The following is a 72,089-nucleotide window of genomic DNA, read 5'->3' as shown; positions in this document are numbered from 1 at the left end:
CACCTATGCACGCCCCCTAGAGACCTCTTAGGAAAGGGGTGAGGTCAATAGTAGACAGTCTAAGGTTAACGTTTTGGGGGTTTGGGGAAGAAACTACAGAGTCAGGTAGAGTATTCCAGACATTGACCACTCTGTTGCTGAAGTCGTATTTCCTGCAATTAAGTTTGGTGCAGTTAACCTTGAGTTTGTATCTATTGTGTGCTCTTGTGTTGTTATGGTTGAAGCTGAAGTATTCATTGACAGTAGGACATTGCAATGTATGATTTTATATACCATACTTAGATCAGACTGAAGACGGCGTAATTCAAGGTTTTCTAGTTCTAGAATTTCAAGTCTGGTGGCATAAGGTATTCTACAACGAGTAGAGGAGTGGAGAACTCTTCTTGTGAAATATTTCTGGACTTTCTCAACTGTGCTAATATCAGATACGTAATGTGGGTTCCGGACTGATGAGCTGTATTCGAGTATTGGTCTAGCAAATGTTTTGTATGCTCTAGTTAGTAGTGTGATATTACCAGAGAAAAAGCTACGTAGGATTAGGTTAACATGCCTTTTTGGCTATGTAGTTACAGTGGGCTCCAGCACTTAGATCATTAGAGATGAGTATTCCAAGGTCCTTTACAGAGCTTGGATCATCAACAAGATCTTGACTATTCAGTTTGTATTTTATTTTCTGATTTTTTTTTTTGCCACTATGTAAGACAGAACATTTATTTGTTGAGATTTGAAGTTGCCATTTGTTTGACCATTCTGATACATAGTCAAGATCTTTTTGAAGGGTAACAGTATTGTCTGTGGTATTGAACAGCTTTACATCATCAGCGAAAAGAACGCAGTTGCTCTTAATATGATCACAGAGGTAATTTATGTAGAGTATGAAGAGAGTTGGTCCTAGAACACTGCCTTGGGGGACACCACTGTTGACAGGTGTAGAATTTGATAGGACGCTCCCAATTCTGACCATTTGTTGTCTGTTTGACAAGAATGCTTCTATCCAGTTATGCAGTTGCCCAGAGATACCATAGGATTTTATTTTTAGGCGTAGTTTGAATCAAAGGCTTTACAGAAGTCTAATTGAAATTGAATAAGATCTGGATTCTATCCCCATTTTTCCAGGCAGCTCACTGACTAACTGTGCACAAATTACCACCTCTCATCTTAGCTTACCTAAAAGAAATGTAAGCATAGAAAAGTGAGGTAAGAAGAAAAATCATTGAGCTACCTAGAAGCTTCTGGGACAACAACTGGGATGCAAATGTAATTAATAAATTAAAAGCACTGGATTTGATTCTTCCACCCAGCAATATTTGCACACAGGGCTCAACACTCTCCACAGTTGCCCTGAATACAGGATGGAGTCTTGTTGCACGACTGAGTCAATCAAAGCCCTTGAGGTCTTGCCAGAAGAAAGGGTGTTTTACAGCTGACACAACATAAACAAAGAGGCAAACATTCTGGGGGTGGCAAGCACCTCCTGTTTGTCCTCCTGCACCTGAGGGGGAGGCCGAGAGCTCGTGAGTCATTGTTGAGGCACTCCATCCATGCCCTGTGGAAGAGCTGCTGTCATCTGCTATGGAAGCTCCTTGCTTAAGTCTGACACAGCCCAAGTGTTTTTTATCCACTTTGGAGCCTGCTTGGGCAGACCTGGATTGGGGATAGGGCAGGGGAATGAAAAGGCGGTGTTGAAATTTGTTCTGAAGATGAGAAACCATTCGGGCATTGAGACAGCTCAGGAGACAGGCCTCCTAGCTTAGCTGGATTGGTTGGCTTTTCCACAGCCCTGACATGTGAGGAAGCTCAAATGTAAAAAATATGGAGCTTAGGCTGAGGGTCAATGGCCCTGCTGACCACACTATGAAAGAACTTCAAACTGCTTCTGCTGGGTGAAACCCCATTTTCACCCCAAGTGTTGCCCTGACATTGGGTATCATTGTGTTCATAACCTGATGTACATGCCTTCATGCTCCTCTTGAAAGTTTTGGCTATCGATATCAAATTATAATTTGTCCTCTGACAGAAGGAGAAAATTGTTATATTCAAGGCTGATCAGTAATTATACTAATTGTTTAATTAAACTGGATGTGAAATGTGGATTTTGGCTAATTGTTTTTTGGAGTGATTTCCCTAGCATACTATTCAAATGGCCAGTGTGTCTGTCACATCTTCCCAAACATTGATTCAAACTAAATTGCCCTTATGAAGCATGGTTAAATCTTTGGAATGTTTAATAGGAAAACTTAAGCTTGATATTTTAAGTGTGTGGCACAATCTGGGGAACAGAGTGTGCTGCTATAAAAAGGAAAGCTCTGATATCAATGTGGCACCTTTAACAAATTTATTAAATGTCTTAAGCTGCCCTCCAAACTGCAAGATGGACGGCTAAAAGGACTCCTTTTTCAGAGCTGTGCAAGTCATCTACTAGTGTTTTCCCTAAATGCTTTTTTGCTGCCAAGATCCATTCTTTTAAAATATTTGTTTCACCTCCTGAAGATTGCTGGTAGGACTGAACTGATGCACTGTATCACCAGAAAGACAATTTATTCCAAGTTCAAATTCTTCAAGTTGGAGAGTTTAGTAAAATGAAGGAGAATAGGACACTTATTTTATTATTTCCCTTTTCCAAAGGGAAAATTGTGCGCCTATATGTTGGTGGTTTGGTACAAAACATTGGGAATACAAATTTAAGATGCTTCAAAGGCTATATGATTGGAATGGGTTGCCCACTTTTGCCACAAATGTATTTATGAATGCAATAAATAAATCTTTTGCAAGATACATCATCTCAAGAGCAAGGCAGTCTTTAGCAAGGGGCTTAAGGCTGGAATTTAAAGCAGTGTTTCCCTTTCTGACCATTTTACGATCTGTGGACTTCAGCTCCCATGTTGGCTGGGGAATTCTCAGTGTTGAAGTCCAAACATCTTAAACTGGCTAAGATTGAGAAACACTGATCTTAAGTGACCTAGCTACAAGCAAGCAAAGCTGCTGGGTGTGAAACTCCACGTACCAATCAGTTGGCAGGACTCGAGAAATGCCATCCCTACTATACCTCAAACTGAACTGTCCTCCCCCACAAACCTAGCCCATTGGGCAACACTTCTTTAAACATGAACTTTATGGATGGCTGTATAGGTCTTTGGGCATGTTGGCTATGAACATCTGCATTCATGCTCTCACTTTGTCTTTTATTGCTTTCAAACTGCCCCTCAAAAGCTTCTGCTGCATTTCATTAGTTGCCATATCTTGCTGTTACTCATCATGTAATTCAGTTGAATAGATATAAAACTGAAAAAGATTCCCACCACCACCACTTATTCCTGCCCCTAGCATTTTTCTTTTGTACCAGATTTCAGATCTCAAATACTTTGGTGTTAGAACTTTCCACAATGCTGAACATGCGGATGATGTAATAACAAAGGAGCAGAAAATCAAACAACACTAGCTTTAAATAAAGTGAATCTTAGGGAGAACCTCCTAAGAGTTTGATGGTATATAGGTAGTTCCCATTTATTGACAAAAATTATGAACTGACAACTTGGTCATTAAGCACAGCAGTTGCTAGGGTAAAGGTAGAACTGTACCTGTAATCTTACTTCAGTTTGCTTTACAGATTTCTGAATGTTATAATTGAAAGGATTGGTCGTAAAGCATCACTACTGTAACTGAATGGATATTAAACACAGTAGCAAAACAAGGACTACATGTACAACTAATTACTGAGAACAGTGAATTGTGAATACTTTAATTTGGATTCTTGCCTGAAGTTAAGGGCTAGACATGAAAGTCTCAAAGATCACTTTTGATTCTAAGTTTGTGTTCATGCAACACACTAGATCAGTTATAGGAATATACAATATGTTAAGGTTGGTAACTTTTATGCTTGGTTAAACCCAGCCATTTTGTTAATTAAGGAGTCAGTATAATATGTAACCCAGAAAAGGGGCTAGCTAAGCAGCTGAGTTAAGCACATATTCACACACACTCCTTACCACAGCCTGAAAAGACTAACATTGTTAAGGGAGACATTCTCATGATGTCACCCCTGTTTAATCCCCAGTCCACTGTGGAGACAGACTGAAGTTGGTTTTAAGCATTCTGCAATTAGTGGTCTCTTTCCCTCTTATCCTGACATTGACCAAGCTACAGGGCCTCAATAACAAACCTGGGGATTGACAAGCAACCCATCCTGCTCCTATAACCATCTACATTTCTTCCTTCCCATCTAGTCTGGGCCCTGTAATTCTATTGCCATTTTGTCTTGGGTGTAAAAGAAATCAGATTCCTGGTTTTTACAACTTCTTCTTTCTGTTTCTTTTCTTTAAAGGGAAAGATATCAGCTTTCTGGGAGATAAGAAATGGCAGGTGACAACAGTGGCTGATATACCTGTTGGAAGTCTGTAATCAGTTGTAGTTCAGTTTCTATCTTCCAAAATATTTGATTCCTTTACAAGAAGAATGGGTTCTCTCTGGTTTTTTAAGATGTAGTTGAACTAAAACTCCCAGTATTCTGAGTTAGTTAGTTAGAGAGAAGTTTCAGTTAAGTCTTTATCACCTTATCGAGTCCTTAGCGTGTTGGAGGTGGTGGGTCAATCATCCATAACTGAGTTTAAACATGCTCAGAGAAAACACATGTCCATCTTCCAACAAAAATTTTAAAATATAAAAATAATAATAAATCCCAAAGAGTAGAATTGTGGAGCACTAGATCTTTTTCTGCCATCAGTTTTCTACATTTCTTTTTAGAGAAACTGTAAGTCCCTCTATTATTTTTGAGGAGGAGGGGGTCAAGCTATTCAGGGAGGAGGGGGTCAAGCTATTCAGGGAGGAGGGGTCAAGCTATTTTCTAAAGTGCCTATAGGCCAGACAAGGAATAATGGATGGAAAATGAACAAGGAGAGATTTAACCTGGAAACAAGGAGAAACTTTCTGACAGTGAGAACAATCAACCAATGGAACAGCTTGCTCTTGGAAGTTGTGGGAGTGCCATCAATTGAGACTTTCAAGAAGAGATTGGACTCCCATCTGTCAGAAATGGTGTAGAGTCTCCCGCTTGGGCAGGGGGTTGGACTAAATGACTTACAAGGTCCCTTCCAATTCTGATTATCTGTAAGATAGAATTGTTCAGGTTTTTGTGGGGGTGGTGGTAAATTTATCCCAGATAAACGTACCTGGGATAAAATAATAGGAAAATAAATGAATGAATGAATGAATGAATGAATGAATGAATGAATGAATGAATGATTGTGCGATCTAGTGATGGAGATTATACATACCAGGAAACCTATATCAGCTGGCAACAGAAACATTACAAAGGGCAGGGGGCACAGGAAGCTTACCTACTGTTTCCTGGAATGTCAAATAGTTTCCCATATATATTAAACTAAGTGTAGGGCCCCAATTAAAGGCATAGGGGAAGAACAGAATAACAGAATAACAGAAGAGGGAGGCAGGGAGGGGAATTCATCTGCTCTGTTACTACATACCCTGAGAAGCCATTGCTCTTCCCTTCTCAGTTCCTATCCACTGTCTTTTCTTGTTTTCCTTCTCCTTCCTGCTTGAGAAAAGAGAGAGAGAGAGAGAAGATAGTGCATATCTGGGCTGCAAAACTCTGGACAAGTAGGAAAGAGTAGAAATCTATATATCTTGGCTGACATCTAGTGCCCATCTGGATTTTTGCAACTCAGAGAGCATCTTCTCTTTATTTCTCTTACCCACAGCTTGGCATCTGACTTGGTTCTCCTTTGGTGGGAGTCAGAGAGACTTGCCTGGGGCTCAGGCAGCTCTGCTTATTTTCCTGATGCCAGCCCAGTTTTTCTCATCATGGCAAAGATGACTTTCTCCATAATCCTCACTCTTTTGTAGGTGATTTGAGATATCAACCTACCGCTGAAGCTGACTTGTCAGATTTGCCTATTTGGCTAACATGATGCTACCTGCCTGCATGGCTTGCCAGTGTAGACTGGCAGATATCTCAAGCTCAGAAGATATCATAGAAGATGAACTGAAGGCATCTATGGTCCTGTGCTTTGAGGGAAAATCTGGTTTCAAGAATGCTAGTTTCTCTTCATAACTTTCATATTGGTCAAAAAAGGATATCAGACCATCTTCTTTCTGTGCAATGGGAAGAAGGGTTGCAGAGCCCAAACAATCTTATTTTAAACTACATTTTAAACCAGGACTGGACCAGGACCAGGACAGGTTTAAAATGTATAGGCAGCTCTGAATTCAAACCCCGACAAATAAATTCATGTTATGTGCTACAGCAATGTTGTTTTCTCTACCTACTTACTTGGCCTTGCTTCAGGTTTGACAGAATAGGTCAAGTCTGGGACCATTGCGACCTTATTCATGAGCAATTCATTCTGAATCTTCATCTACCTAAAAGTTCAATCTAAAAATCACATGCTTAACAATTACTTAAAAGATAATGGATGCCCACCAGTTTCCTTGGATTTGTGGGCTCCAAATAAAAAATAGATTGTATTTATCATGATTCAGGCACCATGGGTGGCTTTGGTTCTTGTAACACTACAAACCAATTCCAAAGAGACCATATGATGGCTTATCAGCATGCAAGAACTCAGTTTTTCTTACTTCTTTCTAGTAGTTTACATGGATAGTAATTGATGAATGGTAAGAATATACTGAATAATAAGTCATAGCCAAAACATAATGTTATACAGTGTATTGTACACAAATGGATTTGGAAAGCAATCTAGTCTTCCAGGGGAACCTCTTGAATCATCTGTGTTTAGGAGAAACCATGATAGCTTTTGACTTATCCAATCTACTCTGCACAGAGAGTCCCTATTGGTTTTCCTTGGCTCAATACCTCTGATTATGGGAAATTACCTTACATTTCTAGGGGTTTCTACCATTAGACAAAGGCAACAAATTCTGTGGTGCTATGGAAAGACATGGCCTTGTTTTGGGGGCTGTTAGTTCCAATAGCAAAATAACTTGATTGAACTTGGAGAGTGTAAACTAAATATGCTCTGCTTCCACATCATGCTTTCTATGACAGAGATAGCTTGCTCCACTTTGTCACCAGCCTTAACTGCTGAAGGAAATGTTTCCTGCTTTCTTTAGAATATCTGTGACATCTACTTTGTTGCTTAGAAGCCTGGGTGATTGTGGGCTTAACTTTGTGATTTTATTTTAAAGATTAAACATAGAAATGTACTTTTCCAGGTGCCACTGGATAATACCAGATGCCTTCAGCTGAGATACTGGTGGGGGTATTATTCCATATGTTGCCACCTCTGTCAAGCAATATAACATCTAGACCTGCCCTTATTTTTCATTCTAGGAGGAAAATGTCTAGTCCTGGACAAGGAAAGAGTTAACCCAACTAGTAATTCTGCACAGACACACACACCCCAAGGTTCAGCTTTCTTGTTTGAGGGCTGTGTACAAACAGGAACCTTGTGCCGGCGGGTGGGCAGACAATGTGGAGACAGCCGTGTATTTTACTACAGCTGCCAAATAAAAATTAAAGAAAAAAGAAAGAACAAGAAAGAAAACTGTTTGTTTGACGTGTTTAAACCTATGTTGGGAGTACACCACCACACACAGATGCATATAGGTACAAACACACACACACACACACAGACATTTCTCAATATTATTGAAGACTCTGAATCAGAGGATTTTTTTTTTTTTAAATCAGGAGAGAACCTCTATTTTGTGACAGAAACTCCTGTTCAAAGACAGACATTTCTGTATGTGTCTGAGACCTCTGACCTGAATCTTGGGAAGTTGCTGGCAGTCAAAGAATGGACAACACTGAGCTAAAGAACCAATGGTTTGTGAAACATCTTCTTTAATGGAAGTCTGAACATCCAAAACATTTGAAAGACTAGCTGAGTATAGCAATAAGAATAAGTACAAAGCAGTCTCTGAGTATGTATACATTTCTCAAGTGCTAAATAAGCAGAGAACTTTCCTATTTGAGCCTCTTTCTTCTATAAATATACACCATTTTCCACTGGAATGAGAGAGACTAGGAAGAATAGTCAAAGGGAGGGTCATCAGCTCCTCTCATTTAAGGAACCAATGACTTTCTTTAAGATTTCTTGGTGAAAGTTGGGGAATTTTAGATGTGCATGCTTGTGGGTATACACTGAAAATTTCAATGCTGAACATCTAAAAGCGCTAGTAATATTTCATTTGGAGCCACCACTTTGGGATGCTAAGAGTGACAGCAACAGAGTAGTCCATGCCTGGAACTCACTACCTGACTCTGTTGTTACATCCTCAAACCCCCAAAACTTTAACCTCAAACTGTCTACCGTGGACCTCATTCCATTCCTAAGAGGTCTATAAGGGTGTGTGCATAAGCGCACCAGTGTGCCTAACATCCCTGTCCTACTGTTCCCATTTATTTGTACTCATTTATTATATATATACTTATACTTGTTCATACTTATATGTTTATATGTTATGTTCGTACTTATACTTGTTTTCTCATACATGCTTGACAAACAAACTAAACTAAATAAATAAAATAAAGATTCTTTGGAATGTGAGCATAACAGATTTCAAACCTAAACATGAAAACAAACATCTTGAAATGTTTTGTTCTTAAAATGCAGGTGGAATTTGTAAAGGATAGGGTTTTGATGTATGCAGGATAGAAAGTGTATTGATGCTTTTGAATGTTGGTATTGGGCAAGATTTTTCAGGATCTCATGTATAATGACAACAACAAGTGGGTCTTTGAACATGTCAACGCACAAATGACCAGACTCAAATTATTCTATTTTGGACACATAATGTGAAGACCCAGCTCTGTGCAGAAGGCTCTAATGCTGAGAAAGATAGAGGGAAAGAGAAGAAAAGGATGATACAGCCAATTACAGGTGAGGATAAAATCTATTTAGCCACTAAGAATTGGTCCTAGTTAGACAGCTAAGAATCAGTCATTAAATATAACCAGATAGTTTCATTCAGAATAATTTTCCCAAGTCATTAAAAAAGGTTTCATTGAAAAGGGTTATTATACAGGTTTTAAATAAGAGAGATCTGATTCCAAATTTTGTTTCTTCTCTGTTTGACATTTTTCAGTTCTATCTCATTAAAATGAAACATGGTGGAAAATAAGTTTGATTGGAGTATGAAATATGATTCATTTATAAAAGAATGCAAAGTCTTCCTACAAGCCAAACTCATAAATTATTCCACGTAATACCATTTGGGTCTTTCTTTTCATGGTGCTTATTTTATCCACTCAGCAACCTTATGAGGTAGAATGAATTGAGGCATGGTGGTTGGCCCAAGAATTCGCAGCAAGCTTCATGGATTAGAGCTTTGAACCACCGTATTTGCAGTCCACACTCGATCATTTAGCTTACCTTCCCAAACCTAGTGCCCTTCATTCTGTGAGCAGTTGCCTCAATTAGCCCATATTGAGAGGTCTACTCTAGAGCAACTCATGGTTGTCTGTATTTGTGGGGGTCTGCTGTCCAAGCATATAGAAGTGGTCTTCTTTTGAACCAAGTGTGATGGGAAAGAAGATGCCATCTTATTAAACCCCTTGAACATGCTGGACTCTGCATTTCCTTTTCCTCTGTTCAATTTCATAGTCTTTTCCTGTCCATTCACTTTAGAAGAAACTAGACAAGCCACAACAGGAAGGAAGAAGAAAAGTCACAGAAGAATGGTAACAGGTGTGATTTCCTACTCAGATTCCCTATATATTTGCCAGTACGTTGATGTATATCATAGATAGATGTTTTTTAAAAAGGAATATTGACCTTTTTAATTTCCTTTAAATTTGATACATGCAAATGCATATTTCAATATGCATGCATGAAAGGACATATCTGAAGACTCATCACATTTAGTGTTGACACCCAGTTGTTTCTGTCTTTTCTCCTTCCATGACATTTTAAATTCTTTTAAACATCTTGTGACTTTTTTATTCTAGAGTGATTGGAACATTTAAAAATACATAAAATATGATACCAAATGATATATGCATTTTACTCAAGTTCTAAACCAGTGGTTTTCAATCTTTCATATCTCATCACACCATGCAAAACCCAGGTCTACCATCATAGAAATGAAAAGTCCATCACCATGTTTGTGTGCATTTTATTATCATGTTTATCATTTATAATACATCTTAAAAACATTCTAGTGACTTATCCTATGCCCACCTAGACTATTCAAAGTTTCATCCTGGTACAGATGTATGTATGTATGTATGTTTGTATGTATGTATGTGTGTGTGTGTATGTATGTGTGTGTATGTATGTATATATATATATATATGTGGATCTTTGGTTGTTCGGGTTTTCTCCCGCGTAAGATTCGAAGTATCTAGGCAACGTGTTTCTATCTATGGATAGAAAATCGATAGATAGAAATCGATGGATAGAAAAACGCCCACACAGCATGAACAAACGAGATGACACCTCCCGCCTTCCAGCCATTTGGAAACCCACCCTCATGAACAGACGAGTACCTAACATGAAGAATGACACCAGACCCACACCCATGAGAGCCACACAAGATGCCACCACCACACTTCCATGTAGAAAACAGACTCACACCCACTCAGAAGATGAGACATGACCATGGACCAGAAGCTGCACTGCAGCTGCATCACTACCCACTTCAAACCCCTCCGAGCCATACATGAAGCAAACCAACACCCACTATGAAGATGCAGCACGACCACGAACTCAAGCCAAACAGCAAGATCACAGCTCACCAACTCAAATCCCCAGCAACTAAGACTAACCTGAGCACAACCAAGCCCCCACCTGAATAGAACACGCCTCCAACCAATCAGAACACGCCAACCCCCCAACCAATCAGAACACAGCCAAACCCCTACCAATGAGAACACATCCCCACCCAATCAGAACACAGCCAAGCCCCCACCCAATCAAGTCCCACCCCCACTAGCAGTTAAAAGGAAGAAGCAGCTGCAATCTCACATCACTCTGAGAAGCACAGAGCCGAAGACAGAAGCCTGAAGATGATGAATGAGACTTCATCGAAACGTTGCCTAGATACTTTGAATCTTACGTGGGAGAAAACCCGAACAACCAAAGATCCACATACAAATACCCACGAGAACCTCAGAAAACAAATATATATATATATATATATATATATATATATATATATATATATATATATATATATATATATATATATATATATATATTCATAAAATATATTTATATTCAAATTTTGATCAGGCCTACATTACTGAACTGGTTAACAAAACTCTGGCTTAGATCCAGAGAACCAGAACATGCCATTGGTAGACTATCCATTTTCCCCCTACAGATGCAACAATTACCTTTATTAGTGGCCTGGCTGAGAACCCATAATTTTCTCTAAGGCATTTCAGTTTTCCTTAAAATAACATGTAAAATAAAAAAGGTGAAATAAGTACACCTGTTTTTAGTTGTAAAAGAAATATTCAGTAGTATACCAACCAACAGTTGCCATATTTTGAAGTCATCAAAAGAAAAAATGGTTTTGAGAAAACAATCTAGGTTACAAATCTTTATTGCAGTGCAAGATGATATTTTTTAAAATAAAATTCTAAATGCTATTTCTTCTAGCTTCCCCTATTCACCATCTTCACTTTTTAAAAGTAGAACTTTTAATTTTAACAACAACAATTTTACTAGTAATTTGTTTCTTATTTCTCCCCATACCTACTTTTCAAATGTATGCTCCTTCATCAGTGCCTAGCTAGCAAAAACAAGTAGATTTGAAGTGCTGTATTTATGTAGCTTAAATAAAACTTTATTAAGTTATTGCAGAGCTTATGTTCACTACACAGATCAGCAACTAATAAAAATAAATAAGACTTACAATGACTTGAAAATATGGCAACTGTTGGTTGGTATACTACTGAATATTTCTTTTACAACTAAAAACATGCATACTTATTTCACCTTTTTTATTTTACATGTTATTTTAAGGAAAACTGAAATGCCTTAGAGAAAATTATGGGTTCTCAGCCAGGCCACTAATAAAGGTACAAAACAAAACAAAATATAGTGGTAATAATCTAAAATTTAAAAGTCTATATAAAGAAATGCATTTTTTAATCTGTCAGTAGTGACAAAGCAGTTCCTAAATCAGCTGAGTTCAGTGTTATTATCTGTATTAGCCATTAAAAAAAAAGATAGCATCAAATGTTGACCACGCACCAGCTGCTCACTTACATAAAATCAAAACAATTACAAGGATAACAAGTTAATAAATGTACATGACTTTCAACTGGCAAAAAGCATTAATGGACTGCAACTGCAGACTGGGAATTGAAGATGTCTTTTTTAATGTTTTGATACTGCTTCCTATTTTTTATCAAAGAGAGCATGCTATTTCCACCACCCCCGATCACTAATTTAAATCCCACAGAAACTCCTTATATTTTTCCACCAGTTTATTATAAAACTAAACATATTTCCATTGAATTTTTTGTAGATCAAATGAAGCTATTTTACAGCATTATTTACTGTTAGTGGAATAACCCAAATATTAAATCCTTCTTGAAAAGAAAGACATAGCAAATCAAGCACAGGAATAAGTATGAGCTGCTGAGAAAAATACCACATCTTATCCAGAAAGCACTGCGCATACAGAGAATTTCTCTAACAAGGTAATTTGAGGAAATAAGCATGGATCATGGCAAACAAATGGGAAACACGGGCTCTTCAGTTTGGGGAAGCAAGTGACTCAGATGTGGGACTCTTTGGTTTTTAATCCTGTTTGCCATTCATCCTCCTTCTCAATGTCCCCAATGTCCGATCATGACAGGAAGCTGTGATGACTCGGAGAGGCATTCCGCCCAGGGGTGACAGCCCAAGCTCACCCTACCTTAAGAGGAGCCACGTGCCAAATAAAAGTTGTCCAACTAGTTTTGCTGAACTAGGCTGAACAGTAACTTCTTACCAAACCAGTGGGGCGGATTGGGTGGTGGCACAAGGAGACAGTGAGACAACCAGGGTGTGGTAGCAAAATTTGGGACAGTCCCTCCCGAGATGGCCCAGCTCTCTGGCACTGATGCTTGTCAACATGGAAGTGCTTACCTTCTACTCTGCCATTTTATCTTGGCACCAATTAACAAGTTAAACATATAAATCAGTAAAGGCATATAAATTTAATGAATAAATAAAGTTATTCTACAGTCCCGTATAAATCTTGAAAATTCCCATCTTTTAATGATCCAGAATTCAGTGGCCAAGGAACCAATTAAAGTTAGCTTTAATTTATAAGTTAAAGGGGCATATAATTGAAAGTTACATTTGCCTTTGGAACACCATTGCCATGCTCCAATATATATACGAGGGCTATCCACAAAATAGATTACATTTTCGTCTGTAGCAAGAAGGGGCAGAGCTAGCATGGCCATCTTTGGTCTGTGCATCCGCCGCTCAGTCTGCATCTAGTCGTGCTAGTGGGAGGTTCATATCATTGCCCGTTATTTCACAGCAAACGTTTGAAATATGTGCTGCAATTGAAAATCCCTCGAGTTGTGAGGTGCAATCAGTGATAAGGTTTTTGTTGGCAAAAAAACATAAACCGATTGAAATTTTTTGACAACTGTGTGAAGTGTACAGGGACAACATCATCACTGAAGGTGGGGTGCGCCAATGGTGCATTAAGTTTAAAAATGGCTGAACTACGGCACTTGAGAAGTCCTGAATGCTTTCAAGTGGAAGATTTTCCTCATCTGCCCTACAGCCCCGATCTTGCACCAAGCGACTACCACTTGTTTCCGAGGATGAAGACCTTGCTTGGAACACAGTGCTTTGACGCCTGAGATTTGAGCCAGTCAGTCACGCATGCCCGTAGTTCCACGTCATTGTCAAAGCGCTGTGTTCCAAGCCAGGTCTTCATCCTCAGAAACAACTGGTAATTGCTTGGTGCAAGATCGGGGCTGCTGTGAAATAACAGCCAACAATATGAACCTCCCACTAGCATGACTAGATACAGACTGAGCGGCGGACACACAGACCAAAGATGGCCATGCTAGCTCCGCCCCTTCTTGCTACAGATGAAAATGTAATCTATTTTGTGGATAGCCCTCGTATATAGGGCTCTGTGGACTGTGTTGTGGTGTGGACTGTTTCAAACTTGAAAATACACTCCATCTTGAGGCCTCAAATTATATGCTGCATATGATTACTTATATTATTGTAGAATTTTACCTTGTACACTATCTCTTGTTAGGTGTGTCTATCCAGCGTCTTTCACGCATGCTTTTTCAGCATGTTAATCAGTGGTCCTCTTTGGCAATCTTAAAATCTGTGGGCTTCAATTCCCTGAATATCTCAGCCAACATGGATGGATGGCGAGTTCTGGCATTTGAAGCCTACGCATCTTAAAATTGTCAAGTTTTGAGTAATACTGATTTTGATGACCACTCAAGTTTGTCCACAAAAACAGTGGCTCTGAGTTTGGACAACAATTGGCATTTAGATATGCTGGCTGCCTCCTAGTTATGTGGAAAGGTTGAAACTGGCAGTACAGGAATCCATTATTCAGAGACTAGGCACAATCATTATGACATCGCTGCAGTTGCTTCTTCTGGCCTTGAGCAGGTGGGCAAAACATCTATTGGTGCAGAAAAATGGAGAAAGATTAGAATTTAAACTCTATACTGAGAGATTCCCATATGCACTTTAATTAGACAGAACTTTTGTTTATATAGATGACTATAGAAAATAAATAATCTAGCTGGGTCAACTCTTTAAAGCTTGATATTACTGAATGCAGAATTATTGTGGAGAGTTAATATTTATTGCCATTTTCTTTTCAGTTTCCACCAAGTCTCATTTCCCAATAGCAAATTCATCTAATGGATGATAGATAAGAAACAGGTTCAGAGGAACCCCAATATTTGAGTAAAAACAAATCTTTAAGGGGGGTAATTATTAACATGAGAGAGTGGATCCCTACACTTTCCTATAGTTGCTGCTGCTGCTGCTAGTTCAAGCCAATATGGTGACCACATGGATAGTTATTTCAAACTGTGTTTGGTCTTCACTCACGCAACTTCTGTGTGGCATCCATGGTTTCATCAATCCATCAGATTTCTAGTCTTTATCTTTTGCATTTTCCTTCAACCTTGCAGGAATAAAAGAAGAAAAATAATGAGCTGCTGGTATAAACAGGGAAAAATACAGAATCGCTAATGGGCCCATTCCATTTTTTTAAAAGATAGCAATTCTATTTCCAATCTAATACTCATAGTGTATCAGTGATACACACAGACACACACATACAGACACACACACAGACACACACACACACACCAAGCACAATCCAAACCCCAAACAGAAGCATAACTAGATATAAGAGTATATTTTACAGACATTTATCTCAAACAATAATGTTTAATTTTAGACTGCTGTTTAGAAATTAATTTGACAAGCTCTACAGAGAAGAATGGTGAAGATGGCGAGAAGCCAAAGTTTCAGGAAGAAAAGCTGAAAGAGCTTTAGCACGAAGGGGGAATGACACCTTCAAATATCTCAAGAGCATGATTTGTTTTCATATTACAACGAATTAGTTTTTGGTAGTTCTATACCAATGACCTTAAAAGAGGACATTTCGCCTGGTTTTATTATTATTTATATTTTTTGCTAGTACACAATGTTAGTAAAACTGCTTATTTCATTAATAATGAGCTGATACAAGAATGTTCACATATTTGGCACATTTAACTACATCAGGGGTGTCAAATTCAAGGCCTGCAGGCCACTTAGGTGTGGCCTGCAGAGCTGGCCTGGAAATAGTAAAGGACTAACCCACTAGCCTCTGCCAGCAAAAATGGAGCTGGGGGGGAATATGGCCCCCCAAGCTCCGTTTTCATGGTAGAGGGCTGCAGGAGGCCATCATGGCTGAAAATGGAGTACTCATGCAGCCCCCCTGAGCTCCTTTTTCACTGGCAGAAGGCTATGAAAACAAACAAAACAAAACAAAAGGAAAAATGTTTCCCCTTTTGCATTTGAGCATGCAAGAAGGGACAGGAAAGAGGAAGGGAAAGGAAAGACAAAAAGAAGGTGTTCCGTACTACCAGGCTTGAAAGCCTGCGTTCCTATTGGTCCGGAAAAGCCGGGCCCTGATTGGAAGATATGGTACTCTCTGATTGGCTCATATAGAGCTTGCCGCGATTAGCTAATACCAAGTGCGGCAAGCTCAAAAAACCTGTCATAGGCTGCCTAGCAGGGGCCAAGTTCTATAAAAAGAGAAGCCTTGGCTAGGGGTTTTGTCTCAGTATCTGATTGCTAATAAAGAGCTGTTTGTTCACTACCACGAGTCTCGTCTCTCCTTGGGACCCACCGCCCAGACTTAACACTGGCGACGAGGATGGGATACTGAGACAACAAGGCCAACCAGCACGTGGCAGACAGCGCAAAGACGACCAGCGAAATGGCCAGCAGCGCCGTATCACCTGCACCATTCAATCCAGCCAGCGAGGACTGGGAGTCCTACATTGATCGTTTCCAAATGTTCTTGGAATCGAACAACCTGAAAGACGCTGCAGGCAGTAAGAAGCGAGAGGTCTTTTTGACACACTGTGGACCCGCCATTTTTAAAATGGCCAAAGCACTTGTGAAGCCAGCTGATGTCAAGATAATGGATTGGGGCAACCTAGCTCCCATCCTTTGAAATCACTACAATCCGGCTGTACTGACCCTGATCAGAAGACATGACTTTTACTAGCGTGATCAGCACGAGGGTGAGAGCATCGGTGAGTTCGTAGCCGACCGAAGAGACCTAGGAGGTTTGTGCGGATTCGCTAACCTAGATGAAGCCATGCGAGACTGGGTCGTCCTCGGCCTAAAAGATCCAGCACTCCAAAGCAGACTGATGGCCAAGGGTGATATATCCCTTGCCGATGCCATAGCTGAAGCCACCGCAGCCAAAGCTACACGTAAGTCAGCGGTGCGAATGCAGCGTTCAAATGGAACTAATCGCAAATCCACCAGCGAGCTGGTCACAACACAACACCAGAGAAACTTGCAGCCTCCACCCACCATGGCGACATCTAATCCCCCTCTGACAGCGAAGAGGAAGAAGTCCACAGGCTCCAGTCAGAGCGCGAGTGGCAAGACCGGCAGGGTCGTAAGTCGGGGTACCAATGCACCGGCTATGGAGGAGATCACCCACATTCTGAATGTAAGTTCCTGGATGCAGTTTGCTGTTTTTGCGAGAAGCGAAGGCATATCGCCAAAGTATGCCGCAACAAAAGGAATTTCAGCCCTCAGCGCTGGGGAAACAGCCCAAGAAGGCAAGATGGCAACCCTACCAAAAACCAGGACCGCCTGTCCGACAATCGATGGAGCTGGGACAGCAGAACCAAGAGGTTCAGCGAGGTACCCCGAAGAGAGAAAACGCACCAAACAGTCATTATCAGCCACGCTTCACCAATCGACGCTCGAAAAATCCATGTTGAGGTCGGTATCGAAAACCAACCATGCACCATGGAAGTAGATTCTGGCTCCTACCTCTCTATGGTTTCCTGGCAGACCATTAAGCGCATAATACCCTGCATATGCTGACAAGAACTGAGTGACCAGAAATTGATTTTGAAAGATTATCAAGGCAACCGCATCCCAGTAGGAGGCATAGGACATTTTAAAATCTCATACAAAGACCGTACCAACGTTTTACAGCTCACGATCGTCGATAAAGACCACCCCAGTCTACTAGGGTTGCAGTGGTTTGCACTGTTGGGGATCGAGATGGCAGGCATCAACCACACAGAGGATGAAGACTGGGAAGCAACGCTCGTTCGAGACTTCCAAGAAGTTTTCAGCAACACCCTAGGCAAGTACAAGGGGTCCCCAATCTCCTTTAATCTTAGCACTGACATCGCTCCCATCCGCCTCAAACCACGCCGAGTGCCTTTTGCACTCAAGCCTAAAATAGACGGACAATTAGACAAACTAATAGCGCAAGGCATATTAGAACCCATTGATCATGCTCGCTTGGAAACACCAATTGTCACCCCCATCAGACCTGATGGCTCCCTGAAAATTTGTGATGACTACAAGGCCACTCTCAACCATGCATTACAGCAGAGTGCCTACCCGGTACCGGTCGTCCAACATCTCCTACATTCACTGGGGGGTGACAGACTCTTCATGAAGCTCAATCTGGCTCAGGCTTATCAACAACTGCCGGTCGATGCTGAAACCGCCGAGGCTCAAACAATCGTAACGCATTGAGGGACCTTTAAATGCGACCGGCTCCAGTTTGGAGTCAGCGTCGCACTAGGGGTTTGCCAAAGCCTAATGGAAAGACTGCTACAAGGAATTAAAGGAGTTGTACCCTATTTCAATGACATCTTAGTAGCAGCCCCCAACAAATGAGAATTGGAAAAAAGACTGAGAGCAGTGCTACAAAAATTTAAAGACTCTGGCCTCAAGGTAAAGAAAGAAAAGTGCCAGTTATGTACTGAAAGGGTTGGATTCCTTGGATACCTCCTTGACAAACAAGGAATTCACCCTACCAACAAGAAATTAAGGGCCATCAAAGAAGCCCCCAGACCAAAAAGCAAAATGGACCTCCAAGCATTCCTTGGACTCATTAACTTCTATAATATTTTCCTACCCCAGAAAGCCACTGTCACGGAGCCTCTGCATAGACTTCTGGATAAAAAGGCACCATGGATTTGGGGACGGTGAGAGGAACGCGCATTTCAACAGATAAAAGAGCTCCTGACTTCTGACGCAGTCCTCATGCAATACAACGAGACTTTACCACTGACGGTTACTTGTGACGCCTCACCTTTTGGCGTGGGAGCAATCCTAATCCACACATTGCCCAATGGAACAGAGGCTCCCATTGCATTTTTCTCAAGAACCCTGTCCAAACCAGAGCGGAACTACAGTCAGCTGGATAAAGAAGCCTTCGCCATCATCTCCGCAGTCAAAAGATTCCACGAGTACATTTATGGTAGGCCATTTTCAATTATTACCGCTAATAATTCATAATCATAAACCCCTACTTGGCATTCTGGCTGGTAACAAACCCACTCCACACATCCTGTCACCTAGAATGACAAGATGGTCTGAATTTCTTGCCGCTTATAATTATCAATTAATACATCGATCTGGCAAATCTACCTCACACGACGATGCTTTAAGCTGATCCCCCTTGCCAGATGTGCAAGATGACCCAGCACCCACATTATCAATTTTGCAAATTGAAACTGCAGCCATGTCACAATTGACCGTGCAAGACATTGCTCGCGAAACATGACACGGCAGACGATTGGCGCGAGTTCTCAGCTGGGTTGAAAGGGGTTGGCCAGAAAGCGAGACAAACAAACTCTTTAAACCATTTAAAAACTGGCAAACTGAACTTTTTTCCCAAAGAGGATGTATACTGTGGGGAGACTGGGTAGTCATACCAGAAACGCTACAAAAACCAGTTTTAAACATGCTGCATGATGGACACCTAGGCATTGTACGTATGAAAGCCCTGGCCAGGAGCTATGCTTGGTGACCAGGCATGGACAAGCAAATTGAAACCTGGGTCACCTCCTGTAACAGATGCCAAGAGACTCGCTCAGCTCCCCCAAAAGCCCCACTGTTAGAATGGGAGACCCCTAGAGGCCCATGGTCACACATCCATATTGACTTCGCTGGGCCAACAAAAGGGCATACCTTCTTGATTACCATTGATGCTTACTCCAATTGGCTCGAAGTAAGCAAAATGAAAACCACCACCACGGAAGCCGTCATAAAAAAGTTAAACAAACTCTTTGCCATGCACGGTCTACCTGATATCTTAGTATCAGACAACGGACCTCAGTTTACCGCATTAGCATTCGAGCAATACTTGGCAGACCGTGGCATCCGACACGCATTGACATCGCCGTTCACCCGGCGGCGAATGGTAGGGCTGAATGCATGGTTCAATTCACAAAAAAGACTATTCAAAGAATTGAACATGGTGACATCCATGAGAAAATCACCAAAATGCTTCTGATCCAACAGATCACACCCAACACCACGTCCAACAAGAGCCCAGCTGAGCTATTCATGGGCAGAAGACTCCGGTCACCCCTATTTTGTCTGCACCCTGCTTACACACCAGAGAAACCCCCGAGATCCTCTAGTAAAATCCGCGCCTTCAAGGTAGGAGACACTGTTTTTGCCAAGAACTTTACTGGGGACCCACTATGGCTTCCTGCAAAAATAACCCAGATAACCGGCCCTTGTTCCTACCAACTCGAGACCACTGATGGGAGGTCCTGGAAACGTCACATTGACCAGCTAAGGTCCAGGCTGACCATTTCTCCCCTCACAGACTCTACCCAAGAAACCAGATTGGGGGGGGGGAATCCTCAAACTCTGAACAAGAACCGGTTTCTGCACAAGCAGAACACCGCACACACACACGTTAAACAAAAATCAAACATTTAACCAACAAGACTTACCAGCTGACAGGGAACCATGGCAGACGGGTACTTCGCCTGGAAGCAGCAGCCGGACAAGCTCTACCAGCCTGGAGAATCCAGGCGGGAGCAGCAAAGCGAATGACTCAACCGACCCGGGTGCACCAGGTGGGAGTCGCAGCTATAGGCCCAGCTCACCCTTCCAGGCAATTCCTGCGAGAAGCTTGGGAGCGACGCGGAGCCCATCTGAACCTGACGATGACCATAGACATTGTGAATGGCACAAGTCAAGTAGACAGGTCCGAAGACCCGCCTACTTGCATGACTACGTTTCCCCACCCCTTGGACGGAACCAAGAGGGGAGGGGTGTTCCGTACTAGCAGGCTTGAAAGACTGCATTCCTATTGGTCCGGAAAAGCCAGGCCCTGATTGGAAGATATGGTACTCTCTGATTGGCACATATAGAGCTTGCCGCAATTGGCTAATACCAAGTGCGGCAAGCTCAAAAAACCTGTCATAGGCTGCCTAGCCGGGGCCAGGCTCTATAAAAAGAGCAGCCTTGGCTAGGGGTTTTGTCTCAGTATCTGATTGCTAATAAAGAGCTGTTTGTTCACTACCATGAGTCTCGTCTCTCCTTGGGACCCACCACCCAGACTTAACAGAAGGAAAGATGGGAAGAGAGCAAGGAAGGAAAAATAAGGAAAGAGGAGAAGGAAGAAGAAAGGAAAATGAAGAGGGATGGAAAAAGAAGATGGAAGGAAGGAAGGAAGGAAGGAAGGAAGGAAGGAAGGAAGGAAGGAAGGAAGGAAGGAAGGAAGGAAGGAAGGAAGGAAGGAGATTATAAGGGAGGGTCTCAGGGAAGTCCTCTCTTAGCACTTGGCCACCACAAGTGCCCCTAACATGATCCTGTGTCATGCCCATGGCCAAGCCCACCATGGCCACGCCCACCTACCCCAGCCCTCTGAGGTCAAATACAACCCTGATGCAGCCCTTAATGAAATATCTTTCAAATAAATTAGTTATCAATAGTGATAAGCACTGATGTCTGTATGGCGGATGTTAGTTATTCTAAAACAGGGGTCGCCAACCTTTTGGATCTCAGGGACCACCAAACTCATAATTTTAAATCCCAGGGACCACTAACCTGTTCTGTGCGCATGGCCTAATTTGTGGGTGTGGCTTTTGGTGGTCATGTGACTGGCTGGGCATGGCTTGTATGTAAATATTATAAATATTTATACAAATATTGGTTTTTTATATAAAAAAGAGCAACTTTTACCCAAAATCAGGCAAGCAGGCAGGCAGATTGAGTTGCTCACAGAATCATAGATTCATTCAGAGATCTATCTATCTGCCATAGGCTATCTCAGTCTGTCACATAAAATTTGCTTGCAAGCAAACTCATAAAAATTGCTAGCAAGCAAACTCACAAAATTAACTCACAACACACCATGTATGTAAATATTGAACTTTTTATTTAAAAAGAGCAACTTTTACCCAAAATCAGGCAAAGCAGGCAGGCAAATTGAGTTGCTCACATAAGCATTCAGTGATCTATCTATCTGCCATCGGCTACCTAAGTCTATCACATAAAATTTGCTTGCCGTGAGTCTGCACTGAATAATAGACACTTCAGTCCTACGGGAGGTTCAGCTGTGCTTAAAAGCAGAACCGAAGATCTAAAGACTAGATAGAAAGCAAGAAATCCAACCATTTCCTGCTTTCTAGCTAATCTAAATCTCCCGGCACAGCAAACAGCTGATGGTTGGAAAAAGGAAAAATAGCAATTTAGCAGGCAAGTTTTCCAGGTAAGGAGTGAGTGGGCAGGGAGGGTTCCCACAGGCCATGTGGGCAGTGCAGCCTTGTGTTTCTATGCAGCCTGGATTAATTGCTTTGGGGGGTGCTCTGAGGATGATATTTCTCTGCAGCCCACAAAATTTTCTCTCGGCCCACCAATGGGTCGCAGACCATCGATTGACAACTGCTGTTCTAAAGTAACAAATATTCCCAGAAAAGAAGTGGAGATTATTTATTTTATAATGTTTATATTCCATCCCAAATAAAATGTGGATGAACGTTTAAAGGATGCCAATAGGGACACCACATTTCTTTTAACTGTTGACTAATGGTCCATATAATTGCTGTTATTAAAAAAAAGCAAACACTGTTCTTAACATTCCCCCCATCCCACCCATGCGCCTATGTTTAGCAAGAACAAGAATCAAATACAGACTTTTCTAAAATTTTGCCCATATTCTGGGCAGAACTCAAAAGTGTCCATTATGAAGTAGACAAGGAGAAACCACAACTTCAACCTTGTGCATGAAGTATGTGAATATTCAATTCAGAGATTTGTCCTGTAACAAACTAGGGACAATTCAAAAGTTAAATTGAATTGGATGCTTCTGAATTGATTTTAATATTCTGAATGACTTCTGTGCATATGTAGAAAGTGTTGATTTTTTTCTGAATCATTGTGGAAGTAGAAATCAAATCTACCAAGCAAAAGCTGATTTACAAGAATATCTATACATCTATCTATCTGTCTCTATCTATACACACACACACACGCGCGCGCGCGCACACGCGCACACACACACACACACACACACACACACACACACAAATATAACCTAAACCTCATATACACTGCTCAAAAAAATAAAGGGAACACTTAAACAACACAATGCAACTCCAAGTCAATCACACTTCTGTGAAATTAAACTGTCCATTTAGGTAGCAACACTGATTGACAATCAATTTCACATGCTGTTGTGCAAATGGAATAGACAACAGGTGGAAAGCATAGGCATTTAGAAAGACATCCCCAATAAAGGAGTGGTTGTGCAGGTGGTGACCACAGACCACTTCTTCCTATGCTTTCTGGCTGATGGTTTGATCACTTTTGAATGCTGGCGGTGCTTTCGCTCTAGTGGTAGCATGAGACAGAGTCTACAACCCACACAAGTGGCTCAGGTAGTGCAACTCATCCAGGATGGCACATCAATGCGAGCTGTGGCAAGAAGGTTTGCTGTGTCTGTCAGCGTAGTGTCCAGAGCATGGAGCCGCTACCAGGAGACAGGCAAGTACATCAGGAGATGTGGAGGAGGCTGTAGGAGGGCAACAACCCAGCCTCAGGATCGCTACCTCCACCTTTGTGCAAGGAGGGACAGGAGGAGCACTGCCAGAGCCCTGAAAATGACCTCCAATGGGCCATAAATGTGCAGGTGGCTGCTCAAATGGTCAGAAAGAAACTCCATGAGGGTGGTATGAGGGCCCGATGTCCACAGGTGGGGGTTGTGCTTACAGTCCAACACTGTGCAGGACATTTGGCATTTGCCAGAGAACACCAAGATTGGCAAATTCGCCACTGGAGCCCTGTGCTCTTCACAGATGAAAGCAGGTTCACACTGAGCACATGTGACAGATGTGACAGGGTCTGGAGACGCCGTGGAGAATGTTCTGCTGCCTGCAACATCCTCCAGCATGACCGGTTTGGCAGTAGGTCAGTAATGATGTGGGGTGGCATTTCTTTAGGGGGCCGCACAGCCCTCCATGTGCTCGCCAGAGGTAGCCTGACTGCCATTAGGTACCGAGATGAGATCCTCAGACCCCTTGTGAGACCATATGCTGGTGAGGTTGGGCCTGGGTTCCTCTTAATGCATGACAATGCTAGACCTCATGTGGCTGGAATGTGTCAGCAGTTCCTGCAAGATGAAGGCATTGACGCTATGGACTGGCCCGCCTGTTCCCCAGACCTGAATCCAATTGAGCACATCTGGGACATCATGTCTCGCTCCATCCACCAATGCCACATTGCACCACAGACTGTCCAGGAGTTGGGGAATGCTTTAGTCCTGGTGTGGGAGGAGATCCCTCAGGAGACCATCCACCACCTCATCAGGAGCATGCCCAGGTGTTGTAAGGAGGTCATACAGGCACGTAGAGGCCACACACACTACTGAGCCTCATTTTGACTTTTTTTAAGGACATTACATCAAAGTTTGATCAGCCTGTAGTGTTTTTTTCCACTTTAATTTTGAGTGTAACTCCAAATCCAGACCTCCGTGGGTTGGTAAATTTGATTTACATTGATAATTTTTGTGTGATTTTGTTGTCAGCACATTCAACTATGTAATGAACAAAGTATTTAATAAGAATATTTCATTCATTCAAATCTAGGATGTCTTATTTTTGTGTTCCCTTTATTTTTTTGAGCAGTGTATTTGGATCTATATGAAATTCTATCCAATAATTCCATTTTCTTATAAATAAATCACAGCAGCATAATTAAATAATAATATTTATACTATGACATTTAAGAACACATTATCCATAAGCTGTTTTTGACACAAACTAAATCTGAAAAGGATCAAACACCTATCAATGGTTATTAAAATTGCAGTTGTAATAATATATTACTGCTAAATGTGCAAGTATACATATGCGATATCACATTACATTGATGTCTTGCAAGAACATTGATGCTTAATTCAGAAAATGTTCTATTTACCCAAAAATGTTTATATAGCATGTAATATTGTGCATATCACATATGATACTTAAGATGCAATTAGGATTCTTCTATTACATTATTTCCTCCCATCCACCCCAAGAACATTTGTAAAGATCACAGATTTGCAAATAACACGCAACCTTCATTGTAATTTCAAAAGCCCTTTAAATGCAATTACTTCATTTCTGGAAGAATAATCCTCTACTTCAGGGGTGTCAAACTCAAGTCATCATGGTGGCGTCATGTAACGGGACTTTTTCCGCCTTCGCTAAACTGGCCATTGGCCAGGAGTTTGACAGCCCTGCTCTTGTTGGAGAGAGGAGAGAGAGCAAAGAACAGAGCAGGGGTATCTGCAGAGTATGTCAAAAAATTCAAGATGACAGACTCCATGACATGCTGAAGGTCTATCCATTTTTATTTCCAACTCAATGGCATCACTGCAGCTGCCATCCTGACTTTGTGACCATACCTTCTAGAAATTCTAAGAAGAGAGCAGTCAAAATGGGAAGAAATGAAACCAGAAAACCATTGCTTATCGTTAATGCTCTTATATCAGTGTTTGGATATTGACAGGTTACATCTGTACACCCTGCCCAGATGAACAATAATAATACATCACATCAAACAACAATATCTGCCTATCCCAGCTCCTTGGGAAGGATTCAATCGGTTGATAAAGTTGTCAGATCTAGTCTAGACATCTCACTGTGTGACAAGCCATCATCATCATCATCATCATCATCATCATCATCATCATCATCACCACCACCACCACCACCACCACCACCACCACCACAACAACAACAACAACAATAATAATAATAATAATAATAATAATAATAATAATAATAATAATAATAAATCACCTCAATCTTGAATAATACAATAGCCAAACCAAAAGGAATCAGATCTTTTCAACTGCTTTGCTCTTCCTTTGCAGGAACAGGTCTATATTAATTTCTGTGGCAGAGACATAACTGTTTAACATCTACAGCTGCTGGCTAATTATCTTCAAGTTCACCACCTGATATAATTATAATTTGCATTCAGTTCTATATTCAGTTACTCAATCGGATAATTTTCTTTTTTAAATAATCCAGTCAGAGATAGGATACATCAGAGCATACAGTTAAATCCTGATCGCTATCTCAGGTAATATTTCCTCCAACAAAAAGACAAATTGATATTACAATAAACTACTGACGGCTGGGTTTTTTTTTAATGTTGCAAGTATATTTTGATAGCTTGTCATACAAAGGAAACAAAAGGCCATTCCTTTAATCTCACAGAATGATTGCTGAAACACGCAGTGTTTAACATAGAGGGAGGGCATGTCTCTGTTTTGGTTATCCTCATGTGATTTCAACAAAGGCATACAAAAAACACCGATGATTGAGTTCCTTTCTATGATGCTCAGGAGCATTAATGTGTTTCCAGGCATTTCTACCACAATTCAAACTAGAAATGATGTTTTACAAACCATGTTGTGCTAATTCGAAACTGATTAATGAACCATGTTTCATGAGAACCAGTTCTTAGAATCCTGTAAACAAAGTTCTCTATGGTTTGAGCAAAACTGACCAATTAACATACAAAATGAAAATAAAACGTGAATAAATACGTATTAATGGCAGCAAAAGTCACATTTACTAGAATGTGCTACTTCTTACTAGTCCACTTTCAGAAATTCACAATCAGAGTTAAATGTTCTTCTGAACTTTGAAAGCACAGTACCAGAAATAAGCTGATTCCCTATAACTGTGAATTGTCTTTAAGAGAGGGAAGAAGCTGAAGAATTCACCACTAGAAATCATTAAAAATGTGGAAGAAATTAATTAACAGCAAGAAAATTGACAAAGATTTCATAGGAAATGTCGCTATCAAGATATGCAGGAGTGTTTCTTGCTGGTTAACAGCATTTTTTAAAAAGTGGTATCTTTCAGAAAGGGGAAACTTCCTCCCAGCTTCCTAACACTAATATATGGGAAGGACCACATGTATTAGACTAATGTTCCATTTCAAGACACATATTTATTTCTGGCTGCAGTAGGGCAATTTGGAATCATTATAACTCTTTTGAGGCAGGACAGATTGGTTGAACAACTTGCTTCGTGGTGCGAGCAGAACAATCTGGAACTGAACCCACTCAAAACCGCAGAAATGGTGATAAATTTTAGAAGAAACCCTCCCATACTACCACCTCTTACAATACTAGATAGCACAGTATCAACAGTAGAGACCTTCAAATTTCTGGGTTCTACTATATCACATGACCTAAAATGGACATCTAACACAAAAAGGTCATCAAAAAAGCACAACAAAGAATGTTCTTTCTGCATCAACTCAGAAACCTTAAACTGCCCAAGGAGCTGCTGATACAGTTCTACAGAGGAATTATTGAGTCTGTCATCTGCATCTCTATAAGTGTCTGGTTTGGTTCTGCAACCCAACAGGACAGACACAGACTTCAGAGGATAATTAGGACTGCAGAAAAAACAATTACTACCCACCTGCCTTCAATCAAGGACTGTATACTGCATGAGTCAAAAAGAGGGCTGTGAAAATATTTACAGACCCCTCATATCCAGGGCATAAACTGTTTCAACTCCTTCCCTCAAACGATACTATAGAGCACTACACACAGAACAACTAGACACAAGAACAGTTTTTTCCTGAACACCATCAATCTGCTACACAAATAATTCCCTCAACACTGTCCAACTATTTACCAAGTCTGCATTGCTATTACTATTCATCTTCTCAGCGTTCCTTTCACCCATCTCCTCCCATTTGTGACTGTATGACTGTAAGTTTTTTGCTTGTATCCTTACATTTTATATTGGCTGTTTCCTACTATGATTTGATTGCTTATTTGTACCCTATCACTATTATTAAGTGTTCTACCTTATGATTCTTGATGAATGTAACTTTTCTTTTTATGTACACTGAGAGCATATGCACCAAGACAAATTCCTTTTGTGTCTAATCACACTTGGCCAATAAAAAATTCATTCATTCATTCTTCATTCAGATGTTTCTTAACCTGATTTATCACCAATTCTGAAGCCCCTGCAAAGCTCAACCTCTGGGTGGTAGTTTTGCCATTCTACTGTGGGTAAAGGGCAGGGTGTCATCACAGCCTAAGGGCTGGAGGAAGGAAATAAGTAGAATTCACTTATAAGTCAATAGTAGGGAAGGGAGGGAGTGGGACTGTTGATTTGGTAATTCTTGGGTCTGTCTTTAAATTAAACTAGATCTTTAAGTGAGTCTATCATTCGTTTCATGGATGGATAGAGAAAATTGTAAAAAGTTAAGTGGGAGAGATGAATATTTATTTCAAACTATTGTCTTGCTCAGTGTTGCCCATATTCTCTTTTCAGGTAGTTCTAGGAGAGATTTTTTGGGTGGGGAGTGAGGTTGGACAAATATCAGTTGCAACCAAGCAAACTGTCATTGTTTTCATTCTTATGATCTGACTCTCTTTCACTTAGTGTTTTCTATCCAACTTTCCATCTCATTGTAACTTTGTTATTTTGAGCTTTGTGAATGCTGCAGAAATAGTTTGAACATTTTAGTCAAACAATGAGGCTTAATTTTTTTCCTGTTTTTTTTTCTCAGTGAACCAAGAAGAGATTGGAATAATGGATGGCACCACTTCTCTAGATCCACTGACTTCAGTGGAAATGAAGTCAAAATTTCCTTATAAAAGGAAATCATTCCTTACACTCAATATTTATAATCTTCAGAATACTGAGTCTACCTGTAAATTATAGAAGAGTCTGGAGAATGTTTTGCATAATTTCCTGGAGTGAAATAAATTAGGAGAACAAATCTTTTGGAATAGAATAGCCTACTAAATTACATAAATACATGCTTCTGTAAAGCAATGTGGCATCCAAAATTTGAGTGGACAATAATTGCAGCAATCGAGAGTTACTTTTTACAATAGTGAGTTATTTTTTAATCCATAATTCCTCTAATTAATCCAGATCTAATTAATCTAATTAATCCTTTCTTGTTTTTTAATAACTGATAAGAATAAATCATATTTGGTGAGACAATTCTATTCTCTCTTAATGTTGAAAAAAAAACATACAGGTATGTTGTGACTTGGAGGTTTGAGCCTGCTCTGTCAGAAGACACAGGCTCGAGTGATGAGGAAGATTTGGCTCTGAGGTTTGAGCCTGCTTTGCTGGAAGTTTCGGAATCATCTTCCTCCCCAACTATTGGGGTGGTATTGTTACATGCCCCAGTGGATGGCGCACCTCTTTTTCCATGTGCATACCATTCACGGAAACTTACTACTTCCGAGCGCAACTATACAATCTGGGAAAAAGAGTTGCTGGCCATCAAGGCTGCGTTTGAGACCTGGCGACATCACCTTGAGGGGGCTCAGCACAAGGTGGAGGTTTGGATGGATCATCGTAATCTGGAGCACTTGACCACTGCTAGGAAGTTGAACCAACGACAGATCCGGTGGTCGTTGTTCTTTGCCAGGTTCAACTTGACAGAATGATTGGGTGACCTACCTCCCTTTGGCGGAGTTTGCCTTTAACAATTGCCAGCACACCTCCACTCACATGACACCATTTTATGCAAATGTGGGCTACCATCCAAGGTTTTTCCCATTATTGATCTTGGATTCCCCAGTTCCATAAATATGAGACTTTTTATCTGAACTACATTCGGTGCACCAATTGATTTCACAACAATTGGAATGGGCTAAGGCAGACTACAAAAGGTTCGCAAGTAGTTTGCATCGGGTGATGCCTCCGCTGGCTGTGGGAGACAGGGTGTGGTTGTCCACGAAGCATCTTTGGGTCAATCGTCCAATTAAGAAGTTGGACCATCACTTCATGGTCCCTTCCCTATCGAGGCAGTCATCAATCCTGTTGCTTATCGGCTCACCTACCGCGCTCCATGCACATTCATCCTGTCTTCCACCATTCCCTTCTGGTTCCTGATGCCCCATCGTGTACTCTCCGTTCTCCTGCTGGTACGATTTCTCCATCTGTATCCAGCGATGATGCTGATACTGACGACATGGTGGTCAGCATTCGGGATTCTTACTGGCTGAAAGGACGATTTCAGTACTTCGTCGAGAGGCTAGAGGATGGATCAGAGGCTCTTTCCTGGGTGGATGCTTCCACGGTTCACACCCCGGACCTTATCCAGAGATTCCATGTACGGTTTCCATTAAAACCGCATTCGGATCGTCAGACTCAGGGGAAGGGCCCTGCGGTGAGGGATAGTGTTGTGACTCAGAGGTTTGAGCCTGCTCTGTCAGAAGACACAGGCTCGAGAGATGAGGAAGATTTGGCATTGAGGTTTGAGCCTGCTTTATTGGGAGACACAGAGGTGAGCCAGGAGGAAGAGGAGGATTTGGCTCTGAGGTTTGAGCCTGCTTTGCTGGAAGTTTCGGAATCATCTTCCTCCCCAGAATCTCCCTCCCTGGTTGTGCCTCAGGTGTTGGCAGATAATCAGGAGAGAGTGCCAGAGTCCTTGGCTGAGGATCAAGCCGAGAAATGCTGTTCTGATGCAAGGCAAAGACGCAGGCAGAAACGTGAAATACAACGTAAAAGAAAAGAGACTGACACACCCCTCAGGGAATGTAAGGGGGCATGTTAGCTCTGAATCCCCATTCGGGTCAACTTGTTTATTTGAGTTAGCAGTTTGGACAAATTATCTGTGTGGCGTTTGCCTCTGATTTATGGTTCTGCTCATTATCGGACTTGGCAGGCAGCTCCTGGAAGACTGCCAAGGACTGCTTCAGCCAAAGGAAGTTAACTCTGTTGTTCCTGGTCCTGTCTGTTTGTGTATTTTCCTTAGGAAATTTGGATTCTCACCTTGTGGCCACAGGTGAGACAGAACACAGGTATAATATAATTAATAACTTGCCTGGATACCTATAAAGGTATTATTTTCTTTTTGGCCATTTTTCTTTGTAAGATCTTGCACATTCTAACTGAATTCACAAAATATGCTTATCCTGGTTTCTGAATTACTATATCCCATTTTCTGGAACCGCACAATACAGTGAACCACTTTCTAACTAAAGTGGATTCATGCAACATACTAAGATACAAGAAACTAAGAAAAATTAAGAGAAACCAAGTTTAAGTCTGTGAAAACAACTGTTATGTTCTTAAATAACCTATTAAATGCCATAATATATACTTTTTAAATGAGTACATGTATCTTTTCTGTGTATTTGGCTTAAAGCAAGTAAATAGGCTTTGAAAAATTGGGGCCCTGTCCTCCTAGTGCAGCCACATAGTAAACATAGTCTCTTTCCTTGCAAACTACAAAAGATGGTTTGAGAGGTGCATTGAAATTCAACAGGATTGCCTGAAACAGTTAGAGATGCCAATTTACATGCATAGAATAATTAGAAATTACAAATACAAGTGTAAGACATATCACTATAGTGAAAGGAATGTTCACAAGGCTGTTGTTCAGGTCCCAGTTGTTCATAAATAATTTCAATGATTCTGTATTTTCTTCTGAAATTTATTTTATAAAGTAATTAAGACTTGGGTTAGCACTGGGAACGATCCAAATTCTGGGCTATCTTCACTCATGGCATAATTTCCCAAATTAGAGCCCCAAAGTCTGAGCTCACAAAAAACATTTGAGCAAATCAGGAAAAAAATGTAAGTGCTTCCTTCCCTAAGTTTCAACCTTAGTTTGCGTGTGGCTTAGCATAATGTATAAAAAAATCAGCTGACTGATCTATGGTTCAGGGAATTGTAAAAACCCAGTATATAGGTTAACTCACAATTACGGGAAAAAGTAATTATAATTGTAAATTATAAATTTATTTTTTATCCAATCTATCTTAAATTATCACTGTCAGGAGGGAATTTAAATGAATATCTTTAAACTTTGTAGACTTTTTCCTGAATGAAGGCCTAAAAAACTTACTGAATACCTGAAGGACATAATTCATATGAAATACATTAAGAGTTAAATCTATGTGGGGAAAGGTCATGGTACTCTATGACACTGATTTTAAAGATAGAGATCCATCCCTTCTTACCCAAATCCTAACTTAACAATTCACCATTTTCCATAATGTTTGAATTACAATGGTTGCTTTAAAGCTGAAGATATTTTTATATAACTTTGAAGTTGAATTGGGGAGAAAGGAGGGCATAGGTTGAATCTTTCTCTGGCCCTCAATTATTATTGTTATTATTTTGGTCTGAATGTCTGCTTGCTTTCAACTCCAGTCTTGAAATAATTAACTTTTCAATGTTGAACTATCAAAGAAAGAGAAGGAAAGAGCTCATATGAAATAAAAAGCCAAATTAAAATAAGTTTCTCTCTTCTTTCTAGCCAGCTTTAAATCCCTGCATATAATATATATTCTCATTTGGGTAATTATAGAGGCCAAGGTGGAGGTGAAGAGAAAGAACCTAAATGCATGTGGAAAGATAAAGATTTTACTTATCCCAGAAGGATAGTTAGAAAGAAAGAGAAAAAATAGCTCCAGTGACCTGGTGGAGTTCAATGGGGGTTAATTACATGGCAGAGATAATTTTGTTGACTCTGACCTGTAAATTATGAAAAAGTCAACAGAGTTCCTTCCAAAGGCAGCCAATGCATGAAAGCTTGTCCATTTCATCAGTGCCTTTTCTGATCTGATGTCTCCAGATTGGACTATGATTCACATCATCCCCAGACAGCATACACTGAGTAGAGATGGTGGGAGTTGCAGTCTAGAACATCTGGAGATGGCCAAATTAGGGAAATCTGACCTTTTTGTTTCATTCTCTCTTTTATAATACACATTGTTTTGTTTAATTAAACCACATTTCTAACTTTGCAGGATACTTTAACATGACTAAAAGGCAAATTAATACGTTTAATGTAGCTGGATTTAGATTGGCCAATTTATACGTCAGTATGTTACATGAACACAGCTGGTATTTACCTAGTTCTGGAGAAAGCAAGATGATAAGGTAGAAAGACGTAAGTGATCACAGAGATTCCGAAAGCCTTAGTGAGTCAATCTTCCCATCTTTTACCATCACTCCCACCTTGAAGACTGAGGCAAGGAAGCTCTGCTTGCACCCTGAGATATTTTCAGATTATGTTTTTTTAATGATCAGATTTATCCTTCCCAGCTCAGTTGAATCTTTTTCAATGCAGTTTGAATTGTAACACACATTTATTACAGAGGGAAGGAAGAGTCCTATTTGCAAACTATTTGGACATCAAGTCCTGTGAGCAAAGAGGTGTAGTATGCTTGTAGTTTTAACAAAATGAAAAATCAACTGCCAATCAATACTTTTTGTTTACCTGTAGTTCACACAAACAATATTTAATTGTTTTTCCCCTTTTTATCCTCCTAAGCAGGCCAATAATTGGGCCTTACTGAAGAAGTTTGCTGAGGAAGATGTAATAATATATTCTTAAATAAATGAGAATATAACTAAATAGAAAGAATTTAATTAAATTAAAAAAAACTCAGAAAGTTTCCTGAGTGGTTCAGTCAATTTTATCCTGTTTTGTTCATTAGAATGGTTGTTACTATTTTCTTCATAGGGATCACCTGGTCCTCAGGCAAAGTTCATTCCCTGAGACTGCAAGCTCTCATTTTAATTTTCCACTCTGACTCTCCTGTTTCAGGAGTTTCTTTTATAAGAAACTTTTAAAGTTCAACTCTTGGTAAATAGTTCTCCGAGATCTGGGTGCAAACAACTAGATAACTGTAAGAGATATAGTTGTCATTTTGTGTATTTGCTATGTAGAGATCATCCAGATCTTAATCTACAATTAGAGGTTCAGGTTTCAATGATCAACATTTTTGGAAATGACCCTGATGACTGGGAATTTTAGGAGCTCAAAGCTACTTTATAGTGCTACAAGATTCCCTGTTATTTTTACCAAAACATTAATATCTGGTTTTTGGATAGAGGTAGTCCTCGACTTACAAGTTTGTTTAGTGACCATTCTAGGCTACAACAGTATTTTAAAAAGTGACTGTTTTTTTTCATACTTACGATCATTGCAGCATCGTCATGGTCACATGGTCAAAATTCAGACACTTGGCAACTGACTCATATTTATGACAGTTGCAGTGTCCTGGGGTCATGTGACTGTCTTTTATGACCTTCTGGCAAGCAAAGTCAATGGAGCAACTAGATTCACTTAACAGCTACAGTACTGTACGTTACTAACAAGTGCAGTGATTCACTTAACAGTTATGGCAAGAAAGAAAGGTTCTAAAAAGGGGCCAACTCACTTATCAAACTTATCACTTATCACTTAGCAACAGAAATTTTGAGCTGAATTGTTGTAAAGCAAGCTCTACCTGTAAGGGGAAAAGACTTACCAATTTATGAGGGCATGGAGGAAGACTTCCTTCCTTCCTTCCTTCTTTCCTTCCTTCCTTCTTTCCTTCTTCCCTCCCTTCTTCCCTCCCTCTGTCCCTCCCCCTTCCTTTCTTGTTCCTCCCTCCCTCCTCCCTCTCTTTCTTCTTTCCTTCCCTTCCTCAACTGATAACAGCTACAAAAACTGCCTTTGCAGAACAGGAGGAAGGAGGACAATAACATCAACAAAAGATGTGCAGTTGCTTCCAAATGTATTGTCAAGTTGCTTCCAAGAAAGAGCAGCTCTTTCACTTTGTGGCAGCAAGTATTTTCAGAGTTTTCTTCCTGGCCAGGCCTGTCATCTTACATTTACCCAGTATCTGATTTGAGGTACATGCCCAGGTAAAAGAACCCCTTGTGCAACCCTGAGTTCTGCTGAGCCAGGAACAACCACTACAGGCTAGGGTGGATCCACTGTTTTTGGTTATAATTTAGTTCTCTTGTTTTTCATCTGATTATCCCATTTTGTATTTTGTATGTCTGAATTTGATATGTTAGAACACTGTTTCCCATGAACTTCATTTCCTGATCATAATGTGCATGTGCAAGATTTGATATGTAGATGTCTGGAGCCCGCTTGCATTTCTGGAGGCAAATCACAGATTTTCCCTCCTCAGCAGCCAGAGTCAAAAACTGCCCTTGGTCTTAAGTCTTCTTCCCCCATTGCTGAGTTCATATATACTAATCCATATATCCTTGGATCGGCATGAAATAGAAGTCCCTGTTGTAGATCCTTAGATTTCCTACTCTTATGCCACTCAGTGACTAAAATAAATATTTGAACTGATTTGATGCCTATCCTGCCTCAGTTGCTCTATTCCTGGTCACTAGAATTAATTAATTTTATTTCAAAGGAGAGAATGGCATCATGGGGATACTTTAACAAAAGGTGTTGCAAAGACCGTTTGTACTCTATTCATTTATTTACCACCTCGCCATCCAGTAGGCTCTGCTAGGCACTAGGGCACAATGGCTATTAGTTTCAGGAACTTCCATCTGTAAAATGAGTAGATGTGCGCTAGATATGTTAATTTCTCAACAGTTTACAGTTATTTTCCCCACCAAGTAGGAATATTTGTCAGTGTCTAATTATGAAACTGATGAGCTCAGTTTGAATTGTGGGCTCCAAATAATATCTTTCTCCGAATAATGTCAAAAATTTGACAATGTCCATGGAGCTATATATTTTTGACTACGTTTCCCAATCTCTTGAAGCTTACAGAAGAATCTAGTAATCTGTGGAGGTGGTAGTGGAAATATCATCAACATCAATGAAAAATAATCACCAGTGACATCATCAATGGGCAAATTTTGATAAGTGGGAGAGAATTGATGGTATAAAGTAGCAGGGACAAGATATTTTCCCAAGGAATAGGTAAGTCAGAGAACACACAAAAAGCCCCACTTTTTTTTTTACACAAATCATATATGTAATATATAAAAGAGATGGAGATTTAAATTCACAGGCGCCATCTTGATTTTTTTTGAAACACCACCCCCTTCCCATGGACATTCCTGGGGAAGAATTACATTTAATGTAATTTAAAAGCCAGTTTTAATGAGAGATGCAGGCTGGAAAATTTTTCAAAGTTTTCCACCTCAGGCAGGGTTGGCAGTTTCCAAATGGGAAGGTGTTTTATTGTTGATTGACTGCTGCCCGTATTGTTTCCAATATGCCAGTAAAAGCATTTCCCCCTCATAACAAATATTTCAGTCTTTTTGAATATACCAGTGAAACCTCATAAAATAGGTTAGACGTATTTTTCATATCAGATAACCTAGCCTAAACATATGTGCAGACGGTAATAGGCTCAGCAGAAACATACTTATTTGTATAGAAATTTTTTTGGTTCCAAATTTTCTAGAAACTTGGTCCTCTGATTTTAGAGGTTAAAATAATGAGAAGTTGTGTGTCTTGTTTTGAGTAATTGTGGCCAGATGAAAGTCTAGAGGCCAAAAACAAAGGAGTTAGAGTAGCCATCCCATAACGAGATCCAGAAAACTCTATCAAAAGGCAACGGTACAATAGAAACAGCTTCCCACTTTAACCCTTATCAATAGGAACACTTGTTCCCTTAAAACATTTTGCATGTGAGAAGTGATAGGAAGATCCACCAAAATCTAGGCAAATAATCACTCAAGTATCTTAAGATAGAAGTGAGCTTAGTGCTAATGGGGTGGAATGGGATGGGTTGGGGGAATTTTGTGGATTGTGTTGCTTGTCCTGCAAAGTTCTAGGCTAAGAAAAAAATGCAACTTCCAAACTTGGCTAATATTTCAACATAAAGAATAGAGTGGATGTCATATTCATCTCCAGCAGTAAAGGATCTGGAAAGGGCCCTGTTATTACTCTTTCATCAGTCTTGTTATTAATTTTGAGAAAGGTGGGCCTGTAGTCAGAAAATTTAAAAGCAAAAAGAAACTGTGCTGCAGGAATTAATGTTAAATTCTTGAATTGAATCTATTGACATCTGCCCAATTATGATAAGCCTGGATACCAACCATGGAGAGAAGTGGTCAACTTGTCACACAGGGAAAAAGCAAGATAGTTAATAGATGTTTACTTTTTAATTTCCCCATTAGAGATGGAAAGATGAACTTGTGAGATTCCCTTCTCCATGTGCCCAAATAATTTGACTGACTTTGGATTTCATGCTCTTTGGCTTAGATGAGTGGGGGAGATATCTCTTCTTAAGCAACAGTAAATATTGGGCATTTGTTGCCTGCAACAGAAAGGCAATGATATCTCTCCTAAGACAAGACATAGAGTGAAATATCCTAATTGATTTTTGGTTCCCAACATAAAATATCAAAAACTGTCTCTGGGTCCTTTGAGGGCAATAAAAATTAGCACAAATTACATTACTAATGTTTTGCTTCCCTTTCATGATGAATTAAACCATTCTGCCTCAGAAGAGGGATGATCCAGGAATGAGAAGGAATGGATTTCATTGTCTCAGACAAATCATTCCATCCAATTTCAGAGTCAAACTTGAGTTGTTAAGGAAGGAATGTAGAGCAGCAGGAATGCCAACAGACTCTGAATAGACTCTGTTCAATCCTAGTCTAAATCAGTTTGTTCTCCTGTAATGTTTCAGGCATTCACTCTGGTCCAACAACAATTCTGGATCAAACAAGCAAGCAAGAATGGTTGCATATGTATGAAATTTCACAGAGTTTTTGTTACCAAATTCTTGTATGTTCCGTTAGAGACCAATGCTTCCCAAAGTGTTATTTGCACCCATGAATTAAGTTTGCAGGAATTAACATGAAGATCTTTTATCACTATCTCTGGTTTAACCTAAGCTTCACACTTTGCAAGCCAAGTAAAGAAAAGGCATGACAAATTCATGTGTACGAAAAAAAGGAAAATATTTATAGTTTTACATTCTGTTTATAAAGAGAAAACAATACAATATACCAAAAGTTTTGTTTCAATAAATAAAACATTTGTCATTCTGCTTGGCAAAGCCTGGGGGAGGGTACCTAAAATTAAAATTATTCAGGGAGTTATTCAAATAGAGAGGACTTCAAACAGTGGTTGAAACAAATAGGTTTTTTCCCCCAAAACTTCATCAGGAGACTATGGGGATTACATTCCATAAACTTTTTATCAAGTGTAAACACAATTCTGGGTTTCTTAAACATAATCTTTAAGAAATTTGCTTTATGATGTTTGAGTATTTTCAAAACCTACTTACTGATGTTTGTAAGTTGGGGGCTTCTGATAGTCATTCACTACCTACAACTGTAATTTATTTTGTAGGTGGGAAAATATTGAACACAATTTGATGGGCTATACTGTATTTCTTGCCAATTTAATCCCATGAGAAGAAATCTCCAGAGTAACCAGCATTTTACTCCCCAAATCATGTGCCACTGTTCAAAAGGGTATGGAGCTGTACCATAAACTGTTGGACTTTAAACCCATCCTCTTTGATCATCAGACATGCTGATAGGAGATGGAGTCCAGTATCAACAGAAAATCTCAGACTCCTTGCCCCTTGCATAGACTTTCATTTCTGAATTTTTATCCAATTCAGTAGTCCATTTTTCTAATACCTTTCTGAAATAGAATTCTGTTCACTATACTAAGATTGCCATAAAAATAGAATAAATGCTTCCATACCTTTATCTATCTGCATGATGGACAGAGATACAAAAAATGAAACCTTTTCACCCCTGCCTGAAGCTCTACATTAGGGGGAAAAAGCTTACACCAATTTCATTTATATCTGTTATCAAAACTGTTTAAGATACAGAAAACTTGACAGAAGCAAACAAAACTCAAGGCAACAAAAATACTCCTAATACAACTATAGAATATGCTATGTAGGGCCACATTACTCATGAGCTTATCTTTGGAACCATAACACAGGCACTGTTTTCATAAATTTCCACTGAAGAGGTATTCTCAGCGGCTCCTGACTTACAGTCAGGGGGGATCTGGGGCCCTTTCCCAATCTCTGATCACATATTCCATCACCATTGTTAGATATGGCCCTGGATCAGAGAAAGGAAGTCTATATTGGCAGTCATCTCTAGCTAGAGGGCTTCTTGTCAAGGGGAAAGGCCTGAAAATTCCTTTAAAGAAGCCATTTACTTCACCCTTGTCCCACTTCCCTATAGCAGGAAAGTTGGTCAGAGGTTTATAGAAAAGGGCACATGACATGGTCTGACATTCCAATTTTTGTCTTTGTCATATCACTGGAGGTCTTCCCATGGCATCTTGGTGTTGTGGCTGTTGGTACCAAGGTCCAAAGCTGTTGATGTAGGTGTTAGAAGGCAGAGGAGGTCCTTTGCATGCCATGGGGATGTCCCAAAGTGGAGGTATGTTGGGTGAACATGGGGACAAAGATGAAGAGCTATGTAAATTATCTTCTTGGATGCTGGAGCCCTGCTTCATAATCTTTTTGAATTTGGAACGTTTGTTCTGGAACCAAATCTTGACCTGGGTTAAAAGAAAATGGGTGCAAGCAGAGAACGCATGAACAGCTACAATAAAATTGGGAGGAGTTTAATCTAGAACTTTTTGCATCTACATTTTTGTACTTTTTAATGGCTTTTATTTTCTCCCTGCCTAATGTTTCTACTCATGGTTATTTTAGATTGGAAAATTCTAAATGTTTTTTCCCTCATTGCTGACCTTGTTCCAAGATCCTTAAAATTCTTGAATACCAAGGCATTTCAAAATAACAAATGAATGTTGTTGGATAAGATGAAAATGCTAAAAGGAAGAAAATTTCATGCTCTTTAGATTCAAAAGACACTTTAAAAAAAGCTTCTGAAGAGTGATTTTAATTCTGTTAGTTCTGTATCTAATAAAAGTTGGCAGTCATTGTACCTTCCTCTTTTCAAGGTTTGGTCCACCTAAATTTAAGCCCTGACCTAGGCCTATGTGGACACGTATGTAAAGTGATGGTCACTGCTAAATCTGACATGGACTTGTAAGTATATCTGTTGCCAAATGCAAAGTACAGAGGAAATCAGCTCACACATTGAAGCAGTATCACATACCTTATAGTACAGGCATTTGGATATACTGTTCCAGCATTTTACTCCCCAAATCATGTACCACTGTTCAAAAGGATATGGAGCTGCACTATAAACTGTTGGACTTTAAAACCCATCCTCTTTGATCATCAGAAATGCTGATAGGAGATATATCGTCCCAGCCTTTCCCCAAAGTGATGGCTTTTATACATAATGGTGCAAAACATTGGACTCAAATATATTGAAAAAAAACATTAAATTACTTGAATCCAGATTGTCTGAATACGCACTGCTTTTGCTGCAAACCTGTTTGAGTATTACAAACTGTAGACATGCCCTCTTTGACAATGTCTACATTGGAGATGTACCCATGTGGCACAAAGTAGAAATGCCTTCTCCTGCATCATTCCCAAAGGATGTAGTACAGTCCAACAGGAGTTGCATTTGTCACCCTTTCCTTTGGATATGTGGCCAAAACATGTATTTTCCTGACCTGTAATTGATAATTAAGGTTTGCACTGGTTTAAATTTCTGCCTCTGAATTATTTTTGTAATCTGCATTTTATTTTATTGTTTGCTACCATCCTTGAATGCTCAGATTGAAAGATGGTATGCTTGTACACATATGCATGCACACATACAAACAAATACAAATCACCCTCATGGCAAAAAGTTGACTGTTGGGTAGCTCCTGCTACCTTCGAGTAGTGATCTTGCCTGTTTCCTTCTTCCTTAATTCCCCTCATCTGTAAAATGGAAAACAAGAACGCCCCATTTCCCGGGACTCTTGCAATGATCATCGCATTATGCTTATAAATATTTCTCAGGCAACCTGCTCTCACACGTCTTTTTCAGGCTCCCTGTTGAAGCCTAACCCTAACTGGTTGCTTCAAGCAGGGCTCCTTCCCTTCCCCCCACCCCCAAAGCCTATTGCACAAAGGCACTTGTGGAAAGATTGAAGGAGGGCAAAGTGTAAAGTTTGGTCTTCAGGGCATGTTGAAGAAAAGGAAAACTACAGGCATCTGAGGCAAGAGACCCCACCCACTCCCTGTAGTCCTCATAGGTATGGGGACACTACCTTTTCTGATTAGTTTGCAGATTTGGCTGGAGTGCCATGCATTGCATCAGATAAGAATTTAAAATCCAAAAAGAAAATACAGAAGAAGAGTTTAGAATCAAGATAGCAAGCCTGCAGCTTTCTGAAAAAAAAAAAAAGAGAGAGAGAGAGAGAGAGAGAGAGAAAATCTTTTAGAGCTGGACCTGGTGGAAATTAAGCATTATGGAGAAGGGGTCAAAAGCAAGGACTGAGTTTTTAGGAAAAGGGATACGATGTCAATCTTTATCATTTTTAGATGCTGTGTTTCTCTTTCTTCCTTCAGCTTACCTTGCATTTCTTTCTCTGGGATTTTATCTATTTCTTTTCTTAATGTTTCCTTATGTGATCTTGCTTGATTCATCTTTTTTTTAAAATTAATATAAATAGAAAGAGCAACATGCTTTGCCTATGAACAAGCAAAAGGGAAAGGCTGTCTCCTAAACAAAATTAGCACAGAAGGGTAGAGTGGGGGACAGGTGCTAGTAATACAAGGAAGAGAATATTCTTAAAATGTGTTAAATTCTGATCTGATAGATTAGCTTTAACCTGTCAGGTGGTTAATCTTAAAAAAAAAATTCAGCCAGACACCAGTGATAAAGAATACATGCTTTGCAAACAGAAGATCCTAGGTTCAAGTCTCAGCATTTCTACCTAAAGCTACCTGAGCAATTCCAAGTGATATGAAAGACTGGTATTAAGAGGCCATAAGCTACTTCCACCATCACAGCAAATCATTAGTCAATAAGTGATGTGTAGCTAAACAAAGGTCCAGCCTATTATTATCATAAGAATCCTTGGTATGTTCAGTCTACAATGCTGTTTTCAAACTTGGCCATATTAAGATGTGTGAACTTCAGTTCCCAGAATTCCCCAACCAGAATTCTGACTGTGGAATTCTGGGAGTTGAAGTCCATACAACCTACAGTGGCTAAGTTTGAAAAAACACTAATAGTTTTGCAAAATGTTTAGATGTGCTTTTAGTTAGAACCAATGGAGCAAAAGCATAATGTTGCAGATCCTAGTGCAGCCAATCAGAATTCTGATAATTCAATCCCGCTCATAGTTTTCTGTCTCTCGCCCCACCCCAGCAAAGATCAAACTAGGCTGTGGCTACTGAGCATGCTCAAACAACATTCATTGGCCTCTCTTAGATTCCCTCCCTCCCTCCTTTTATATTTATTTATTTATTTATTTATTTATTTATTTATTTGTGTGTGTGTGTGTGTGTGTGTGTGTATTTATTTATTTATTTATTTATTTGCCACCTATCTCACTGTTAGGCCACTCTAGGTGGCTTATAATAATAAATAGGAAGAAAAATGAAAAGGCACATAGACAAAAGTAAAATAAAGTAAGCAATGTTAAAGAAACACAATGAGAATAAACACATCAATATATATGACAGCAAATCCTGTTTGAACTTCCCAAGCAACAACCCTGCAAACTTCAGCAATAGAAGAAAGTCTAACATCATCAAAAATATATTTGCTGTGATACAGTTTTCCTTCCTTCGCACTCCAAAAAAGGTAGTCTAAACAAGGATTTGCTGTTTACGGTGTGAACTCATCCCATTTTTGTCCCCAGAAAACAGGTTTTGAAAGCTTTTGTACTGCTTCAGAAACCAGCAAAGCCTGTGTGCCCAGAAGGAAATTTTCCGGACAAAGAAGATATACATTCAGCCCAGGAGAAGAGAAACCTCCCTGAAACCACCTCCAGCTCTCATTTAAAAAAAAGTTTATCCCGGACTTTTATTGAACAAGTGCACTGAGCTGACAAGCCATAATTTCTAAAAAAAACAATAGTGTTAGTGTTATCAAGTAATCATTACTCACATAGACCCTTAAACTCAGAAAAGAGAACTTATGTGCCTTGAAGTGCATTTAACTTACGTCTTAACCAAAAATCTGGGAATCCTTTTAATAGTAGGCAAATATAGTGTAAATGGGCAAGAATACACATTTTAATATTTAAACATAGGTCAGTATTTCTCAATCTCAACAAGTTTAATATGGGACTTCAATTCCCAAAATTCTCCAGCCACCTTCAGAGAAACAGATGAGAAACACTGCATCCAAGAGCTGGATCCCCTTAAACTCTATTGAAATTGACAGTTTGATTTCAGTGAAGATTTGGAGAGTACCGTAGTAGAAAGTTGCTTAACAGTAGTGCACCTAGAAACAATATTTAATCTACTAAAAACATTACTTTAAGCCTTTCATGCAGAAAAATATCTTCAAAATAATTAGCAAAGTTTAAAAAGCAATTTTATATATAATTATACATAATTAAACAATTAAACTGGAATTAATCCCAGAATATTAAGACGTATGGACTTTAACTCCCAACATGTTGCTTGGGGAATTCTAGAAGTTGAAGTCTACACATCTAAAAGTTGTCAAGTTCTAAACTAAATAAAAACTACATTAGAAATAAGCATTACTCATAATGTACCAATGATATGTGGCAAGGCATGCTTATTTAGGGAAAACAAGTTTGTGGCCCAAAAAGAGAAATTTCATGCAAGTGTAAGTTTTAAACTGTTGATTTAGCAGACTACACACATCTTTTTGTTGGTCCTAAACTTATAGGGAAGTGAGATTTGCTGTCACCTCTGCTGATCTCCAGCCTAGTTTTGTTTCAAGTTCAACTTATTAGCAAAGTCTAACAGATTTTACATTATCTGAGGTTGACTTTGGCAATGTTGAGGGTTTGTGGGGGCGGGGGGGGGGGCGGGGAGAGTATTTCTTTAATATCAGTGTAACTAACTGTAGTTTAAGTCTCACTCACATATGTGCTGGCAGTGAGATGAAGGCATGGGAATATGACCAAAAAAATGATTATGACACCATGTTTGTGCTCCATTTAGGAACAAATCAAGAATGGTCTTAATGGACATTGTGGACATTATGTACTGTATTTATGATGGATAAAAATGCAAATTTTTTTGTACATCATATACAGGGACATGATGGCTCAGTGGTTCAGATGCTGACCTTGTCGATCAGAAAGGTCGGCAATTCAGCAGTTCGAATCCCTAGTATCGCGTAATGTATTGCGTAATGGACTGAGCTCCCATTACTTGTCCCAGCTTCTGCCAACCTAGCAGTTTGAAAGCATGTAAAAATGCAAGTAGAAATATAGGAACCACCTTTGGTGGGAAGGTAACAGTGTTCCATGCGTCTTTGGTGTTTAGTCATGCCAGCCACAGGACCATGGAATCGTCATCAGACAGTGCTGGCTCTTTGTCTTAGAAAAGGAGGTGAGCACCATCCCCTAGAGCCGGAAACGACTAGTACGTATGTATGAGGGGAACCTTTACTTTACCTTATACAGCAGAAAAATCTGTTTCTGTAGGTGCATAACATTGTTTCACATGAAAGTGAGACAGAGCCTTGCCTTGTATAGCACCATTTCTATAAACTAGTACTGCATTGTGAAATATCTATCACACACTCATCCAGAAGCTAAGACGATCTCTTCGAGAACGCTCATAACCTGAGAAGTCTCTTGGGAAAAGATGATTGGCTGGCAATATTCTGTTTGGTTTCTTTCTGCATTCCAAGGAACAAATAAGTAGAAGAAGACCAAGCAAGTTCCACTTTCTGATATATCAATAGTAGATTTGTAAATGCTCTATCTGGAAAAAGAACATTTATTTATAACAATTTACAGCTTTAGAATTCTGCCATCCTGCCCTCCAAAAGCACATAGATTCCACCATTTTACTTGAAATCCTTCTTTGTCCAAATACATTTTAAGTGCCTCTGGTTAAGATCTCATCTGTGCCATTCATCTGTCTCAAATTATCTCTTTAAGTGGCTTAGCCATCTGTAAAAGAGGCAATTGTGTGTGAGGGACTTTTGACAGCACTGAATCTTATCTTTAGTGACAACCTCCCCTCTTTTCACAACTCATACGTCCATCCTTACTTATATCCTATCTTATTAAGACAGAATGCAGCATTCTCGGGGAAGTGATTCTAACACACTAAATGCTGCAGTTATTATCAATTTATTATTTTGTACCCATAGAATCTGCCATGAAATGTTGACATATATATAAAATGTTGCAATGACTCAGTTTCCATCTATCTTTGGTATCTAACTTCTTTTATAATGCCCATATTTCTTTCTTTTATCAATCAGTCCATATTTTATAATCACCATGCTCAGTTTCAGTTACCATTCCAGCTGATTGGAGGTTTTCTTCCTCCACATTTAAATTTGTTTCCTAAGGTGTGTTTTTTTTTTCAGGAGGTGTACATCTGAGTTTCCCAAAATTTGCTGATTGCCTCTTATCCACCACCTAAGCAATGTTACCAGCAGAAATGATAAGTTATTGCAGTGTTTCAATTTGATGCAAACAGACTGTCCAATGTATTTCTTATTGTGCTACTTATTTCACTACTTATTTTATTTTTGTACTGTTCCAAGAAAGCAATTTCTTTCTTCAAAGATCATATTTTAAAAGCCATGGTGCGACAATTAAGTCATCAGGGAAAGCACCATAGATTCAAAAGCTTGCTCAGATAGAAGGTTTCTTCGTTGAATTGGGGCCATCTTAATTTAACTCCCAGGTCAGTTGCGAAGATGGAAAATAGTTGGGAAGGACAAAAGAATTCTGAAGAAAATATAAGATACCCTTGGAAAGCCAGAATTTCTGAACTTCAGGTTAATTAATGATATTAATATGGTACAGCTCAGTAAGAAATATGAGGGGGTTCTAGTGTACTCAACACATTAACATTAGTACTTGACTTTAAAGTGGTGAAAGCAAGGTTGCAACAGCAACTATAATACATTGGTCTGAATGTGAAAAACATTAGCTATCATCCCTTTATAGGTCAATTACTCATGAGAGTTAACATGCAAGCAGATGGAGAAAAGTACAATTCTCAGAAGGCCTAATAGCATGGCCAACAGGGACATGGACTATTGGGAGCTGAAGTTCAGTTAGAACATTATAAATCAGGTTCTCAAGCCTGGTTTTATCATTCTTTTTTGCCCTACTCCAGTGGAAGTTTCATTTTTAATGTCTAGAACAGAAATCTAGACTGTACTCTTCAAAAGCCAGTATAGGATAAAAATCTCTTTCCTATCCACCAGCTTTTCAATATCAAATATTCTTCCCAATGGCTGTCATTCCAGATCAGTGTTTCTCAACCTTGAAAATGTTAAAAATATGTAGTCTTTAACTCCAAGAATTCCCTAGCCAGCATAAAATTTGCCAGCCTGAATGGCTGGGGAATTCTGGGAGTTGAAATCTACGCATCTTAAAAGTTGCCAGGATTGAAAAACACTCAGAACTTTGTTTCATCTACAACTGGTAGATGGAAAGAACTAGATTTAAAGTAAGTCACCATCTTCATTTTAACCAATTTTACAGGGCTATTGTGAAGATTATCTTCATAATATACACCCTCGGAAAGCAGGGACTGATGGGTAACAAATGGGGAGTACAAATCAATAGAGCATCTCACCTGTGTTTGGGTCAGGCCCAGTTGTGCTGCTAATTCTGCCCTTTCAGGTAAAGCCAGATATTGGGTTTGTTGGAATCGCTGGTTGAGGGCCTGGAGCTGAAGGCTAGAATAAATGGTGCGTGGTTTCCGGATTTTCTTCCCTTTCCCATTGATGCGGATTTCTCCATTCTCTATGATGGTTGATTTCTCCAGTTCTTTTGAAAGAAACAGAATTAAAGAGAAAAATAAGATTCAATGTGTAGTTGAAGCCAACATCAATGGCTGTTGAACTGCTTGGTTTTGAGCAGACTTGAGACTCACATCTATGTCAATAGTTATTTGCAATTTTTTAAACTGGTGCTTCAACATGGGGCTACTGACAGAATGCTGGACAAGAAAAACCCCAGCCTCACCTCTACTCCACTATGAAGATCACTGAGCACCTTTGTGCCTTGTTTATCCCACAGTTTAATCCTCCTCATAAGATCATTGTGAGGGCAAAGTTGGTGAGGAAATCATGTATGCTGCTTGCTTCCCAAAGATAATAGTGAATTCCTTGGATTTCTGACTTTGCAACTGCTTTGTCGCTTTTCAGTAACAACAAAGCAATAAATTTCAATGGAACATGATGCAATTGCCTATGTCAGATTTCTGTGATAATAACCACAAATGTTGTTTGGCAGCTTATTGTTATGATATAATTTGATATCCAGAAAGCACCCTGCATAATATTTCCATCTCTCAATTTGTAGACATAAAACAAATCCTAATTCTAAAATGAACGATAACAAGAATACCATGATATCTGTCCAAAATAACCACCATTCATAATGGATATGATAAATGGTGGTTGTGTTGTATGGAAATGTACCCTGTGTATGGTCAGAGGCTCCTCATTCCTAATTTACCAGTCTGAAAATTAAATCTATGTAAAGGCAAATAAGCCTAGCAACTTCATGGTACATGTTCTGCTAGAGTAATGAATTCCAGAAACTTGACAGCTCTCAGCAATTGATAGCTGCACTGAAAAAAACTAAACTGAGAGACAATTTATATATGAACTTACAACTGAAGTGCTTCCATTGCCAAGAATGCATATTTTTAAAACAATATTTATGGGCTCCTTCAATAAGTCACTGTTTGATCTTGCCACAATTAAATAATGGGAATTATAGATAACATTGATAGGAACCCCAAAGACAAGTCTGCTCCTAAATTCTGAATTGTGACAATTGCTTTTTGCCATTAAAAAACACAGGAAAAATCATAGAATCATATGAAGAACTTGAAATATAAGCTTAGTCCAAGGATATAGCATTGTCCAGGGGTGGGATTCAAATTTTTTAACAACTGGTTCTGTGGGCATGGCTTAGTTGGTGGGCATGGCTTGGTGGTCATGTTATTGGCTGGGCGTGGCCAACTCAATATCACTCACATTGAGGCATGCATCACCTTGCTTGGCCTCTCATGACTGTGGGGATGCGGCAACAGTCCTAAATGTGAAAAATGGTCATAAGTCACTTTTTTCAGTGCCATTGTAACTTTGAATGGTCACTCCACACAAACAAAGTACCAACAAAGGAGGGGAAAATAACTCCAGAGACGTTCCTGAGACAGGAAGTCTAGTCTCACCAAGAATGTAATATGGGTTAACGGAGAGGCAGTTTCTGTAAGCAACACCAGAATGTTTCCTTCCTGCCTTCCTTACAGGATTACTCCAGTAATTTCTTCTAACAACCGGTTCTCTGAACTACTTAGAATGTTAACAACCAGTTCTAGTAAATAGGTGCGAACTGGTAGAATCCCACCCCTGGCATTGTCTCCCTACATATTTAATCTCTGGCCTTTTGCATCAGCTGGCATTTACAAGCCTTCTTTAAGGGCAGCTGCATCTAAACTATAATACAGTAATTTAGACCTAAATTTAGATGGATCTATATCAGTCTGACTCCCAGACTCTCCAAGGCTTGAAGCAGGTATCTTTACTCATTTAGGAGTTGGTGGGGAGGACACTGGAGATCAGTACCAAATGTTGGATCCAGTATCCCCCAAATGTGTGTGTGTTGTCTTGGGAAAAATATAATTCTTTTCAGAATGAACCACCATGAAGTTTTGTCATGCCATTCAAGTATGTTTCTTGAATCACTATCTAAACAATTAGAAAGGAACTTTTAATCACTGGATTTGGATTTAAATCAAGGTACCCTGAATAAGTGGCTAACATGGGAATTTGGGGGAGAAATTTGAGCTCCAGTAGATTTCTACCACAAATAATAAGTATCATCAGAAAGATGATTCAACAGAATAAATAAACAAATGTTTTAGAAATATTTGTGATCAGAGGAAAGAAATGTTGGCAATTAAGCTGTTTTACACTCCTAGCTCACTGACATTCTGATCCAACAAAGCACATTTATCAGAAAAGTGTTTAACAGCCTGAAAACACTCTAGTTCAGGGGTTTCCAATCCCTCTGGTTCATGGACTGGCACCAGTCCATGGCATGCCAGAAACTAGGCTACACAAACAAGTGAAGCCACATCCGTGGGATGCAGGCAGCACATGAAATCACTCCCCCTCTGGTCTACGGAAAAACCTCTCTCTACGGAACCAGTCCCTAGTGCCCAAAATGTGTGTGTGTGAGGGGAGGGGCACTGATTTAGTTGACTGGCCTATGCAAATACACAAGATGAAAAAGCATAGCCATTAAGAATGAAGAGAAGCAGGAATGCCATCATCCTGAACTGGCTTTGTGATATTATAACCTGATCTGATTGGTTAATTAACAATATTCTTTCACTATGGAATCATCAAACTGGCCAAGTCATTTTTTGATTGATTGAGATAACATGGGCAAGAAGTAGTATAAATAACAAGAACATGCTACTGAAGCAGCTGTCAATCAGGCTGCAAAGAATATGGAACACATATAGAAAATGTTTATTAAGATCATTTGATGCAGCACAATTAAATTCAGTCTATTACAAAAAGCTTATCTTCTCTCAAAAAGAGCAAAGTTAATGGCAGAAAAAACAACCTGACATCTCTTTATATTTCAGTCTCAAAGATTTTTTTTTTCTGGATTAAAAAGGGGGAAAGGAGCTGCAGAGAGGGGGGCATGGAATGAAAGACAAGGTCAAACTTTAAAGTTGCAAGGTATGTTTGATCAGTGGCATTTTTTGCTGTGCATTTTGATATAGTGCTGTAATTTGCTAAAAGCAACAACAATGTGCAAAGAATCTAGCCTGTGTACCCAGTTCTTCCCAGCCTATTAGATTTGATGAGCATTCCAAACTTACTGCATTATGGCAAGAATTCCTCATTATCCTCTGTGTTTTTAAAAACCTGCCTTTCCCCAGGAGAAAATAATTGAACAGAAGAAAGCAAGCTGGCAAAATGCAAACAGTTTCAGAGAGCAGTTGTGGCCCAATCAGGGGCCTTGTTTTCCCTCATCTCGGTTTGAAACTGTGTCAGGGGAAGAAGATGAGATCCCTCTATAGGGCTGCCTTTAATTCTCACCAGTGCAGATTTAATTAAGAAGCTTAGTTCATGTGCAAAGAGCAAGTCCAACTCTTCACTCAAGGATGAATACTCCCTAGACGCCTCAGTAAACCACATCTATGTGCTACTGGAGAAGCCACAATAAAGGAGATAACACAAGATACAAAGTTTTGACAAGCTGAAAAAAAAGAGACAGTAGGAGGGAATAATAAGATAATACACTCTTACAGACAATAACAGTTCTTTTTTAAAAAAATGTTTTTTGAAACTTTGCTTCTGTATTTTTTAAAGGCTTCTAGCATTGCCTTGCCTTACAAAGAAGAAAGCATGTTCCTTAAAGTGTAACTTTTTTTTTCTTTTTGCCTTTTAGTTCAACATGGACTTTCAAGGGGGCTTAAAGCAACACACAAAGAAAATGCGAGTGAAAGAAACAAAACAAGGAATTTAATCCATGCGTGATTCTTGTTTCAACCCTGACCAAAGGATACCAACATTTTATTCTTCACAAACTATTTATTCCTGACCACATGTAGACTTCAATAGCAAAACATAGCTCAGTCCTGGAATTGGTGCTGCCCTATTGATGAAATATTGGTGGGATCACAGCCCTACAAATGAATTTCAATCCTGGTAAATTCTTCTATTGGTGGAGTAATCAAGCAGACTTGGATAAGTGGTTATGTGCACACAGAGATACAAAGCCTTACCTGGAATGTAATTTATCCTTTAACATGGTGCCTTTCCCCATTCTAGGGGCAGTAGTGGATTTGAATTACCATGATCCCCTATGCACTGCCTGCTGGGAAATTCTGGGAGTTGATGTCCATGTATTTTAAACTTACCAAGATTGAGAAACTCTGCCCTAAAGAAATCCAATAAATTTGGAGGACTCCAGATTGAAAAAGGCTGGTCTATAGTCATGGAGACCCAGACAAGTGTATTCCCTGCCAACTGAATAATTCTGGGCCACCCTATCTCAAAGAGATATGGTTGCAAAGGAATGGATGGCAGCATTTTAAGATACCTCTTTCTCAAGTTCTGTCCTGCAAGAAAGGTGAAATGCAGAACTAAAAAACCACTCAGGTTGCTAGAGAATTTGCTGCAGTACAGCACTTAAGGAAGAAAATAAATTAAATTGATAATGAGCCTTTTAATTTAATATTAGTTATTACTTTACTTTACTTTAATTATTACTTTAAATTTGCATCCCATGTATTAAACCAGTGGATTGTCATCCTTCCCTTTCTCAGCAGCTCTTTTTATTTGATTGATAACCTTGATGATTTAGGTTTTCAAATCATTCTGCATTTCTAGGCATCCTTCCTCAAAAGTAAAAGACTTCAATGCATCTCACATCCAGATAAGCATAAATCTAAGTCTGCAAAATGCACAGAACAAATTATATTTAATGTTTTTTTAAATAACCATGCATAAGATGAAAATCAACGAAGAGTATAATTCCTGATGAGATAATGTTTACAAACCAGCAGGAGAGGTACACATTTACTGTATTTTAACACCATGAAAACAAAACTAGTTTTGTTTACTAAGCTATGGTTAATTGAACCATAGTTTATGAAATGGACTTTTTTTGGCATTGTCCAATTCACTGAACCATGAATGAACCAAAACACTAGCTGGATTCTTATAGCATCATTTACTGAATTAACATTTTTTACCTAAATTTGTCCAATACATTGAACTGCAAGCTAAACCCACAGAAGAGCCATTGCCACAAATACAGTGGTGTCTAAGAGTACAGAGGAGTGAACCATCTATATGTCTGCATATGACTGTCCGTCCTTACTCAGATGTTGGAGAGCCCCTGGCCCACATTGTTGAACTATATTTAATAACAGCATACCTAGTATGATCAACAGTAAGAAAGTTGGAAATTGTAATTCAGCAACACCTGATGGGAAGTAAACTCTTCATCCTTAGGGTAATTGGATAAAACTAACACTAGCATAAAATTATAAGATGTATTATGCTAAATACTAGGAACATGATTCTTATCTCACTCAATAGAAAGGTAGCAAATACATCCAATAGTATTAATAATGCAGCTTATTCAAATTTAGTAATCATATTGACTCAGACATCTTGCATTGGACCAGATTCATACAATCTACGCTTGCCAGCATTCTTACAAAGCTAAAGTGTGCCTAATTTCCTAATCTTGTTTGGCTTTTTATCTTAATCACTTTAATTGGCTCATCTTCCAGGCTTCCCCAACCTGATGACCTCCAGATGTGGGCTTGACCAAAAAAAAAAAAAGAAGCATTAGAACTATGGAGAAGAAAGTCATAATATCAAGAAACCTTGATATTATGACTTAATATATGACTTGATATTAAGTCATAATATCAAGAAAGCTTGATATTATGACTTAATATACTAGAGTTTTCTGTAAACCGGAAGTACCCAACTTTTATGGGCCAAGGATGCACTTGGCATTGCATGCACAACTCTTAGCAAAAATTATGCCAGGAGCTGTGTTCTCAAAAATCATGGGAGAAGCAATCAAAACTGACATTGACGTTATAATAAGATATCCATATAGTCTCCACTTTCATATTTAGGGTGGGGGAGGTTAAAAAAAGTTAGTCACTTAATAAAGGAATGCCTTTGGAGGCATATGAGGGCGGGCTCCTGTGGCCTTGGGCCTTAAGTTGTAAACCTCTGTTTCTCATATAGGTCAAGCAGAAAGTATCCTCAAGTTTAAGTGGTGGAGTGTAGCTTTCATCAACTGAAGGTTCATTGAAAGGACAACTTCTATACCCTATAAAGGTCAGAACCATTGCCAAGAGAATAAAAACTATGTAATCTATAGAATTACATACTGATTATTTGCTAAACCCCAATAAGGACACAGCACTGTGGAGTTTAGTACCAGAATTTGAAATTATCCTAAAATGACTTTTCTGCAAGCTTTACTCCCAAAGTAAGTTCAATTTTATGCACTGATATAAAGTTCCAGAAGGGTGTAGAATTGGTGACTTGGTAGGTGTCATATGAATATGCTCTGGCACTAAAAAAATTGATTCATGTTCCAGTTAAAACCGATTCAGATTTAAAGCAAGAGGCATGACTGGAAATGATTAGGACTCAGCCAGAAACAAAATCAACTTTTCACTTAAGCAAAAGAAGATGGAGATATAGACACGGGGAGGGAAGAGGAGAGAAAGCCCATGTCACTTTTAAGATGCGCTTCAATATTAAGGAGAAGGGAAGGAGGGAGGAATGGCTACAGAGCTCTGATGACCTTACTTCTGAGTAGGCACATCTATTAAGGTGACAGCTGCTACGTGCACATTTACTTCCACAAACAAATCAACTGAGTAAAGGTATTTAGACTGCATTAAGTGCTGCAATCCTAGGCAAAAATGAAGTAAGCCATAGGAAACAGCGGGACAGAAACAGAAATCCATCCATAGCCTTTCTTTTGCCTTTCCCAACACGGACAAGAATACAAAGGAAATATTGTTTTTGTAAGCTTGTTTAAAGTGTAATTACATGCTTTTGAACGTTATTGTCCTAGGAAGAGGTTACTTTCAAAGGCAGATTATGTCGTATTTAAATAAAATACCATTCACTACACTCTGAACACAGAAGAGACAGTCAACACGGACCAGATTACAACTGAGATGAAAGTCGACAGGGGAATCTCCAGGTGAATATTAAGTAAAGAAGTATTTATTCGCAGCTAATAAGTATCAACCTATATACCTTTATAGCATCTCAACGATGGCTGGGTGATGCAATTAATCTGCCTTGTAGAACAGATGGAGTGAAAATATTGGAAGCCGACTGAGTTAAGAGGAAAATAAAGCCCCCTCCCCCACTTTCAGCCAGCTAGATTGCAGTCGACTCATATTTAATAACTGGATTTACGTAAGGTCAGTTTAATGGGCTTGCCCTTCCTTTTCCTTTCATTTACCTTGTCTTTCTGCCTAATCATCATCATCATCATCATCTTCAAAACGAATATGGCAACATACTGTCAAGTATTTGATAATTTCAGCCAGTTTGATGTTCCCAAAAGATCTACTCCTTTTTTAAAAATCGATTTATTAAGTGAGGAATTAAATGATTCGATCTGATAGGCATCGAATCGATTTAAACCGAGCTAATGAGTTTTCAAAGAGGATTAAAAGCGGAAGAAGTCGCTTTTCTCCAAACCACTTTTCCTGAAGTTCAGCCTTATTTCCTATCACCACTTTCAGTGAATTGATCAATAATGCTTATGCGAGGCTGTCTTTACTCAAAAGTACCCTCACCCATATTTCAGCGAGGCTGCCACCTGAAATCCAGCTCTGGCTTTGCAACTTCGCTGAATTTGTCTCCGCTGAATTCAGTCTGGCGGGATTTTATTATTGTTGAATAAAACTGACGGCACACGAGATCACAGCACAAACTCGAAGGATACCATCGAGCACGCTGAGATTAAATTAAAAATCAACATAAAAAAACCTCCGGGTTCTGTTAATTTGGCAAATCAACCTGAGGTGTGGCCTGAACAGGCGCCAACCATTTCCACGCAGCCCTCGGAGAACGGAGTTTAAAAAGATCTCATATGTCCGAAACCCTAAAGGAATAACTTAATTTAAAAATCAACCCAAGAGCGAACTCCGAGGCGCCCGGCCCAGTGAGTACCCTAATTAAAAAGATAAAGTGTAATAACAAAAAAAGAAAGAAAGAAAGAAAGAAAAGGAAAAGAAATGGGAGCGCCACGCCTCAAACTTGTTCTCTCGAAGATGGTCGTTCGAAAATCCGCCGGGTTGGGGCCGGACATGCAAACCCCAGAGACTGAATTTGCAAGCAGGACGTGACACGCCTTATCAAGTTCAGCGGGTATTTATTGACCTGCAGATTTATGTCTGTCTGTTACGCCACTGCATTTAGGGGTGGCTAGTAAGCTTGTGTTTCGGGATGGAGTGTGTTTTTCTCCAAACTAAACCAGCTTTGAGAAGGACCCACAGAAGTGTGAGAAGCTAAAAAGATGGGGGGGAGGAAAGGGAAATCCATTGAATCGTGCATTTATTCTTTTTCTTCTTCTTTCAAGTCTTTGTAATTATGTATATGTATAGTAGTTGCATAGAACAGGGTTGTGTGCATAGAGGCAAATTGTGAAAATTGTGTCTGAGATGATGCAACAGCTCGGCATGCTATTCATGATCTCCAAAGAGGGGTTTCCTTCTGCAACTATTTCGTCCCCCCCACACACACACAACAGTTCGATTTAGAACTCTCCAATGCCTGGAAATATCAGTGCAAATTGGTTATTTTTGTCTGTGGACTGGAAGGAAATAATATTGGTGAAAACCGTTCTTAATCAACCATGTAATGCCTTTCCTAGGGCATCTCCCATCTCTGATTAGAAAATGGGGGGGGGGCGGTAAAGAAGACTTAAACGCTTCCCCCCTTCCGTGTCGTCTAGAAATAATCTTGTGTAATAAAGAATTCTTGGAAACCCGAATGCTTGCACTCTATTTTGTAAACCTTCCGTTAGGTTAATAACAGTGTTTTCTTAATATGGATTTTTCTCTCACAAAAAACACGCCTGCTTTTTTTTTTTTCACTGTATTATATAAACTGTTTCTTAACCTCTTTGGGGTTTTCCCCTAGTTATTGTTTTTTCAAAGGAACTCTATTGTCTGTCAGCAGGCTTCTTGGAATAATAAGGACAAGAAGAATATGCCCAAGACAAATAATAGGAACCTTGTGAATGCGTGGGAAGGAGAAATTTACAAGAACACTAAGTGAAAACTGGCACGTTTACCCCCATTATCTCCAGTTAATAACTGCTAATTACTCTAAAACTAGGGGCAGATATAGTAAACTAATATGCATTTAAATAAATTGCCAGTCACTTAGCTTCTACTAGCTCACCTTAAATTATACATCCTTTTACAAATAGGTAAAAAGTAAAATTTGATTGGCAGAGAGAAGGCGAATCTGACAGGTTTGTATCTTTAGTTGCTTAATAAAACTGAAAACCGTGTCCCTTAAAGGAAACCAAAATCAAGGAGCCCTTAAGGTTTTATTGGCTGATCTACCTGAACTTTGGTTTCTAATTCAGCTTTTTAGGGAAGGTTGAATATTTAGCAGTAACCTTAGAGCTGAAACTCACTAAATGTAAAGGTTAATAGGGAATTAAGACTACATCAGGCCGAACAATAAGAGAATAGAAATGAGGCAGATGCGCACCAAAAAGGGTGGTGGAACATTCTAAATCCGCTTGAATTTTGTCTTCGGGTAAAAAGAAAGATCAGCCCAAGTTCCAAAACGCACGAACTGTTAGATTGATTTAAGCTTACCAAAGTGAGCTTTTTCTTTATCGTTGATTCACAACGTTCCCATTTCCGGCTTCTTTGGGGGGTATTTTAAACAACTATTTTAAACACCTCGGGACCGGCATCAATTCTGAGTTGCACGATTCACCTCAAGCGCTCTTGGGCAGCAAGTGTGTTTCAATGATGAGTCCAAAGGCCCCGCTGTCCACCTGTTGCGCGAAGGATGTGGTTGGGGGGAAAGAATAGGGCGCAGGCTCCCCTGTTTCCTCCAGCAGCTTCTAATTCTTTTCCCAGTCTCGGAGCAATGTATGAACGAGGAACAACCCCCCACTCCCTATATATTCATGCATTCTATTTTTTCCTATGATTGCGTATTTTAAAATAAATGAGGCATATATTTAGGGAATGACCTCCTTATATTTTGCTTGTGTAGAGATACTGATGGTGTAGCTTCTTTCCTTGGAACCTCTCATTTGCTTGCTCAGAGGTTTAATTTATGACCGTCCGGCACACTTATTCGAGACTTCCTTCCAGCTTCCTAGGGCCTCTTCTCCAAAAAGTAAAAAACGAAAAACCCGCACTTCAAAAACTGACCACTTCATACAGCGCAATCCCGGACAGGTTTGTTCCCGATGAAATTCAATTTCATGATACAATTCTACACAAGCCGGTTAGATCGGCAGCGACAGGGTCCTTGGCCTCTATCCAACCTATGTTTGTAAACCGCCCTTTAGAAGACATATGAAAGGCGGTAGGAAAATGCTTATGAAGACTCTCACAAAGGAAGAAATAATTTATGGCTTCAAAGAGAAAGCCACAGAAACTGGCACCTTCCCGCTGTGTTTGATTTAAATCCCACACCATGTCCAACAAGAATGATTAATAGCAAAAGATGACGGGGACTGTAGTCCCAACTATTTCGAGTGTACCAGATAGGTTACCAAGGTCTGGAGGAAAGCCATCTCCTCGGACAATGGAAGGGGACCATCACTTCCTGCTCTTCTGATCTTCCCACAAACTTCACACTGCGCTGAGGCGAAGCACATTCAACTGGAAACGAACGATTTTTTTTATTCAGCAAAACTAACTTGCTGGGAAATACGCTTAGGAGCGCAGGCTAGTGCTGGGTTCCTACTCAAATTAAACCATAATAAGTTTGTTTGGGTTTGATTAGGTGTTAAGCGAACCAAGCCAGGCGTGTTTTGTTCCATAAACCGCGACCACTCTATGGCTTAGCGAATGAATCTGGCGTAAAAAGAATAACGTCTATGGGTTTTAACACGTTTCGTTATATTGCTTGGTCGATGAAGATCGGCTTTCCACCGCCGTGGTGGTGGGTGACGCTAAGAACAAACCGCGTCAAGGAAAGTTTCTGTGGCTGATACATTGCCCCAGCAACAGCTGTGGTTGATGCAACAAACCACGAGGGGCAACAGACCCTCCGCGGCGAGCTGTTCCTGAACAAACCTGGAAAACGTTAGCAATTAAAAAAACGAAGCGCTTTACCTAGTCGGATTCACAAATCGGAGTGAAAACCTACACAGCTCCGAAACTCAGCGCCCCATAATGGAGATAGCTCAATCCCCCCATGAGCGCGCGCGCAAGCTACAACCACGGTTCTTTGCTGACCAATTTGGAATATTTGCCACCGACTTTTTCCCCACTCTTCGGGTTCATAACAATTAGTAACTGCTAATTATCCACTGTCTCGCCTTAAAATAGTTTTAGTTCTTCAATCAAAGAACCAGCGAGGGACCCCTTTCGCTGGCTGCTGCGATTTTAGCAAGAGGCTTTCTTTTTCACATATTTATTTGACAGGTACCAATTAAAATTTTAAAAAAATTATACAGCACAAGTAAATAAGGGGCATTTAATAAACACCTAACTGCAGTAGGGAGGACGAACAGACACTACTAACCCAGGGATTCCTTTCTTTGCAGAAACAGGCAAGAGTTGAAGCGAGGCTATTTCTCCAAAAGACGAAGAGGATTGCTTTGCCTTTCACCAACCCTGAAAGCATTTTGCTTCCAGTATTGCAAGTAAATCACTCTTACCATGCTTAAATTAAAACGTCCTGCTTTTTTTTTTTTGGGGGCAGGGGAAGACATTTCGCTCTGACTCTCTAATACCCATGTTTCCTTTATCTGTCTGACAGTGGTCGATCATCAAACAATTCTGGAAATTGTCCATTTTTACATGTGTAGATATGTACATTAAGGCATTGTTTAAAGTAAACTATGAGAGCTTCCCTTAAATTTAGCAAACTAGTCTCATGGAATTCTGACAAAGGGTTCTGTGAAGTTTGGATAGATGGGGGTTGGGGTGTGTATGAGACAGATAGCCTAAGGGTTATGGATTAACCTTAAAGTCAGAATACTTCTAGAATTAGACAGGAACACTGGTCCAATTTTTTAAAATAGCTATAGTTACTGAATAAAGTAATCTTTTTTAAATTTTACTAGTGCATTCCAAAACACAAATAATGTTAGTCTTTCTTTTCTCTCCTCCAAAGCATTTCCCTGCCAGATTAGAAAAACAAATCACACATTAAAAGTATAAATTGATACTTAAATCACAACCCTTGTTTTTTTACATTTAAAAACTGGATTTTTTAAAATTACTGTTGCTTTTTTAAAAATTATATTTTTAAAAAAAAACCTCAGCTGGCTGCAAAAGAAATAACAGAACAACTCAGTTTATGTAAATTCACAGTTCAGAAGATAATTTCCTTTTTTAAACAGTATGTTTCTTGAGATCTTAGTTTGAAGCCAAGTTGTATGGCTTCAAGAGACATTTTCAAAATAGTTCCTATGTGTTGTAAACAAGAATGTTATTTATATTTTTGTACGCGATATACATTTTAAAAAGTCAATCAGTATTCTATTAAAGGATTGTACTGACTTCAAGTTTCTCAAATGTTTAGAAATATATATATAGCGAACGTGGACTACAATATCATCCTCTAGTAAAATAAGAGATTGGAAAGAAAGAATCCCTACATCGTTAGATTAAGTGTCCTTGAACATCAGCCAGGAAGAAAGTTCTCGACAAGATGGTGGAAATTCAAAAACAAAACAGGACCTTTTCTGTGCCAAAAGATAATGAGTAGTAACCTCCAATCCAAAGTTATAAATAATTAGATAAATGTTTCTAGGAATATCCTGGAAATGGAAAGTTTATTTTTCCCTGAAGTGGAATTTGGACTAGAAAGCTAATTAAAAAGAATGAATACATAAATGGAAGGAGTAAAATAATGTAAATTGACAGGTCCGGGTATGGGGACATTGACTCAATTTATTTAGAGATTGACGTCCCTTGGAACCAAATTTAGGGGTAAGACTTAAGCCAGGAAAAAAAACAGAGCTTAATTCCTGTTCATTCTACAAGCCACTATATTAAGAGGATGGAAAATATCCAAGTAGCAGGGATGGGAAAAAACATTCTGTACATCAACAAAATCTTCAGTCATATACCATGTACCTTTGAGCTGCTATTGAATTTTTCCAGGTGGCTTCCTGAACAATTTCTACCTCTTGTAGTAAGTTATTTATAGAGTACTTCAGTGTACCTGGTTGTTTGACATAGCAATGAAAACTAGCAAAACAACAGAGAAGTGCCCAGAGGCATGTTCAATCTAGATGGGCTGGAGAGGAAAGGGAAGTTTCCAGGAAAGATATAAACAAATGTAGTTAGCAAAAAAAAAAAAAAAAAAGTTTCATTCCAGCAGGGAGAAATGACTTTGGTCAGAAATAAGTGACATATCAGATTTAAATTGCTTGGGTCATCATTTGTCTGGATTGCTGTCTTCAAAACAAAATATATTAAAGATGTCCATGATCTCTTATGCAATCTTGAAAGAGCACCACAGATATGTAAGTCAGTTGAAAACCAAGTCTTAAAGCAGAATAGCACTCAGGAACCAAAAGTTGCTAGAGTAGAGGTTTTTGAACCTTGGCAACTTTAAGATGTGTGATTTTCAGCTCCCAGAACCCCCCAGCCTGCATGCTGACTGGTGGCAGCCTGCAGCCTGGGGAATTTTGGGAGTTGCAAAACACTGAGCTCGAGACATTTTCCCTTCTCATTTGATACCTTTCAGACAGGTTTGCAATACTTATTATCCACAGCCGGTTAGGTCAATTTGTCCTGGTCCCCAGTCTGATCCTTCCCACCAAGATAGTTATTTTTATTTTCAGCATTATTAATTTTACTGTTTTTCTTGCATTTTTGCACCAATTCTCTCATTAAGAGTCCTGAAAGCTTGCACGTTATTTTGTCGTTGCTCAATTATTCATTAAAATATGAACACTCCTAGTAACTTTTCCCAACTTAGTATTCTCTGGTTGAATTGGACTGCAGCGTTCATCATGATCAGAAAGCCTGGAAAGCAATAACCCGGTTTCTAAAGGTCTTGAGGAGAAAAGCTAATGAGATTTCGTCCTCTGGCTGCTTGAGCATCAGTGATGCATTACTCAAGAGCTGCCTGTTTTGCCCCCAAAAGAACTGCCTTTCTCTTCCTTAGACCTATGTGCCACTGCTTCAGTCATGGCCCTGTGAAGTTTTGATGTTATCAAATGGACAAATAGTTCAGGGGAAGCAGACTATTTTCACCTGGAAATGGGGTGAAAGGGAGAAAAGCAGAGAAAGGAAACTGGTGCTGATTCTTGAGGGGGGGGAGGAATCTGGTGGGGTTGAGGAAGAAGATAAATATTCATCGAAATAAGTTTTTGAATCATATGCAAGGTATTTCAGGGTCCAACTATAGTTTATTCAAATTAAGATCCGTCTCTCTAATTGTACTATCTAAAGGTGTCATAACACAGTGGGTTATAATTTATTTCATTGCAAAAGCAATTGTTTTCATTTTCTAAAAGGTAATCTTTCTGAACAAAGTGTTTCTGTATTATTTTTCTCTTAGCTTAGACTACATTAGAAGCTGCCAGTAGGGAATGCAGAGAAGAGAGATCTGCCGTCCCATTAGACTCCTTGTAATTGTGGAGTAATTGAAATGCTTGCCTCAACTCAGATAGGTCTAAGAATGTGCTGCTAACGAAACGGCAGACGATGCAGATTTTACACTGAGTAAATGCAAAAAATAAAATAAAATTGTATTGACACTTGTTGGAGCGCCCTCAAATTTTCGATCCATATTCGATTCACATTCTCCAGGACGAATTGGGAACTCTTTCATCCCACGGAGGAGAGGCCAAGACTGGCTCAACCCTCTTTGCACACAATGGAACAAGGAAGTCTTGTCTAAACATGCGACCTCAGATTAGGATAACTTCTAATTTAGAAAAGGGCAATTCATGTATGTATGTATGTATGTATGTATGTATGTATGTATGTATGTATGTATGTATATGTCCTAATCTGCATGTCAACTCACCCCCCTCCCCAAAAAATAAACAAAAGAAAGGGCAACATTCTTTGTTAGTAACAGATACTAATACCGATTTGTTCCATTCCTATACCTCCATTTCCCTCCCCTCCCCGTTTCCCTCCTAAAGGTTTGAAAACAGCACATATCTGTTCACATTCCTTCAGCCCCTTCCTTCCAGATGTGCTGCACTATAACTCTCATTACTTCTGAGGCGGTGGACCTGTTGTCTCGGACAGCGGGAGTTGTAGCCCAATCTTTTGGTGGCTTGAGGAGGGGACTGTTCTGGACTAGTGTTTAAGGGTGACCCTACTAATGTCGGAAACCTATCATCTGGATAAAATAACGGAGATTGCACACACACCGCGAATTGGCTGGTGGTGGTGGGTTTAGCCGCCCCGGGCTTGCTTCCCGCCCGTTCGCCCAAGCTAACCAGCCTCCCCTTACCCGTCTCCTCCAGCCTCGTCCCGTGGCCCAAGGTGCTCGAAGTCTGCTGGTAAGGTGAGTAGGAGGTCCCGTGGTGGTGGTGGTAGAAGGCGTGAGGGCTGCTACCGGCCGCCCCGGGGTAAGGGGGATATGCCAGGGGTCTGCTGCCGTAGGAGGCGGCAGGAGGAGGAAAGACGCCGCCGTCGTGCGGAGACTGCTGCGGCGGCGGCAGCGGGTGCAAGGCTTGGAGTGAGTAAGGGGCCGCCAAGGTGGTCGGATGTTGCTGCGGCTGCGAGGGCTGAGGTTGCTGGTGAGGAGAAGACGGGGGTCCCAGCCCGAAGTCCAGAAAAGCCGCTTTAGACGGGTCCGGCGGTCCCAGTAGGCCCTCGGCCAGAGAATTCATCGTCATCATCAAAAGATCTGCGGGACTTTCCGCGGCGGGACAAGGAGAAAGCCCAGGCGCCGCCGCCGCCGCATCCACGGCTCCGGCCACTACCGCGTTTCGGGAGATCGGCGGCGGCGACCACAAGCTATGTTGCCGCGGCCAGAGAGCTTCATGCTCAAGCAGCGCCGCCTCCTTAGCCGTATCAAGCCAAAGGGAAACTCCGACGTCTATACTGCCACCTGCAGCGGCTGCAGTTCCACCGCCTCCACGGGCCCTTCAGTCACTCGCGTCCAAGCAACGGCGCCCACTCCTCGCCTTCTCCCCAAGCTCCCCCGAGCGCCCTCTTTTCTCCCCGCCTGGTGCCACAAGAGAGGAGGAAAACCACCGAGGGGACGTTTCTCCCCACCCCTCCCGCCTCGCCCGCTTCTCCTTTCATTCCCGAGCCCGCCCCTTGCCGCCTCCAATTGGCCCGCCCGCGGCATGATGTCACGGAGCCCCTGGGGACCTCCCTTCCAAAGCTTCAGCCTCGCCAGCCAGGCGAAAAATCCGCCGCTTTCCCTCTGAAGGTCCGCCCACTAAGCCGGCTAAGCAACTCCCTCAGCCGCCCCCCACCCCAGGGGGGAAGACGGAGGGAGAATAAGAGGATAGATTGGATGGAGCGCAGCAGGTCCGGGCACGTCTATTTTTCTCACCTATATTAGAAGGAAAGGAGAGGAGGAAGTCCAACTCCAAATGTTTGTCAACCCTTGGACTAGGCAGAGGACTGTCTAAAATTCAGGGAAAAACGATACAGTAGTTAATTAATACCGATGGGGGAGGCGGAGGAAGCGAGTGTCTAAATATGAAACGACTTTATCAACAGGTCTAGACAAGTTCTCTCCTCTCTCCTGGCCAATTCCCTCTAGAAATTTGAAAAGGAATCTAGATGGAATATTTGTCAACACATCTGAGATAGGATAGGATGCGGTTCTTGTGTTTTTTTTCCTCCTAAGAGTCACATGTGATGCATTAAAATAATTCAAGAAAAAGGGGAAGGGGTTGAAGTTATCCAGTTCTATTATCAACTACTTCCCCAGACTGGGACCTCATCATGGCCACGAAAAGATTATTTCATCTGAATCTCCATAGTACTGTTCATGGTCACTGTGTTTTTATTTATTTATTTGATTTGATTTGATTTGTCAATCACTTACAAGATAATAGGTATAAGAATAAACATAGTTATGAATACATGAAATGGATACATATAAGAAAAATAAAAGAAACAATAGGACAGGGATGGTAGGCACATACCCCCTACAGACCTCTTAGGAAAGGGGTGAGGTCAATAGTAGACAGTCTGAGGTTGAAGTTTTTGGGGTTTGGGGAAGAAACCACAGAGTCAGGTAGAGTATTCCAGACATTGACCACTCTGCTGCTGAAGTCGTATTTCCTGCAATCAAGTTTGGTGCAGTTAACCTTGAGTTTGTATCTAGTGTGTGCTCTTGTATTGTTATGGTTGAAACTGAAGTATTCATTGACAGGTAGGACATTGCAATATATGATTTTATATACTATACTTAGATCAGACCGAAGGCGGCGTAGTTCTAGGTTTTCTAGGTCTAGAATTTCAAGTCTGATGGCATAAGGTATTCTGCAATGAGTAGAGTGGAGAACTCTTGTGAAATATTTCTGGACTTTCTCAACTGTGTTAATATCAGATATGTAATGCGGGTTCCAGACTGATGAGCTGTATTCAAGTATTGGTCTAGCAAATGTTTTGTATGCTCTAGTTCAGGGGTTCCCAACCTGGGGTGCGAGAAAAGTCCAGGTAATTTTTATTTTTATTTATTTATTATGCAATGGATTAGCTTTGTTTTCATTTTAGAGTTAAGTATCGTTATTTAGTGGCCGTCACATACATAGCTGAAAAGATTCAATCCTACCATATATTAAATGCGTTCAGTAGTTCCTAAAGTCTAAATTTCAGGGGGTGTGAGGTTCGAGTGAAATTTCTTTAGGGGTGTGGGGCGAAAAAAAGGTTGGGAACCACTGCTCTAGTTAGTAGTGTGATATTACCAGAGAAAAAGCTACGCAGGATTAGGTGAACAACTCTTAATGCCTTTTTGGCTATGTAGTTACAGTGGGCTCTAGCACTTAGATCATTAGAGATGAGTATTCCAAGGTCCTTGACAGAGTTTGGATCATCAACAAGGTCTTGACTATTCAGCTTGTATTTTATTTTCTGATTTTTTTTGGCCAATATGTAAGACAGAGCATTTATTTGTTGTGATTTGAAGTTGCCATTTGTTTGACTATTTTGATACATAGTCGAGGTCTTTTTGAAGGGTAGCAGTATTGTCTGTGGTGTTGAATAGCTTTATATCATCAGCGAAGAGAACACAGTTGCTCTTGATATGATCACAGAGATCATTTATATAGAGTATGAAGAGAATTGGTCCTAGAACATGGCCTTGGGGGACACCACTGTTGACAGGTGCAGAATTTGATAAGATGCTCCCAATTTTGACCATGTTGTTGTCTGTGTGGTCTCTTCCTCTTCCTCCTCCTCCTCCTCTTCTTCCTCCCTCAATGTATGGCATCGACTCTACTGTTGGATGGCTGGAAGAGGCCCATCAAATTAAGGGTTGCATCAAAGCAAAATTCTGCATGATAAACCAAAAACTGTGGATAGGGTTTCCACAGCTACACAAACTTTGTCCCAGGTAGTGAAGGAATGTGCACGTGGCATTAAAACGTCTACCATATTGTCCCAGAATTATTGGAAAACAGGTGAAGTATGGGTAATAAATCCACCTTCAAAAAAGAGAAGTCTAGTATACTAATGAGCTATCAGCTTGAGAGTTATAATAAAGATCAGTATAGTCTGTGAGCATCAGAGAAGGAATGCTGTGGCTACAGAGAATTTTTGGTGAGAATAGGGACATGACAATGTGTTAAAGAATTAAATCAAAAACAGTAGATCAGGGGAACGCTGTGGATATTGTATATATTATTTTCAACAAGATCACCAATGAGTTTCTCATTAGCAAGCTGTAAAACAGTACCACTTCCCACATGAATTTTTAGCCTACCTGCCAAGAGAAAAGAGGCCATGTGTTTGTGTGTATATGTGTGTGTGTGTGAGAGAGAGAGAGAGAGGGAGGGAGGGAGGGAGGGAAGGAGGGAGGGAAACCATATCCAATCATTTTATGGACTGACTTCTATCCTCAGAATTCCAAATGTATTCACTGGCCTAAATTACAAGGAAAAATATTCTCCTAATGGTGAAAGTTGATTGTCAGATGTACAAGTTTCCATGTGGACCGGTGGACTGTTCTTCATTATACAGTACAGGTTTATGCAGTATCTGGATGACCACCTACCAAGGTTACTGCAGTCATTAATCTTTCACATGAATACATGAATTGAACCACAGGGATTTTGACATGTAGTTCTCTTCCAACATCATTATCAGTTTCACTAACCATCATCGATCTCATTTAGAAAAGAATACTAGGCAGACCTTATTCCAATTTTTTTAAGTATCTTTCCCAAATCGAAACATAATCCAGAATTTGTAGCCTTACTTTAATCTCTAACATTAGCCTGGCATATAGAAATTTAGCATTAAATTTGAAATTGATAGTGGTGTTGGTAGAGAACCACATTTCAAAATTGGTAATGAAATACTTGGTAATGAAATACTTTTTCTACAAAACACTTCACTTCATAAATTTTTGCATATTAGTTATTGAAGAACATGGACAGAAACCTAAAAACTTTAATCTGATTCTGGAACATAAAGATTTCTCTGCAATGTCTTTGATTTTTTTTTTTAAAAAAAGCATATAGTATTACGTGCAATGCAGACTGTAGCTGTAATATGTTTTCTGCCCCATGGATAGAAGAAGAATCAGAATGAATTACATTGTGGCAAACCGATATATTTTAAAAGTATCAGACTGCCCATCTCCAACATTCATTTTAAGCACAATCTTCTCTCTGCAATAGCAAAGAAAGCCTCCAAAATACAGGTTTGGTTCCCAGCCACTGTGCTGTCAGACACATTATTTTAAATAAAAATGCAATCATTCTCATCTGAAACAGCTGTCTGACAGTTTTGGCTGCAGAGTATTAAATGAATCCTGCATGTAAAAGAAAGATAGTAAGAAGATCATACAAAGACAGCTGCTCAAAGCATACCTGTTATTATTCATATCACTGAGTCAAAGCCAAAATCAACAATGGGATAGGAAGAGATTATAATTGTCTTAGTTGTTTAAATGAACTCCAAAGGAAGTTTGTTTAGTTCTGATGAACTTTATCCTCTCAGTCTTATTCGTATATCTTTTCATTGATTAAACTTTTAGTCTTTGGGTTGGTTAGCTTGCAAGCTTAAATAATATAATAAACATATGTCTGAATTCAAGATTATTTATACAACTGTCTTCTGAATCCCAGATAGGTCTGTGCTTAAAGGTGCTGAAATTGCTTTCATGCTGCTGCTGCTCCTGCTGTCAAATGTGCACCAGGTTTTGAAACAAGCCCTGAGATTTAGTACTGGTTTGAATAGTCTTGATTAATCCGCCTACTCTTCAAGTAATGGAATAATACTACTTGGCTTCTTTTGGTATCAGATCTGATCCATTTATGAGATTTCTTGGAAAATACTTGACACAAATAGTTTACCAAGGTGTACTATAAAAACATTAAAATATTGTTCCCTGGGAGTAAACTATGGTTACACATGTTTGTATCCATTTGAATTATATGATCTTTATCTGGGGTCTTCTTGAAAATTCAAGCTGATCCAGCCCCATGAAAGGCACTCAGGATAAATGGGGTTCCAGGTCTAGATTAGAAACCACAATCCATAGCACACTGTTAGCAAAGACAACCAAGAACACTGAATTGCTGATATGGAGACCATATAAGTTTGTTATCTCATGGAAGGAGATAACAAACTGATCAATTGCTAAACTGATTTAAAAATACCCAGTTATATTCCAGTTTGGACTTTTAACTGGAATAGTTATTGAGAAGCTGATTGTTCAATATTAATGATTGTATATCATTTGGTTCGTCCACAGTGTATGCAAAGGCTGCTTGGAAAAAGATCAATGACTGGGCTTCTGTGTTCTTGTCCATTCATGAAAACTGGTCAAAGGAAGTTGGCCAATAGGCATTTGTTTGTCAATGGAAAATGCTTCAAAGGGCTTCAAAGTGAATTGTGTCCAGCAAACATCAAATTCATGGTTATTTTCAAAGGCATAAAATTAGGCAGGCCTTACTAAATGCATGGAATAAAACTAAATGTCAATTCTACGTTGAAATTCCAACTTGGCTATCTACATTAGAAGCATTAATGTACCCACATTTATTGCGACGAGGACAGGTAATTACATATGAGGACATATTAGATGAGAAGGGGAGTTAAAAAGAAGACAGGAGCTGAAGAATTTGGGATTTAAGATAGAATGGTGGGTTTATTTTCAATTACAGTCAAGGTATAGTAAGAATATGAAAGAATGGAGTATTAGTAAACATAAAACAGAATTAGATAAAATATTAGGAGCAGATGAAAAATTGATAAAAAAAATTACAAAGTATTATTGGAATGTAAATTGGAAGAGGAAAAGTGAAAGAAATGATATTGGCCTGGATGAAAGATTTCAGGTATAGTATAAATTTGGATGACTGGCAATTTTTGGGGGACAGGAACAGGAAAATACCTTGGCGGCATCATATAAAGAAAATTGACATAAAACGTTTTACCGATGGCAAATCCCACCATCAAAATTAGCAAAAATGTACCCGAAATTATCCCCTAAATGCTGGAAATGTAATAAAAAAATTGGAACATACTGTCATGTATGTGAAAATGTCCAAATATATTGGCTGAAAATTAGAAACTGGTTAGAAGAGATGTGTAAAATTAAAATAGAGTTTAGACCTGAATTTTTTTTATTGGGAATAAATGTGGGGAAATATAATAAAGAGATAATATACCTAATAGTTCATGTCACCACTGCCGTGAAACTAGCTTTTGCCCAAAGATGGAAAGGAAGTGATATGCCAGAAGAGATGGAAATAATAAGAAAAATTTGGTTGTGCGCTGAAATGGATAGAGTAACTCAAGAATTAAAAGATAAGACTGAATCTGATTATTATAAAATTTGGGAGAAGTTTTACCATTGGTTGTTTAAAAAGGAGTAATTTTTACTAATGATGATTAATATTTATGTACATATGTAAATTTGTATTTTTTGTTATGTATGCACCACATTCATTGTTTTTTTAAAAAAATTGTTTGTTGTTCATTAATACAATTTATGATTTTAAAAAAAGTGAATTGTGTCCAGAGATGTTTGCAAGGTTGTTTGCACAAATCAAGATGGTGCCCACTTTTATGCATATGATACATATAAAAAGAGGTAAGGCTGCAAATATATAGATACTACCTTAATTTTTCTTAATCTGTGGACAACCTCAATTTCTTTTAAGATAGGAGTGTATAAGACAGGAGTGTATAATCCAAGATCTTAGGGCCCCTAAAAATCCTTTTTATCTCTCCAGAAGGAGAAACTATGACTATAATTAATGGAATGCTTATAGAATTCAGATTTAGATTTTGTCTTGGTTTGCTTATATTTTGAAGTGTGCTTATTACTCAAAGCTGGGTGCGTCTATTAGTCTGCCAAAAAAAAAATGCATTTCAATCTGAGCACTCTAGAATATAACCAGTCTCAAACCCAAACTTTCCTTTAAAAAACAAAAAAGCTCTAGAATGAATGGGAACTTGAAAGAGAACTCTGCCTGGCTTTCTCAGGTAGAATTGACTTTTCAGATGTTTCCCAACCAGGTCAAAATCAAGTGTGTGGGTGGAATTGACATTAGTTGCCTTGGAGAGCAGATGGCCATTAGATAATTGAGTGAATCTTCACCAAGATAATTTAATGAGCATGTCTATGAAAATTTCCATGGTTAATTACTCCACATTTAGCTACTTCCCTGTGAGATATCATCCTCCATTTTTAAAATTAGCTAATATAACTTAGAACCTAGAAATTGTCATGCAAATATTTTACTCTCTTTCTCAGTTATATAGTATTCAGTGATTCTTTTGATTACATAAATAGCTATTTATTGTTCCATTTGCCAACTTTGTTCTAATTTGTTCTGTTGACTGTTTTAAGGTTTGTTTTTTGATGGGACAACAGAAAATCTGTGGTAATCCAAAGATGAAAATATGTTAACTCTCCCAAATTAAACTATTGAGCAGTTTTTGTGCTGTGAAACAACCTGCGGGCGGGGGAGAAAAAGAGAATCACAAATTGGTTTCCTGTGTGGGAGAAATGAGAATAATTCTTTTGTAGTGTTCTATTAATGCTCAATTGATCAAGAATACAATTATAACATTTCTACTGGTCAGTAAGATAATGACAAATAGATGTTTCATTGTGACAGGTAAGAATGACATGCCCTACCGCCAGTGGTGGGATTCAAAAAATTTTTACTACCGGTTCTGTGGGTGTGGCTTGGTGGGCATGGCAGGGGAAAGATACTATAAAATCTCCATTCGCTCCCCACTCCAGGGGAAGGATACTGGAAAGTCCCATTCCCTCCCCACCCCACTAACCTGCTTTCCAGCTCTGTTCTCCTGTGCAGGGCAACAAAAGAAGACCCAGCCGATCAGGTGGAACTCAGGAGGCAAAGAATAGATGGGGGCACAGAGCCAGTCAGGGGTGGTATTTGCCAATTTTCTAAACTACTTAAACTTTCCGCTACTGGTTCTCCAGAACTGGTCAAAACCCGCCGAATACCACCTCTGCCTACCACCAATATATCGATCAAAAATCCACTTTTTTTACTCATCCAAAATTAGGGGTAAAGGTGCCCATGTTTACATGCTTGATATTTTGTGTATCTATAGTCCATCTACGCTAGTGCACCTGAAAGCAGCAATTTGTTTTTTATTTGTTTATTAAAGATATATTCTTTCCCTCTGAGTGGCTTACAAGATAATATTAAAATGGCAAATATTAAGGAAAAAAATCAGCTAAGGAAGAACGAATGTACAATGGGGTGGTAATGGCATCTTTAATCCACAAACCAGCTGTAGTAGAGGAGGCCTTTCCTACCATTCCCAAGTTATTCCTGATGCTTTACAATTCTGGAAGTTGAAATAATTCTTTTTTAAAGGGTGGCAGGTAGAAGAATGTGAGTTGTCTGATTCGATCCTCAATGTTTTTATACCGCATTTCATTCAAAAGGTGGCATTGCACTCAGTGACTTGGGTCCTTGACTTACAACCATTCATTTAGTGATTGTTCAAAGTTACAACAGCACTGAAAAAAGTGACTTACGACTAACTTTGATGGGTCCTTGATGTTCTCTTGCTTGTTTTCTTACAGACATTTCATTACCCAAACTAGGTAACATTTTCCTCTTATAATGTTACCTAGTTTGGGTAATAGTTTGCAAGAAAACAAGCAGGCCCAGAGAGCATCAAGGACCCCTCAGCATGAACTACAAATAGTCTCCCTTATTAGTACTTATGACTGTTTTTCACGCTTATGGCCATTGCAGCATCTCCATGGTTACATGATTAATATTCAGATGCTTAGCAACGATTCATATTTGTGACGGTTGCAGTGTCTTGGGGTCAAGTGATCCCCTTTTGCAGCCTTCTGACAAGCGAAGTCAATGGGGAAACCAGATTTACTTAACACTCATGTTGCTAATTTGACAACTGTAACGATTTGCTTAACAACTGTGGCAAGAAAAGTTGTAAAGTGGAGCAAAAAAACCCCACTTAGCAACACAGATTTTGAGCTCAACTGTGGTCAAAAGCCGAGGGCTATTTCTATAGTGATCGAGCCACACATATTTGCATCTACATTACAGAATATACCAGAAAAACTGTTGCCTGCTCATGGTAAGGCCCATGTTTGCAATCCATGATCCGGAAAGCATTTGAAAAACAGCTTTGCTATTCGAAGTGAAGAATTATGTTAATAAGACATCCTTTCTACAAAAATGAAAGAACAGCCCAGCTTTGCCTCAGTCTGCTGTTGCCAAAGCAATTAAATCTTTTACGGTGTTGAATTTCTTTGTGGACTGCAGGCACCACATTCAACAAGGGAAGGCAGGGCCATGGCTCCAACATTTGACGTGATAATTGCCCGGAAAAGCAACCTAGAAATAGAATCCAAAACTCCAACCTCGTTTTCTGGGAGAAGAAACCAGCTGCCACCTGGATTTATTGCAGCCTGTCCATGAGAAGACCTTGGGTTGCCAAGGCTTTTTTTTTCCCTGGGCAATGTGAATTTATGAGTTTGAAAGCTGGTCATCCAGAAGCTACTAGCACTGAAAAAAAATTAGTTTAGTTCACCTTTGAAGGCAGACTGATCTGATCAACATATTTCTAAGTTGGATTATTCCTCAAAGTTCACCCTTCCTCAGATTTTGCAATGCCTTCTTTCACTGATACACATACATAGAGTTGGGTGTCCTTCTGGACTTTCAGCTGAAAGAGAAAGTGGCAGCAGTGGCCAGGAAGAACCTTTGCACAGATTCATTTGTGCATCAGTTGCATTCTTTCTTTGATAAGGAGAACTTTCAGGCAGTCCCTCAAACTCAATCCAGCCCCTTCACAATTGGACAATTGCAATGTACTCTAATTGGGCTGTCCTTGTTAGGAATTGAGCAAAAAGGATTAAAACTAGGTATCCTCTGGAAATGATCAGTTGTATGGATTTTGGCTCAATATCTGATTAGCTTACATCCAATTAC

General features: G+C 39.6%; 1 protein-coding gene across 2 annotated transcripts; it reads right to left on the bottom strand.

Moving 5' to 3' along the window:
• Positions 1-37,635: 37,635 nt before the first annotated feature.
• DLX4 (distal-less homeobox 4) lies at positions 37,636-62,721 on the bottom strand. 2 transcript variants are annotated; one of them, XM_087916931.1, is made up of 3 exons: positions 61,949-62,721; positions 46,351-46,544; positions 37,636-39,233 (listed from the first exon to the last, which is right to left on the bottom strand). In XM_087916931.1, the coding sequence occupies exons 1-3, from the start codon at positions 62,337-62,339 to the stop codon at positions 38,982-38,984; spliced, it is 837 nt and encodes a 278-aa protein (XP_087773057.1). In that variant the 5' UTR covers positions 62,340-62,721; the 3' UTR covers positions 37,636-38,981. The 2 variants fall into 2 exon arrangements, with proteins under 2 accessions (XP_087773057.1, XP_087773058.1); XM_087916932.1 differs by lacking the exon at positions 37,636-39,233 and adding an exon at positions 39,240-40,521 and having other exon boundaries at positions 61,949-62,652.
• Positions 62,722-72,089: the final 9,368 nt, after the last annotated feature.

Source organism: Pseudonaja textilis, chromosome Z (assembly GCF_049901715.1).
Source record: "Pseudonaja textilis isolate UNSWEBS1 chromosome Z, rPseTex1.2, whole genome shotgun sequence".
NCBI classification, from domain to species: Eukaryota; Metazoa; Chordata; class Lepidosauria; order Squamata; family Elapidae; genus Pseudonaja; species Pseudonaja textilis.
The sequence above is the reverse complement of the archived record's forward strand: the minus strand, read 5'-3'. Positions and strand labels throughout refer to the sequence as shown.

What these genes read in the sequence shown, in the direction of transcription:
- DLX4 (XM_087916931.1), bottom strand. Translation starts at nt 62,339, where the DNA reads ATGATGACGATGAATTCTCTGGCCGAGGGCCTACTGGGACCGCCGGAC. An exon ending in GACGAGGCTGGAGGAGACGG is followed by an intron (nt 46,545 to 61,948) that starts GTAAGGGGAGGC and finishes TTCTTTCAAAAG; the next exon opens with AACTGGAGAAATCAACCATC. An exon ending in TGGGCCTGACCCAAACACAG is followed by an intron (nt 39,234 to 46,350) that starts GTGAGATGCTCT and finishes CTTTTAACCCAG; the next exon opens with GTCAAGATTTGGTTCCAGAA.